Here is a 69,550-nt window from a genome sequence, read left to right as displayed (position 1 = left end):
CCCCGAGCCAAGCAACAGACCGGCCGAAGCCTTGCAGCAACCTTCCCCAAAAGAAAGGCTAGTCCGGGGAACCATCCACGTGATAGTGGGCGGTTTGGTGGTGGCAGGATGCACTTCGGCGGCAGCAAGGACATCAGTTCGCGAAGCAGCCCAAGAGGAGTAGAACCCTCCCAAGAGGCCAAAGAAGGAAGAACCAATCTTTTTTACAGAAGACGACGCGTGAGGTGTTCACTACCCCCACGACGACACGCTCGTCATAAAGCTAAGGATCAACGACTTCGAAGTCAGACGCGTACTGGTAGACTCAGGCAGTTCGGCGGACATCCTATTCAAATCGGCGTTCGACCAATTGCAGTTGTAGAAAAGCGAATTGAAACCCGTGCACACTCCTCTGGTGGGCTTCAGGGGAGAGGAAGTCAGGCCCCTAGGGAAGATAACAGTACCTATGGAAGTCGGCACATGGCCATGCGCGGTAAGACTCAACCATGATTTTCTGGTGGTCGCGACCCCCTCCCCATACAACGCCATAATAGGGTGACCAATTACGCATATTCTGCGTGTTGTAGTCTCCACCTATTATTTAGCAAAGAAGTTCCCAACGGACTTCGGTGTGGGTGTAGCGCGGGGTAACCAACTTGAGTCCCGCAAATGCTATGTTGCCACCCTAAAGGGAAAAACCAAGGCGGCTGGCGACCTCGAACTGGAGCGGCCTGCGGAGCAGAGCGAGGAACGAGCTTCGCCCACTGAGGAAACAGTCGCAATCCCGACCTCGGCTACAGATCTGACGCGAACACTCCAGATTGGTGCCTCCGTCAAGGAACCTCTGCGAACTGAATTGATAAGTTTCTTACTCGAAAATTTAGATATTTTTGCATGGTCCACGGCAGATACGCCCGGTATTGACCCTGGCCTTATAACTCACAAGCTTAACACTGACCCTGTAGTCAGACCCATTAGACAGAAGAAACGCAACTTAGCCCCAGAGTGCTGGAAGGCGGTCGACGAAGAAGTCGAAAAGCTCCTCGCAGCGAACTTCATAAGGGAAGTTCATTACCCGAGCTGGGTAGCCAACCCAGTGCTGGTGAAAAAAGCCAACGGTAAGTGGCGCATGTGCGTCGACTACACCGAACTGAGTCGTGCTTGCCCAAAAGACTGCTTCCCCCTGCCCCGAATTGACCGCCTAGTAGACGCGACCTCGAGACATGAGCTGTTAAGCTTCCTAGACACCTACTCAGGCTACAACCAGATCAAGATGGACCAGTCCGGCCAAGAAAAAACCAGCTTCATTACCGAGTTCAGCCTGTACTGTTACAAGGTCATGCCCTTCGGGCTAAAGAATGCTGGTGCGACCTTTCAAAGACTTGTAAATAAACTTTTTCGGCCTTTAATTGGCACGAAAATCGAATGTTATGTAGACGACATGGTCGTCAAAACATAATTTTCGCGAGAATTAATAAAAGACTTGGATTCTGTCTTTCAAATTCTGCGTCAATATAACATGAGACTAAACCCAAACAAGTGTGTCTTCAGTGTCACCTCGGGTAAGTTTCTAGGGTACATTGTCAACCGGCGCGGTATTGAGGCCAACCCGGACAAAATAAAGGCCATCCTTGATATGAGACCACCTCGGAAAGTAAAAGAAGTTCAAAGGCTAAACGGTCGCATAGCCGCTCTGAGCCGCTTCATGTCCAAGTCAGCAGACCGCTGCCTGCCTTTCTTTAAGGCAGTCAAAGGCAAAGGGATTGAATGGACCCAAGATTGCCAGCTCGCGTTCGACGAGCTAAAGACTTACCTCGCCACCATACCAACCTTAGCCAGACCCGAGGAGGGCGAGGTCTTAGAACTGTACCTCTCGGCGAGCGACGAGGTGGTTAGTTTGGTATTAGTAAAACAAGTAGACCGGGTCCAGCGGCCCGTCTATTATGTTAGTAAAATTCTGCAGGGAGCAGAGATGAGGTACCCGCAGATAGAGAAAATAGCCTACGCACTAGTGATATCAGCTCGGAAACTCCGCCCGTACTTCCAAGCTCACACAGTCGTGATCTTAACCGACAAACCCCTAAGGCAAGTCTTGCTGAAGCCTAAGGTCTCCGGTAGACTGACGTAGTGGGCCATCGAACTGAGCGAGTATGATCTCCAGTACAAACCACGAACCGCAATTAAAGCCTAGGCCTTGGCAAATTTTATTGCCGAGTGCACTTTCAACCACGAAGCCCAACAGGTTGAGTCCGAGGTCCCCAGTTTGGGCGAACCCGGAACTCCCGAGCCAATAGAGTCTGAACCCCGTGAATTAGCAGCTAGTGTGGCATCTCTCCTGGTCAGGCGAAACGCGAACTGGGATGAGGAGCCCTGGATCCTTCACGTAGATGGTTCTCGAACTAGCATGGCAGCGGGGCTGGAATAGTCTTATGCGGCCCGGGCGGTACAAAATTGGAATATGCACTACGCTTTGAGTTCACGGCATCTAACAATGAGGCAGAATACGAAGCACTGATAGCCGGGCTGAACCTAGCGCAAAAGGTAGGAGCAAAGCACTTGGTCATCTGCAGCGATTCCTAACTCGTGGTCAACCAAGTTACGGGTGAGTACGAAGCACGCGAGCACTCCATGATCGCATACTTGGCGAAAGTAAAAGAGGCACTGCTCAACTTCCATTCACACATCATCAGGCAAATCCCGAGGTCAGAGAACACTGAGGCCGACGCTCTGTCCCGGCTAGCCAGCACAAGTCACAACAACATGAGAACCGTGTACATAGAGAATTTACCTCGGCCTAGTATTCTCAGGGGGATAGAGGAGGTCGCTCCCGTCCTCGAAGTAGAGCCGAGTTCGATCGACCCACTTCGTGAGCTTCTTGATAGATGGAACCCTCCCTACAGAACGCAATGCGGCCAAGAGGGTGCAGCGCCAGGCAGCCAAATACGTCATAATTGACGAACGGTTGTATCGACGGTCCTACACGCTCCCCTACTTGCATTACCTGTGACCTGTCGAAGCCGAGTTCGTACTCCGCGACACTCATGAAGGCCTATGCGGCGGACACCTGGGTGGCAGAGCACTCACCCAAAAAGCACTTCGACAAGGATACTACTGGCTAACGATGAAGGCAGAAGTAGTCGAGCTCGTCAGAAAATGCGACAAATGCCAGAAACACGCCAATATCCACCATCAACCTGCTTCCGACCTCAAATACCTTGCCAGCCCATGGCCCTTTGCACAATGGGGCATCGACCTCCCGGGGCCATTCCCGCCAGCAACAGGAGGGAGAAAATTCCTAGTTGTGGCAGTGGATTACTTCACGAAGTGGATAGAAGTCGAACCTCTAGCAACAGTTACGGCCCGAAACATACAGAACTTCTTTTGGAAGAACATAGTATGTCATTTCGGGTTACCTCGGATACTAATTTCCCACATCGGTCTATGGCGCAATCCAATAGATCCAACAGCAAATGGATAACCCAAATTCATGGTGCATTTCCTCATTACTGAAGGACCCCTCTTCATGTTAATGATGGAAGGCCTTTAGAGATTTCGTCATATGAATCTCCCTATCACTTGCGCTCATATTTCAGTGGAGGGAACAAAATATTATGCCCTAGTTTTATTTAGGTCAAATCAAAGTGGCTCTCAATGGCTTTCTCAAAGCTAGATTTAAATGTGCCCTAAACAGCTAGGGTTCTACATGGTTCCCCTTGGGGATTCAGCTGATGTGGGGCCCACCAAATGGGGAGATCATCCAATGATCTTATGAGCACCATGGCAATGATGTGCATTCATCCATGGTGTGTGAAAGAGCCACTATCGAAATAATCATGGGCCAAGTACTTATGGTCTATGTACGTAGCACATCACACATCCATACAACACATGTATGAAATAAATTGATCCAATCAATTAAAATATCTGTAAAATCCTTAATTAATTAGATTAAATTAGTATCAGCCCAACATAGCCCATAATTTTATCATATAACATTACCTAGATACATGTACTACAAAAAGCAATTCGGCCCATGTAGCTAAATTAGGTTGATTCAGTTTTATTATATTAAAGTTAGGTTTTTATAGAGGTGAGCCGAATTAAAGCTTGAAGTGGGCCATCAACCCTCTGGCCTAAATTGAATTAGCGTTATAAAAACCAACCCCATCGAACCAACAATTCGATCGAACCAGTTTGGATAAAATCTAGTGTAAATCCGCCGAAGTTTTGGTATCCAATTCAAGATTTAATTAAAGAATAATGATCTGAAAATAAATTAATTCAAGATAATCAAATTATCAAGATACTAAAATCAGAAGGCTGCACTGTGATTTTCTTAGATATCCTGCAAACCTGCAAAGAACAGTTAATTGCAGACTGTAGAATTGATATCTGCAAAATCATAGATCGCAAAACTTGTTTCTACGAAATCTTCCTCTCCTCTGTTGCACACTCCAGCAATCTCCAGATGGAAATAAAATAAAAAAACCTAAATTTTCTATTATTACATCACATCAAATTCTTATACAATTTGTCTAAAATATATATATATATATATATATATATATTTATTTATTTATTTATTTATTTATTTATAGACCAAAATTGAATAGAAAATAAATCGCAGGGTGTGCCAATCTTGGCACCAAAAAGATTCGATCTCCATCACATGTGCAACCCAAAAATTCAAGAAAAATTCACAGAATAGTTCTATAAATATCAGAGAATAATAAAGATTTATTTTCCATATCATCTGCCCATAATCTGGGAACCAATTTCCAGAAAAAAAAATGCTAACTGCACAAATTGGGTAGAACGCCTTCTGCCCATTTGCGCAGATTCAGATATGTTCTAAATTGGTTTAAGACTTGAACCTGGCACTGATACCACTAAAGGGATGGGAGATCCATCATATGGATGGCCGAACCCTATAAGAAGGTTGGGTGAAATTTCAAAATTTTCTTTACTCCCATTCGGGAATCCTATTCCCAATTTAGAAAATTGCATTTTAAAGGTTCGTTCTTGTAACCAAACCGGACCAAATCTGAAACCAAAGTTAGGGAGGGATATACCTGATATGGAATTCAGGCAAGAATGCTCCTTCCAACGTAGGTGTTCACACCCAAAGAGTGTACCAAATCCTCCCTCCACTGAAGATGACACAACTTAGGATGAGGCAGGATCAGCAGGTAGTTCTTCACCAAGAACTTGGGATTCTTCAGCAAGAATCAAATGGGATAGTGAGCACCACTTCTAAATTGTTTCTTATGGCAAGAAACAATATCAAGATTGAATCTTGATCAAATCCAAGAACTGGAGATCAAACAGGGTAGGGCGGCATGAGCAGGAAGAAAAAGAGCTGAAGGCAATATTAGTCTAACTGAGTTGTCTTCTTTTTGTATTGAGTGAGTGTGTCTTCAAGGTTCGCATTGCTCTCTTATTTATAGCTTTAAAGAGACACTTCCTAATCTCATTAGGAGTTTCCTTATCCAAATATTTATTTGGATCTAGGCTTTTTAATTGATAAGGATAATGCCTTATCTTATCTGCTGATCCAAATCCCATATCCACCCTATTTAATTAAATCTAATAACCCAGTTCGAAATGGGCTTTTAGGCTCACTTTCTCTTTGATGCTGGCTAGCTTGGCTTTCTTTGTATGGTGTGAAACCCTATCATTGATCTGCACATCAGCCACATGGGTTCAGCCTAACCTCTGTTACAAGGCCTAACCGCATTCACTACTGAATACAGTGAACCCTTGAGTCCATCACTATGGGCTCTTAATGGGCCCAACATTTACACAAAATGGTCCTTGGGTCCAATCATCTTATGAAGGCCCAAGGACTGTGGGCAGATGCAAGATTAGCCCATTAGGTATAACCCTCAATGGTCTTACACTTAATCGAGTGCATGATCTCACTGATTGGTATATCAAAGACAGCCTAATCCGACACCTAGTTTAGTATCATAATCGAGTCTAGGAGTCAGGTGTGATATTCTAGTTTTGTCCATCTATCTCCAAGGTCTAGGGCAATACCAGAATTTTGGTCCGGTTCAGGGTTTGAAGAAAACTCACATTGCATGTACCTCAGGTCTCACCCTAGCAGCTGAGACAAGCCACCTCAGCCAACTTATCGGTACATCAGTATCAGCCTTGGCAGGATAAATCTCCACAGATCTATCCAACAGCTGTGAAGATTCTAAACTAACACAACTCTCATATGTGTAGTTTAAGGTTATTACACAGAAACACACCATTATAACATGAAATAAATCTGTATTTTATTCATTTAAAATAAATGTCATAATATACATCATGTTGATTGGAGCTAAGGGCATATACTGTCTAACAGAGAATTGGGAAAAGTGTGGTTTGACGTGGCATTGGAAAATGCCTATGTGGCAATAGCAGCAACAACAATGATTTGAGACACAAAAAAAAAATGTTTTATAAACAAACGGTATACCAAGGTGATGTTTGGCATCAATGTTGTTTTCCGAGAAAATGGTGCCACATAGGCATCACACCGGAGAAAGCGGTGCTTCAAACAATGCCCTCTTGTTTGGTATCGTTTTTCTAGAAAAAAAGCATTGCTCTAGACCACATGGAAATCGGGAAAGTGTGGTCTGGAGCAATGCCAAATTCAATGTTTTCTGAGAAAATGACACATTGCTGCCATCAGTGTAATGATGTAGCATCATTTTGGATGTTGGATAATATAGATCAATGTTCAAAACATTACTACTAGCATTAGTACCAAACAAAACTAGTATTGTTTTCTCAAAAAACACCTATGTGGCAGCACTGGTTCCAAAAAAAAAAAATTAAAATAAACATCATTTTCTCATAACTCCACATGCCTAGCACTATTTTTATGAGAAAACGGTGCGATGTTCCCAACACTAATGCCAAACTCCTACAAGTATAACATAGTTTTTAACCAACCAAGAGGTGGTTCATTGGTGTATTAGCTGGTTTGTTCTAGTAGTGACACGGAATCAAATCCCATAACCACCACTTTGAATATTAACTAAACAAATATTAATTTCAACAAAAATGGTAATAAAATTATCTAACAAATAAAAATTATTATTTTATTTATAAAAATATAAAAAATAATATCTAAACAAACAAAATAAGAAATTATTACAAGATAAGAATTGCACCAAACTATTTATACAAACTAACAAATTTGTTTTTAACAAATCTAATGACATACAGGCAGAGGAGAGCTTTGGCGGAGCACAATGACATAGATCTTTGGCAATGGAGACCTTCAATGGTAAAATGATTTATAAGGTTTGGAGGATATTGTGAAGCAAGGTATAAAAAATGAGCCGTGGACAGACCCCATCCACAAGAAAAGGTTGTTGGGGTGTGGACAGGCCGGTCCACGATATAGTGTGGATTAGTCTTGTCCACGATCAACCGAACATGGAGTTCATCCCGTGGCGTAGACCAGAATGGTCCACCCACGAGATGAACACGTTACTGAATGCCACCTTAGTGGTGCATTCCTGCATGGCACCGAATACCAATATATCTCGGAGTGGTCCATCCACAAGATGAACACATTATTGAATGCCACTTTAGTGGTGCATGCCTGCATCGTACCGAATACCATTATATCACGAAATGGTCCATGCACGAGATGAACACGTTACTGAACGCCACCTTACTGGTGCATGCCTACATGGCAGTGAATACCAATATCTCCTTTCTCCCTTAACCCTTTCTACCTAGCTCATTCACTCTCTCTCTTTCCTCTTCTTCCCTACCCAACCCACCCATTAAGCCATATGGCTAGGGAGTTAGTTATTAAGGAAAGAAAGAGAGATTTGGTTTTATAATATCTTGCCAAGTGGCTGAGCTATCGCCCACCCCCCCAAATTATCTATAATTCCTATTTATCTATAAAATTATCTCTAATTAGGTAGAGAGTTTCTCTCCTAAATTATCTCTAATTCCTATTTGTACCTTCTCACTTTTGATTTATATCTATCTACAGAAAGTTTGAATTAAAAAAAATTAAGAATTATTTAAATATTATAATGAAGTTATGTAATAACTTTAAAATATTTATTATAAACACAAAAATAATATTTTTATGGATGATTCAATTTAATCACTAAATAATATTTTAAAAATTTAAATGACAAAATTATTTTTACGTGATTCACATAATAAAAATTTAAAACTAAAAAAATATTATTCAAATATTTCAATAACTTAATACTTTAAATAAAAATATTAAAAATAGTTAAATAATTTTATAAAATAATATTGAATATTACGTAATGACTTTAAAATAAATAAAATTTAAATTAAAAATTTTAAACATTTACATTTTATTTAAATATCTAAATATTTAAAATGATGAAATATTTAACATAACTAAATTTCATAATATTTGAATTGATAATATCACAAAATTACATAATAATAGTACAAATTATAATTTTTAGATTATTAAATTAAATAAATAATTAATATTTTAAACAGATAAATAATGACATTATTTGAATGACTAAATAATATTGTAAATAAATAATTTTTAAATATGTTAAATATAAAAAATTTAATTACTAAATCATATTTTGAGTATTAATTAAAAATAGATTAAATAAGAAATTTATGTAATAACTTTCTAAAAAATAATATTTATTAATAATAATTTTGAAATATTTATCTACATTTATTATATATATATAATAAATGTATGTATGTATGTATGTATATACTAAAATTAATATTTAGTGTATTTTCTATATTTATTTATTTTATTTGTGATTAATATAGTTTTACTAATTATGTATAAATCTATTTTTGTTTTGCTATTTAACAATAAATTTTCAATAATTTTTGGAGATTAAAATATTATTATTTCTTTTAAATTTAATTTATTGTACTTATTGAATTTATTATATTTTTGTTAATTTATTGATTAATATTTGTTAGAGATTAAACTGTTATTGGATATTACAGTATTTATTGACTAATTTAATATATTTTTAGAATTTATTGTACTCATTGTATATTTATTAGTTATTTGTTGTGTTTTCAATAATTGTGAATTTTTTTATATAAATTCTCAATAATTATTGGAGATTGAACTATTGCTATTTATTAGATACTATACTATTAATTTAGCTAAAATCAGAAGTGTTCATGGGTCATTTCGGATTGGTTGAAGGCTGTTTGGCCAACTAAACCACCTTGGTTGGGTTGGGGAGTTGGTCACTCGAAAGGTCAAAACTAGATGTTCATGGGGCGGATAGCCCAACCAATTGTCCTGGCTCAACCCATTCTATATCAGGCTTGGACAATGATTTAAGCCCATGGAATCAGGCTTGGGCTTTCCCAAATAAGCCCATCCCAATCCTAACCCAATAATTTCATACAGTAAAAAAATATAAAATATATATTGTATAATAATGAAATTAGTAGTGAAAAAGGTATTATATATTATAATATATAGAATGTTATAAAATATATAATATATTATTTAATATTATATAATTAATAAAATAAAATATTTTTCTAGATTAGGCTTTAGGCTTGAGCTCAAGATCTAGGCATGTTGGTCGAAGACCAGGCTTGGGCTCAAGCCTGGTCATTTTCTATTTATAAAGAGGAAAAGCCCGACCTAAGCTTATCCGTTTACAGGTCTAATCGAAACCGACTAACCATTAGTAAAAGTCGGCCAACTCGGGTTGTTTCAATTTCGTCAATCGACTCAAAAGATTTAAACATAAAAGCTAATTTTAAATTTAAAAAAGCAATATTATTAAAAATAAATAAATTAGTTAATTTTATAATATAAACTAGTTTAGACTAAGAAACATGAGAATTTTCTCACTTTCCGTATTAAAAATTATAATTAAAATATAAAATATTTATACATATCTATGGTTAAGTCAGTTTGGTTTTAGTTGGTTTACAAATGGCCAAACCAAAACTGACCCGCCTTGGTTGGATTGGGAAATTGCTGAAATGAAGCTAACTAGAAAATACTAGAAAACCAACCAACTCAAGTCAAGTTAGATCATGTTAGTTGATTTTATTAATTTGGTGAACCATCATAGCTAAAATTAGTTATTGTTATTTTTGTATTACAAAAAAGTATTATATAAAATATAAATATTTATTAATTATTTAAAAATTAAAATATAAAACAATTGTATATTCTTATGTATTTATATTTTTTAGCTTTCGTTTAACAAAACCTGTACATTACACGGGTTCCAATCAGCATTGGTTCCAAACACGGCCACATTTGTCGGAGCCAAACTGAGGGGCCTCGGTGAGGGCTGAGGAACCTGGGAATCTGGATTCCCATTACCGTAGAGTTGAGTTGAGTACCGCTTCTCTCGAGTAAAATTGATTAGGTTGGCTTGGACATACCCTTAAAAAACAAAAGCAATAAAGCCCAAGCCCATACGATGGATCTTACAATTAAGCTTAGGGCTACAATACCTGTGATTGAAATTTGGGTTCCATTACTTGCCACCTGGCAATAGCGCATTAAACAGGTCAGATGTGAATCATATCCAGCCAAAAGGCCCAAAACCATACCACCCCATCAGATGATCTCAAACTATATTCATTTATGAACTCTAGTCGAGCTTAAATTTCTTGTAAAATCAAAGTAGTTAATATACATGGAGCAAGGCCGATGAGCTTGAGGGTAGAAAGGGAGACATCTGCAGTCCTTTTTGGGCGACAAATATGAATTATGGTTGTCCACTAGTCCCTCGCACGAGTTACCCATGTCACATGTCACTTCATTGTATACGGCTTACCCTATTTTTTTATTTTTTTTGCCACGTGTGTATGCGATGTTGGAGCTAGTCAGACAATCATCAAATGTGTATGGTTGTCCACTTGATCTTCACAAAACCATGTTTATACTGTTTGTACAGTCTCTTGCACCCTTACATTGGAAATATTTTTGTATTTATATGTTTTTTTTAATAGAGAGATATTACTGTATCGTATGATCACGATTTTGTGAGGACTGAATCCAGTCTCGGCTTAAATATTTGAGCGATATTTTTTGCCCATTTTAATATTAAAACTTTGTTTTCCTTACTATTTAAATAGCTCAAATGTTCCACCCTGAAAATTTTTTGTCGAGAAGAGGCAGCCTTATTATTTCACAAAAATTTAAATACAACGAATTATAAAATATCATATTTTCGGTTTTATCTAATCAGAAAAAAAGGGGGCCCTGGTATTAGCAGTTTTACCAATGCACCATGAAAGAACTCTTCATTGGTACCTATACCATATAAAATTCAAAATATGCGGCCCATGTGTTGGCCCAGCATTCTATCAACCTTTTGGGCCGAACTACTTTCTTCTAGCTTCAATTTTGGGCTCAACTACTTGGTTATCTGATCTTCCTCCCTAGTCCCTATAAATCTTCTTCGTAGGAGCTATCTCCTTCCTCAAACTTAAACTAATGTTTGATCCTCCTCCCTATATTGAATGAGTGAGGGCCTTTCAAAATCTAGTTGAAATGATAAAAGGGCAATTTAAAAAAAAAATGTAGCTAAAAGAATTCCATTAATGGGAGAAAGATTAAAGGATAAAAATGAATTTGACAATGCCTGAACTTTCTCATGACTTGTGTATGACGAGAGTGCCCTTTGCGTCTCTTCTCCTTAAACCAAGGTTCAAGTTATTAATATTGCTTTTTGTCTGTAAAAATATATATGGGAAATTCTGAAATATGTTGGAAAAAAAAAACAAGATCCATATGGACATGTAGATAAAACCTGCATAATTCTCATAATGAAATAATTCATTAATTTAAAAATACAAAAAGAGGGTGTCATGATACTAAAAATTGACATGTGTTAAGGTTTATGATAAGGTAGTGTTTTTTATTTTATTTTATTTTATTTTTTTTCAGTAGGTCATGAGAAAATTTGAATTTGGGCCTCTAGGTTGAGTTCGTATTTCGTCCTCAGAAAATTTAAAATTATGGGCCCTGGTCCAAATGTTAGGGGTTTGGTATAGATGCCAATTCCAGGAGTTGGAAGTCAATTTAATTGATGAAAATTTCATCACTGAGGTTCCATTTGGTTTGCAGGAATAGAGGTCTGGAATCAGAATGGGCTATTCTGATTCCAACTGTTTGATTGGGCAGAATTGAAATCTTATTCCCACTCCTTCTGGAATGGCATTCCCCATTTGAAGAAATGGTCATTCCCTGCCCCTCCATTGGGAATGAAATCCCATTCTTGCTTATTTCAATTTTCATTCCCATGCCTGTTTGAACCAAACAGACTATGGGAATAAACTATTCCGATTCAGATTCCAACTGCAAATCAAACAGAGCTTGACATTGCTTACAAGATCAAAAGCATCAATCTTGCTCGCTTCCACTGAGAGGACAAATTGGCTTGGCACCGTAGATAGAAAGGGCAAATTCACTGTTATATTTGTCTATTATCTTGTCTGGAGTTTTGGTCAAAGTTTGGTTGAGAGATGGAAGGGAGATGATCCCATTGGACAAGCTGTGGAAGAAGTTTACCCAAAAAGAGAAAATCTATGATGTCAGAAAGACATGATACTGGAAAGGCTTTGACCAATCACAGTCCCCATAAATTTGATGAAAATCCACTTAATTGGTTACTACTTTTATGATGCGGGTTGATTGGTTGTAAGTTCTTCCAGTATCATGTCTATCATAGAGTATGAGGACTGACTGTTTGTGTGGTATTTGTAATACAGATCAAGAAAGTGTTATTTATGCTTTGGTCAAGTGTGAGTTCGCTAGTTTAGGAGTTATTCTGTTTGTAAATTGTAATTTATGTTGTCTTTCGAATGTTGGTTCTCTAAAATGTTAGAGTTAGAGAATAATCCTTTTGACCCGAAAGAACTTTTTTGTTTATGTTGCTTCCTTTTGACCCAAAAGAACTTTTTTGTTTATGTTGCTTTTATTTGGAATATATGGATTGTTAGAATGAAATTTATTTCAAGATGCTAATTCAAATTTGAGAAACCTGTTGTTTCACATTGACATTTAAGCTGTATTTGGTTTGAAAGAAAAGGAAAGGATTTTTTATAAGATGGTTGGTTTTGTTTTTGAAAACAAAAACAAACACTACCTCAGCAAATGCAATATAATTTTGCTGATTCGATAATTGCTTTTGTTTTGAAGAACAAAAGTTATAGAACCAACTATGTTGTTGAACATCCCCTTAGTCACTAAATCAAATTAAAAGAGGATTTGGAAACAAAACTTCCAAGAATTATGACCAAATGTTATGTACTTAGAAGAAGCCTCTAATCGTGGATAAGACCAGTGATGACCTCTGAAACAGGTTAGCTATGCAATTTCTGAAGGCATCACTCTTATTAATAAATAAAAACCTGGGTTGTCCTAAAATTATTATATATTGAGAGTAATTGTAATTTGAAAACAAGTCATTGACTGTGTTTTGGGTTGTTTTGTTGAATGGCCAAAAGAGGGCATCCTTCTGCTGAAGGGCATTTATCATTTTTGTAGGGACGTGCAGTTTTAAATTTCAATTTGTGCAGAGGTGTTCATGCATGAGGCAGTAGCCCGTGGTTGGTTATTGTGAAGTGGGGAGATTTCTCTCTAATCCTCCCTCTCGGATTGTTGATCTTGTCTTAGTAGATGTTGATGCTTTTGAGTCGTACAAAAGATTGTCCGGCCATCTCTTGATTTTCACATTTAAACCCTAATCCTAATTCTTAAACCCTAAAATTCAACTGAGTACGAATTAAGTATTGCCCTGATCAAATGAACCGCTGGAGACTGGCTGATCCTTGTTTGTTTTGTGGTGTAGATCAATCATCAATGTGAGATGCGTTGTTGTCTTGGTGTCTATCTTGTAGTGTAAGTATGTTGTTTTGTCTTGTTATTCCTATTCTCTTTAAATGAAATTTTGTTAAGCCCAAAAAGGATAAATTGCAAACGGGTACCCTGTAGTCCTGTACTTTGTGTGGTTAGTCTCACTTTAGGGCCTGACTTTCAAATATTAATTGTACCTTTGAACTTTCCTTTTTGACTCTCATTGTTCATCTTTCTTTTCCCTTTGGACCTTGGACGCCAGCCTGTGATCTCAAAGTAAGCACTCGAAGGTGAAACTACCCCCAATGAACAATGAAGAAACAGGATCAAAACATGGCCATTTTTGTAAATTTACTCTTCAGTCTTTCATCATAAATCATAATGTTAGATTGTTATTTAAGGGAGTGAGACTACTTAAAATGTATATATATTTCTTGAAACTCAGGTTCTAAAGTCATACATTTAAAAGTTTAGACACTAAAGTGAGACAACACCCACATCAAAGCTTTCTATGTATCATACCTTCCCAGCATCATAGATTTATCCATAAAATAAATTTAGGCACGTAACAGTTTTGTGCCCCTTATCCTTAAAACGTGAAAAATAAATAGTGGGGCAATCATAAGGTCGGTTAAGCCAGTTAGCATATAAGAGGCATAGTCTAGCCCATACCACACCATTGGGTGATTTATCTACAACCTTGAATATATTATACATACTACATGTAATATCTTATATCATATAACATTAAGGCCCTGTTCCCTTTGTTTTTAAGGGAGTTATTTATCTGGGTAAATGCACTTATTTGATTGGGTAATTATATTTATCTATGTGATCATGCTTTTTTATTTTCTAAATAAATAAGATAATAACCATTTTATTCATAAAAATCCATTTACTAAAAGAGGTTGTCTCATATGAGTGTTTGACAACGTCCCCCCCGGATGAAAAAGTTGCTTACCATGTAAGATGGGTATCACTTACCCAGGTAAATAATACCTATGCAAAATAAATTTTCTATGGATCCCACATAAATCTTAAAAAAGAACATAAGTATTTTCCAACTTTCTCCCCTCTCAAAATCCAAAAAACAAACAAACCCTATTTAATTGAGTGGCACGTGCAAGAGGAAAGGAAAAAGGAAGAGAGATAATTAAGATAAATGAATGGAGAGAGAAAAATAAAAGAAATAGATTCTTTTGCTTGGGGGCACGGACTTGAAGCCAAAGAAACTATCAAAATTATATAGTTAAAATAAGTTACCACAAATGTATTTATGCTATTTAGGTTGTGTTTGGTATCATTGCCATTTGAGGCTGAAATGTTTTGACTTTTGACTAGTGTGAGTGGTTTAATTTCAAGTTTTAATCATTTAGCCTACCCTATAGCTCATATATTATTAAAATACCCCCTAATTTGCATATGTTTTACTTAATTGACCCTACATCCGGAGCCATTTGTATTTTCATTTGGAAGTGGCCATATGATCTCTTAAGTCAAGTCAGTATTATGAAGGGGCATAGGTTCAAGGTTTTTATTCCAAAAATAACTCTAGTATTTCTCTTATCAACCTTTTAGGGAAAAAATAAACCCTCTCCATATTATAACTTTGTTTGGAAAAGGGGTGGGCTACGTTGATATGAGAACTGTTAGGTATATTTTTAGAATGAAAAATCTTAGGTCTATGCCCTTTCACATTTTCCACTTGCTCTAAGAGGTCAAATGGCCATTCTCAAATGGAAATACAAATGGTTAGGGTTGTTCATAAGAATGCCCAACCCGACCAAATCGACCAACCCAGATCGGCCCAACTCGACCAAACCGACCAACCCGGATCGACCCAATCCGAGTCGGTTGGGTTTTCATTAGTACCGATCGGTTTCGGGTTGGGCAAATATATAAACTGATATATCGGGTCGATTTTGGTTTCTTGTATGAAAACCGAAACCAACCTGACCCAAACCGAACTAGTCTTCTACTAGTTCAGTAGTTCCTTGTTTGAGTAGTTTCCTACTTAACTATAACTAGTCTTCTACTAGAACTAGAATGCCCATTAGGCAATTACAATTAGAATAGACAATCTATCCTAGTTTCTAACTTTCTATAATCTTTTACACCAAATAGTCAACCCAATAAACAATTACAATTAGAATTCAATTAATTGTCCTGTTGTACAGGAGCAAAACCGAAACCGACCCAAACCGACCCAACCCGACTCAAATCGACCAGGTCGGTTTGGCCTATCAATGGGTCGATTTCAGTTTCCACCCCAGGTAACCCGACCAGGTCGGGTCAGTTGGAAAATCCCCAATAAATCGACCCAACCCGACTCATGAATACCCCTACAAATGATTCCTGATAGAGGGTTGAATAAGTAAAGTGATTACAACCTATCGGGTATTTTAGTAGTATACAAACTAGATGATTGATTTTAGTAATAAATACATGAAATTATAGGGAGAGTATGAGTAAATGACCCTTAAACCGATCTAGTTCATAAACCAATCTAGCTCATTAAAAGACTTCCACAACTCTTCAGAAATTGTTTTACATTGATCAAATTAAGGGGGTGTTGGAAGACACGGTTGGTTTTGTACAATTTGTATGTTGTTTAAGTTAAACTACAATTGCTTAAGGGTATGTTTGGTACCATTGCCGTTTCCACTCAAACCCTGTCACATCAGAACCACATAGGCATTTTGAATTACAATGGGAATTTTTTAATTGGTTGAAACAGTTTTAACTCAAAACAGTCAAAAATCATTTTGTCTGAAAATAGCAATAAGGGGCATTGGAGGAAACATCAAATTCAGGTTTCCCCCAACAGTCATTGCATCTCACGATGTTTTAGCTGAAATGGCACTTACCTGTCATCCGATATGGCATGATGATGAATTGATACGGTGCATCACGTATCATACAACACTTTGAGCAAAGTTATATAACCTCAGTCGTCTTCTTCACTGTATAAGCTCCATTCTCTTCTTCTTCTCGATGCAGCCTGAAGTTTTTGATAACACATTTATAGACATAACACCTTGTACATTGGAGAAAAACAAAATATGATGAAAATCCTGGATTTGGAAAATTCTTGTCCATTAGATTGGCATAACAGTAATTGGAAGTGTGACTGGTGTTACATAGAATCAAAAAAATTTACTTTAAACACTTCAACGAGAAAGAAGACATATCAAACATATATCTACTATACACTCTTAAGTCAGCATTGTTGTTGAAACTATAAACCATGGTTTTCAAAACCGGATCGGATCGGACGGTTGGATTGGAAAATTGGGAATCAGTTAGGTGATCGGTTTCGTTTCCCTCATAAAACTGGATTTTTTTTTTCAAAAACCGTTGAATTTGATCAGCAAAACATTGAAATGAGTGGTTAATCGTTCGAACAGTTTTGATCATTTTTTATTTTTATTTTATTTTTATCAGAACGGGCCAATTGTTCAGTTTCAACAATCAGACCATTCAACCCAATAACTGGACCCCTGACAAACTCCAGGCCGATTTTAAAAACCATGCTATAAACATTAAGTGTTAACCAAACAGGTTTCTCCTCTAACCGTTGAAACTAAGTTAAAATAAATGGATGAAACTACAGGGGGTATCTAAGTAAATGAACCTTGTTTTAATTTGTGATCAGCTTTTCATTACATTTGAAAGAAGTGACGGCAATCTTTTAGAGGGATGTATTAGCCTTCAAGTTTATATTTGACAGTGTTCCTTTGGGCCCATATTCTCACCCATCTTCTTCAGATTTCTGGGGGTTTTCCAGGCCTGTCCAATTTTCTACGGAATTGCAAGGCCTAAACAAAAAACAAGAGCCTGAGTTGCAGTTTACAAGGATTTTAGGCCTGTTTGTTTGAGAGTAGTGAGATAAAAATTCAGCTGCTTTTTGAAGCAATTCAAATAAGTTATCCAAAGAGGCTGAAGTGTGTTGTATTTTTTAGCTGGTCCCCTCGCACTTGATGTGTGTTGTATTTCTGGTGAAAGGCATCTGTTAGTTAAAATTTCCTTCAATTATTAGTTCGTGTCGGGGGTTGGGATGAATCATGAATGGATGGTCACAATTCAACTTCTCATATACACAATAAGGAGTTCGATTGTCATTCAGAGTGACATCCGATTGTCATTCAGAGTTCGATTGTCATTCCGATTGTTAACTCACGACAAATGGCCCTATTTCATCCATGTATTCACCCCTCATAAGTGGCCCTATACACTGTAATATTTTGTCTCCAATCCATCCCATCCTTTTCACATAGTTCACATAGGTAGGGATGGTAACGAGTTTGAGTTCGAGCTTGAGTCTAATTTACTGGTTCGATTATGAAATAAGCTGAGTTCAAGCCTACTAGAACTCGGCTCGTGAAGCTTGCGAGCCAGTTCGAATATATATAATAAAATTATAGAAAATAATATATATAATAAAAATATTATAATTCTTAAATTTTTAAATATCAAATAAAATATATATATATATATATGTATATATTTTTATTTTTATAAAATATTTTTTCTCAAAATCAAACTCAAGCCAACCGAACTCGAACTTATGAATTTTTTACTCAAGCTGAGCTTGAACTTAAGTTTCTGGCTCGAACCGAACTCAAGCCTTATAGAACAATCTTGAACCAAGCTCGAACCTCGTAAGACTCGACTCGACTCGAATCCATCCCTATCTCTAAGGCGCCCATCAGATGCGCTTTGTAAAGCGCAGATGTGAATTCCTGTGCACAAAAAAAAAAAAAAAAAAAAAATAGTTGGGATGATGGAGCCCCAAAAACAGTTCATGCTTTCCTTAAATATGTCCATGGTCTGTATAATAAGAGAAAATTAGCTGTTTATATTGGACACGTGAATGACACTTCAATCTTTAATCCACGCGAATTTCATGTCGTGCTCTAGGCCTTGGCTTATTGTAATTTGCCAATTGGAGAGAATTTGGACAGCACATAACATGTAATGTGGACTAACAAGTTGAAGCGAAAGATTTGTCGCATCATCATGGATAAAATAATTAATTAAGTAATAAAATTTCTGAAGATTTGGTTACAATCAATATAAACTTCAGCATCAGCCACTATGACATTCAACCATTTCAGCTGTTATCAAAGGGTAGATATCTATGACATATGTTCTCTTAGATGAGAGTAGCTATTATAAAATATAAATTAAAAAACGCCTTATCATTGTAAATTTTGTTTTTTTTATATATATTTTTAAGATTAAAGTTCAGAAAGTATAAATCACTATATCATGGAAAATTTAAGTCCCATTTAATCGAATAGGTGTCTGGAATTGGAATCTGAAGGGGCCAATTCCAACTGTTTGGTTGGACAGAATTGGAATCTCATTTCCATTCCAATTTTAACTGTGAACGGTCCTTTAAGTTATATTTGGTTTGAAGGAAAAGATAGGGAAATGAAAGAAAAGGTAAGGAAATATATACAAACTTGTATTTTTTAAAAAGAGAATTTTATTTCAACAAATATAGAAATTAGTTTGGATAATTAGTAAGCAGATATTTAATAAAATTTTCAAAATAAATTAGAAATATTTTCTCTTTATTTTTATTTGGGTAGGTGATCGATCTGGAATCAACTTAAAAACCCAATTTCTCTCTTCTCAAAGGAAAGAAGTTAGCTGGTGATCCTGTTTGATGCCATATATCTCAGACAGCCCTGCAAAACTCTATTGACTATGTCTCTTTCCCTTCTACTTATCTTATGGCTAAGAAAGCCAAATTCTCTTATGGTTACTGTTTCAGGAGACCCAAATTCTCTGATGGTTAGGAACCATGGATTAATATATCTATACAATATTCCTAATAAAGGGAGTATCATATTTGTATTCATGGTCATAGATAGGATACGTTATGATTGGATACGTATTCTATGAGTCGTGTGTATCAATACAATATGCCTCTGTATTGGGTCGTATCACACTATATCGGTAGATATAGTTACAAAGGCGTATTCGTGCCTAGCTTGACAAAACTATACATTGATTACTTTTGGATTATTTTTCATCTTTAATAAAAATTAAAAAATAGTGCTATAAAAACTAAAATAAATAATTTGAGATTTAATTTTTCAAAAAAAAATTAATAAAACTAAAAATTATAAAAATAATATATTCCATATACCTTAGATGATTTATATATTTTATTTTACACTTAATTATATGTTAAAAATGAAAGAATAGTTATTATTTGAAAAAAATAGTTATTATATAAAATGCTAAATAAATAAAATTTCCCAACAAAATTAATGGAAAACAGAAAATTATAATTATAAAATATGAAATGAATAATTTAAGATTTAATTTCCCCAAAAAAATGAATAAAAATTGAAAATTAAAAATAATTTATTTTATCTACCTTAAATGATTTATTTGTTTTATTTTACAATTATATGTAAAACAAAAGCATTATATGTTAAAAATGAAAAGATATTTATTATTTAAAAAAAATTGTTATTTAAATAAAAATACTAAATTAATTAATATTCTCAAAAATTAATAAAAATTGAAAATTATAATTATAAAAATTTAAAAGAGTGATAATTATTGTATGTATTGTAATATCTCTTCATATAACCTATTGAAGTATACATTTCTCATTTGTTTATATCTTATTCATAGATAATTCAGCTTTTGGTTTAGTATTATTAATCTATTTATGTGATTTGTATGTATTTCCCTAATATATGCAATCATTTCTATTTATATCTTTTATTCGTATTCATGTGTTTCCAAAATATATCAATATCCGACTTATTTAATACAATACCCAATACCGATCATACTTCCAAGAAGCTATCGTTTTGTAATCTTTTGAGATCTTAATGATATATTTTTATTGTTTTAGTTGAATAAAAAACAATTAATTAAGGGTGAACAAGTCAATATGCCACACACATGGGGACCATATCTTATGTGAACGGAATATTGGCCAAAAAGCAATGGTTGTTTCTGTAGCACACTATACACGCCTTTATTTGTAGCCCATCTGGCCATGCATCCATTCGCTTAGTTTTTTCCTTTTATTTGTTTATTAGTTTTTTCTTTTCCTTTTTTTAAGGGTAAAATACAAAATCCTCGCCTATAGTTTCATTTTAGTAAAACCTCCCCATCATTTAAAAAAAATTGACAGAAACCTCCCTTCCGTCAATAATCTTGATGAAAACGTTAAACAAATGAAAGTTTTTTTCAAAATACCTACTTTACCCTTTTTACGGCTTAATGTGTATCTAATCCTCAAATACTATTCATCATCTTCAAGTGCTTCGCTGGGTGTTGCCCTTCTTCCACGGAGGTAAATCTGTTGCACCCGCAGGCTCAACCTCAACCTCAGTCACAAGTCTTCATCGATGTATGGTTCTCACTCCCGTCATGGCGGAATTCCAATGAACTGCAAACTTTGGTCGATGGACACAAGTAAGTTTTTGTTGAAACTAGAACACAGGTTTTGTTTCTTTACGCTTCCTCTCTAACCCCTTTTCGTTTTTCTTTTAACAAATGCAGAGATTTCGAGGAAGATGGGCGTCAACTATGGTCATCTGGGCAACAACCTCCCTTCACCGTCTCGATCCATTGAGCTCATCAAATCCCTGAAAGCAAGTTAAGTCAAACATGCAAACCCAGATATTCTGAAGGCCCTATAAGGGATCAACATCCAAGTATCAATCATGGTTCCCAATCAATTAATCTCCAACATTTCTTCAAGCCAGTCCCTCGCAAACGAATGGGTTCGAACCAATGTCGTTCCTTTCTACCCCAAAACCTTGATTCATTACCTCCTTGTCGATAATGAAATCTTTAGCTTCTCCTTCGACCAAGATCGGTAAACATGGTACGATCTCGTCCAAGCAATGCGCCGACTCAAGTATCCCCTCAAAATTCACAACATCAGAAACATCAAAATTGGGATTACAGCTATCATGGATGTCCTTCAATCGTCCTTCCCACCGTCGAACGGAACGTTTCGATCTGATATCTCCATACCGGTGATGAAGCATCTGTTATAGTTCTTGAACCGAACTGATGTAACCGGTTCTGGTCACGTACCATTTTTTTGTGACATATCAATTTTTTTGACTAAGTGCCTCGTCATTTGACCTGCTCCCAAGAGAGGATGGTGGAGCTCCTTGGTGGTGAACTGCCTGGGGAGAGAGCTATGCCGAGCTGCCCAAGCTATGCCGAGCTGGGGAGAGCTATGCCGAGCTCCCTAGTGGTGAACTACCTTGGTGGACTCGTCATTTGCCCTGCTCCTATGCATCCTGTGACTCAGAGAATGGTGGAGCTCCCTGGTGCAGCGCAACCCTATTGCCCTCTGCATGAGGTGATCTTCTCTCCTTTGTAGGTAGTGGGAGCTGAGGGACCTGTGAGAACTGAATCAGAGGACTCGGGGGTATTTTCCCGACAGGGACTCTCTGATGCCTAAGTTAGCATTTTGATTGTAGGGAGCTTGGAGAGAAATGAGAGAGCTAGAGAGTAGGGATTACCTCCATTTTTCCATTCTCTCCCCCTTATCTTTGGGGGTCGGAGTCCTTATATAGTAGTGTCCTGTCAAATCAGGCGTAACAGCATCTGTCAAGTCAGGCATAACTACCTCTATCTCTCTGTCGCAGCCATTACTGCCAGAGCTGAAGTGGCGGGTGCAGGCAACCGTTGCAGAGTACGGCTCTGCTAGGCAAGGGACAGCTCTCAGGGCTGGTAGGCACGGCGCCGCCTGGCGAGAGACGTGGACGCATGTCTCTGGATCTATCAGGTACGGTTGCTAGGCAGGAGATCTTCCTGCGATATTCCGAATTGCTCTTATGTACCGAGCTACCCTACAAGTGGCGAGCTACTTGGGGGGGAGCTATGCCGAGCTCCCTGAGTTATGTCGAGCTACTTGTGGCGAGCTCTGCTAAGCTGCCTATGGTGAGCTATGCCGAGCTGCTTGTGGCAAGCTATAGCAAGCTCTGCCAAGCTACTTGTGGCGAGTTATGGCAGGTTCTGCCGAATTGCCTGTGGCGAGCTATGCCGAGCTGCCCGAACTGCGTAGTTGTCAAGAGGCTGCACTTGGCTTGCATGAGGTGCCAAGTGTCACAATTTCACTAGAGGGCCAAATCCACCCTCATCATTTGCCCTCCACTCCCGAGCTGAGAGTAACTCAACGAAGGGAGTAGATTTCTTCTTTTGGCCCATACGTCGACGAGCTAGTAAGTGCTGATCCAATTCCTCAGGCTTTGGGAGTTGTTTGTATGTGGCGAGCTGCCTGCAAGTGACGAGTTGCTCGTAAGGTGAGGAGGTCTCCGCTAGTTCAATACTATAGCCCTTAGGCTCTAGGGGCAACTTATAGTTCACTTTTGCTAATTTTGCCCATGCTGAGGAAGTGACTGGGTTTTTAGCAATAATGTGGCCCATAGCGGCTCGTAGTCCACTCTTCTTGACTTTGCCCATGCCAAAGAGGCGACTGGGTCTTAAGCAGTAATGTGGCCCGTAGGCTTTGGGAGCGATTCGTAGTCCACTCCTTTTCGACTTTATCCGTGCCAAAGAGGCGACTGGGTCTTAAGCAGTAATGTGGCCTGTAGGCTTTGGGAGCGACTCGTAGTCCACTCCTTTTTTACTCTGTCCGTGTCGAAGAGGCGACTGAGTCTTAAGTAGTAACGTGGCCCATCAGCTTTGGGAGCGACTCGTAGTCCACTCCTTTTTTACTTTGCCCGTGCCGAAGAGGCGACTGGGTCTTAAGCAATAATGTGGCCCGTAGGCTTTGGGAGAAACTCATAGTCCACTCCTTTTTTACTCTGCCCATGCCGAAGAGGTGACTGGGTCTTAAGTAGTAATGTGGCCCGTAGGCTTCGGGAGTGACTCGTAGTCTACTCCTTTTTTACTTTGCCCGTGCCAAAGAGGCAACTGGGTCTTAAGAAGTAATGTGGCCCGTAGGCTTTGGGAGCGACTCGTAGTCCACTCCTTTTTGACTCTGCTCGTGTCGAAGAGGCGATTGGGTCTTAAGTAGTAATGTGGCCCATAGGCTTTGGGAGTGACTCGTAGTCTACTCCTTTTTGACTTTGCCCGTGTCGAAGAGGCGACTGGGTCTTAAGCAGTAATGTGGCCCGTAGGCTTTGGAAGCAACTCGTAGTCCACTCCTTTTTTACTCTACCCATGCCGAAGAGGCGATTAGGTCTTAAGTAGTAATGTGGCCTATAGGCTTTGCCTGTGAGGTGCCAAGCTGACCAGGTGTCGAGCTACCCGTGATTGTGCTACATCAGCCTCGTAATGCTAGTCACCCACTCCTACAAGAAGCTACTAGTAGCTCGACCTTTGGGGGCAGCACTACTAACTTTAGGTCACCAACTCACACGGGAGCCTTGGAAGGCTCGACCAGCAAGGGTGCCTATGTAGTCTGTTGGCCTCCAACTCCCGCGGAAGCCACGAAGAGCTCATCTTTGTAGAGGGGACCTTGCGGAGAGGACTGGTGAGGTTTTATCTGAATTGAAAGTTGGTAGAGCTGCTTAGTTTGCTGGCTCCCTGCATAGTCTTTGAGTTCATAAAAGATGTAAACTATAAAGCGAGAGCTTCAATTTCTAAAAGGTGAGGACTTAGCTTTCTAGGAGAAGAGGACTTAGCTTTTGTAAGATGAGAACTTAGCTTTTTGTAGCGTGTTCCCACAGATGGTGCCAATTTATGTAACCGGTTCTGGTCACGTACCAATTTTTTGTGATGTATCAATTTTTTTTTACTAAGTGTCTCGTCATTTGACCTGCTCCCAGGAGAGGATGGTGGAGATCCCTAGTGGTGAACTGCCTGGGGGGAAAGCTATGCCGAGCTCCCTGATAGTGAACTGCCTGGGGGAGAGCTATGCTGAGCTCCCTGGTAGTGAGCTACCTTGGTGGACTCGTCATTTGCCCTACTCCTAGGCGGCCTGTAACTCAGAGAATGGTGGAGCTTCCTGGTGGTGAACTACCTTGGAGGACTTGTCATTTGCCTTACTCTTAGGCGACCTGTGACTCAGAGAATGGTAGAGCTCCCTGGTGCAACGCAACCCGACTGCCCTCTGCATGAGGTGATCTTCTCTCCTTTGTAGGCAGTGGAAGCTGAGGGACCTACGAGAACTGAATCAGAGGACCCGGGGGTATTTTCCTAGTGGGGACTCTCCGATGCCTAAGTTAGCATTTTGATTGTAGGGAGCTTGGAGAGAAATGAGAGAGCTAGAGAGCAGGGATTACGCCCATTTTTCCATTCTCTCCCCCTTGTCTTTGGGGGTTGGAGTCCTTATATAGTGGTGTCCTGTCAAATCAGGCGTAACGGCCTCTATCAAGTCAGGTATAACCACCTATGTCTCTCTGTCGCAGCCATTACTACCAAAGCTGAAATGGCGGGTGCAGGCAGCTGTTGTAGAGTACAGCTCTGCCAAGCAAGGGATAGATCTCAGGGCTGACAGGAATGACGCCGCCTGGTGAGAGACGTGGGCGTAGGTCTCCAGATCTATCAGGTACGGTTGTCAAACAGGAGATCTTCCTGCTATATGCCGAACTGCTCTTTTGTAACGAGCTACCCTACAAGTGGCGAGCTGCCTGGGGGGGGGGAGCTATGCCAAGCTCCCTGAGCTATGTCGAGCTGCTTGTGGTGAGCTCTGTTGAGCTGCCTGTGGTGAGCTCTGTTGAGCTGCCTGTGGCAAGCTGTGGCAAGGTTTGCCGAGCTGCCTATGGCGAGTTATGGCAGGCTCTGCCAAACTACCCGTGGCAAACTATGCCGAGCTGCCTGAGCTGCCCAGTTGTCAAGAGGCTGCACTTGGCTTGCATGAGGTGTCAGGTGTCACAATTTCACAGGAGGGCCAAATCCGCTCTCATCATGAACCAAATCCTATTTCTTCCTCAACGCCTACCCTCACTTCCCCTGGTTCGGCGATCCCACGAACATTAATCTCGACCAGATCGGAGTGAACATCTTCAATGCAGCTAGATATAACGGAAATCTAATCCAGAGAATGACGTCCAAACTAGCAATCGGAACTCCGGCCCGCCCAAGTGTAGTAATACCGACATTCATTTTCCCGTTGTACAATGAGAACCAGAAGGGTGGATCAGGAACTAAACGGCAATGGGGATTGCTGAATCCGGACGGAATTTGACTTATAGAACATGGCTTCGAGTTTCGACCAATGGGAGAAGGATCCATTGTTCTCCGCCGCAGAGGAAGTTCAGTCGCGTCTAAGTGAAGTGGCAAGCGTAGCTAGCTGCTATGGGCTTGAACAGGGGATCATTCCTAGATGCTAACAGTGTGAACCATGCCGTCACCATCGAAGAAATGGTGATCGGCGATGGGTTCAAACAGGGGATCGGCGTGAACCATCCAAGGTTTCTGTTTCATCGGGAGAAGCTGTCTTTCGCTGCAAGAAGGGTAAAATAGGTATTTGAAAGGGTAAAATAGGTCAATCTCGGTGGGAGCAAGAGAATCATTAACGTGTGAAAGGGTAAAATAGGTATTTGAAAAGATTTGATTATGGTTTTAACGTTTTTCGTCATGATTATTGAAGGAAGCGTGGTTTTTGTCAAATTTTTTAAAATAGCGGGAGGCTTTTGTTAAAATGAAATTATTGGAAAGATTTTTATAATTTTCAGAAAGGTTTTTGTATTTTACGTTTTTTTTTTTATTTGTTCATTTGCCCCACTCATCTCCTCTTTATGAGGACAGCAGTTGGCATGTAATTTCTCACCTTGATGCACATATCTTTCCTTCGACCCTAGAGCTACCCTTCTATTGCTTTACTTTAGTTTTCTCACCATCTTTTTGAAAACATTTGATATCGGAGGCCTATGCTTTTGTAATCTGTATATAAGTTATTGAATCCAGTCTCTAGTGGTGGTGGATTTCAGAAAAGTTCTGACGTATGTCAGTTAGTCCTTCCATGGATCATCCACATAGAAGCCAAGCTACGGATTGGAATGAAGCACTTAATCTGTACGAGAAACTTATCGCTCGTGGGAGTGAGACTCTGCAAATACTGGCCACCGTCAAGCTCGGCTGTCTCTCCAAGTATGCACCTGAGAACGTATTATTGCGCAGCGTGCCAATCCTCGTAAATCTTCTTGCTACACCTTTGAACAATTCGAGTCTTTCGATTCAAGAAGCTGCTGCGTTTTGCTTGAACCGCCTTGCCCGTCATGGCGATGGTTCAATGGCCGTAGTCATTGGCCAATCGGGTGCCATTCCTTGCCTCTTGAGACTATTGCCGCAGGCGGCAGAAGCTAGCTCCCGACGAGTTCTGATCAAATGTCTCTGGGGACTCGTCACCTTTGCTAGCGTTAATCGCGCAATAGTAGCCAGAAGCGGTGGCTTGGAGGTTGTTCTCCAGTTGTTGGCTTCATGCACGGATTGTACCAGGCGTTACTTGTTAGAGATCGTAAGTGCATTGGCATTACTGAGAGAAGTGAGGAGAGTTATCATCGGTTTCGGTGGCCTTCCTTTGCTCGTTGAATCTGCTCGGCGTGGAAGAATGGTTTCCAGAGCCAGAGCTGCACAGGCAATTGGGTTGCTGGCGGTGACGACGAGAGTACGGCCGTTGCTCGTCGGCTTGGGTGCCACACCACTACTCGTCGAGCTGCTGCGGGTTGGAGATGCGTCGACTAAGTTGGTTGCTGCTAATGCTCTTGGTATAATCGCATCCCATGTTGATTATATCAGACCTGTAGCCCAAGCTGGAGCCATTCCTTTGTATGCAGATCTTCTCAGGGGAGCTGAGCCCCTTGGTAAAGAAATTGCAGCGGATGCTTTCTGTGTATTAGCTGTTGCAGAAGTAAATGCAATATCAATAGCCCAACACTTGGTGACGATTCTCCGAGGAGGTGATGACGGAGCCAAGGCTACAGCTCTGGATGTTTTGTGGAACCTGTCAACTTACAAGTATTCTGTATCCATTGTTGGACGGTCTGGTGCAATTCCGATCATCGTTGAGCTTTTGCGAGATGGGAATTCTAATATTAGAAACAAGGCTTCTGCTGTTGTTGCCCAGTTGACTTATGACGAGGGAGATCGAATTGCTTTGGTCGGTGCAGGGGTGATTCTACTTCTCATTAGTTCGTTGCAGGATGAATCAGAAGAACTCATGAAGGACAATGCAGCAGAAGCCCTGATCAATTTCTCGGAAGATCCATTACAGCGTGACAGTGTATCCGAAGCACTCAACAATAATCCTTCATTCCAGAGCATACAAAATAGAATTATCCGGATCCGTTTGTCTGGTGAGCAGATGAATAGACCTTTGCGACGGATTACCACTGGGCAGTTCACATGGGATCCGGATCTTTTCTGAAATATGTCTGTATCAGCCTTAGCTCTGCAATTCTGCAAACAGATCGGATTCGACTCGATAAGTTTTTTTTTTTTTTGGTAGACTCGATAAGAAATTCGACCGATGTAAATCTGATAAATATATGTCGAATTTTCAAGACAAAGCGGTTCCTTCTTCCCTTGAACTCATACGTGGAGTTCTTTGGTTACCCGTCCGAACAAGACACAGTATCTCCTTCTCTTAAGCTCGTTGACAGTGGAGTTGTTTGGTTACCTGAACAAGGTATAGTAGCTCCTTCTTCTAAATACGATGGAGCTATTTGGTTGCCAGAAGACACAGTAGCTTCCCCTTCGGAAGCTAACGGCGATTACGCCTTCTCATTACTAGAAGACAATACAATGGCTTCTCCTTCGGTGGGCTGACAACGGCTGTTCCGTTTGCTTATCGGAGGCAGACAAGGTGTCTTCTTTCCCTGAGAAGCCGATAACGATGGATTTGCTTGGTTATCAAAAGAAAGCATGCCGATTTCTCCTGAATCCTTAAAAACAGTAATGGCAGGTTTTTTTTTTTTTTTTTTTTTTAATTGAGAGGCATGTTTCTCTAAAACCTCTCATTTTAGATTTCTAGGGCTGCTTCTGAGTTCTCATCTCATCAGATTATAGGGTTTGCTCTCGACTCTAAACCTCTAATCGACCAGTTACAAACTCAGGCTCCTCTCTTCTCAGCAACCAAATACAGGTTTGATAGGATAACTAGTCTCAGCAACCAAATTTAGCCTCCTTTCCCATCCCATCCCATCTCATCTCATCCTTTCTTTGCAACCAAACACATGATGCTCTCAAAGTATCTAGGTCGGGCACTCCGATGCTTGAATCAACAAACTAGAGATTTTGGAGAAAACTAAAAAGCAAAAGAGCTAATGAACTGTGAGAGCTAAATCATGCAGGAAGGGGACACTTTTATATAGACGTAAGAAACCGGGAAATCGTGTCCGCCATGTCAGAGGAGATCTCTCAGCCGGATACGTGATCCACACAGAGGAATAAGGCCCATCCAATCAACTCCAATATAGACGATACAGAAAATGAGCCCTATAGGTTGCCAACTGCATTCTAACCAGGTTGGCAAAAAGAGGTCGCCTCTCGTGCTAAGGTCCCTTGCCTGAACCTGCGATGAGGTTCCGTACTAAGCACCCGCCATGTGACGTAATATTACTAGAGGGCCAAATATAGGGTTCATGGCTCAGCCTGAACGTGTTGTGAAGGGCGAAATAGGCGGCCAGTCTTAGTGGACATGTCCAGAAGATTGATGAAGACACATCTGCAGTCCACGGGTATATCGAACCCAATTCACTGTGAAGTGGGGGAATTGGAGTTCCAACACAGAACCACCAAGTGGCCCCGAGTTCGCATAATGGCCCATCTATGCTAACGGAGATAAGAGTGTGCTCATCCTACAGGCCAGAGGTGAACTGAGGTTAGAAATCTCTCTCTCAGGTCAGAGGTAGCTCAAGTCAGATGTACTAGGTCGGGAGTACGTTCCTGAATTTGTTCTAGGTTGAAAATCTGATGTTACTCGGCCCTTAAGGGTTGAACTGCCAACAATGATCCGAAATGCTATCTAAGCAGTCTTGCCACGTGTAGTGACGAAGTGCCATAAAGTATTCATGTTGCTACGTGTAAAATGTAGTTAGGAGATATCTGAATCTTTCTCTTACCAAATTGAATTCGGTTTCAAACCAAATGTAATCCAGCTTATTTGTAGCCCTAGCCTCTCAACATTTCCTTGTTTTACTTATTGTAACTAGTAGGGCCCCGATAGATGTACGGGAAAATAAAATATTTCAGGAATTTTTTTTGGCAGATAAGGGAGGGTGGAGGGGGGATCATCCCTAAACCCATAAAGCCTCCCAACCTTAGTGCAAGATGGGTTTAATCTGGCTGTATAGTGTAAAATTTTATATTTTGTATTATTTTGTATGTAACGTTATACATACTTCTTCCAAATTGAGTTTATGTCTCTCCTACAACCAAGAGGAGACCTACCAACCAACCAATTGACACTTTGACATAGGGTGACAAAACTATGTTAATAAAAATATCTATTTATTATTGTTTGCACAACAAAAAATAAAAAAATAGAAAGAAAATTTTAAATATCTTAAAAATCCTTAGTACAAATATTAATATAAATAAATTATTTTTCAAAAATTTATGATCAAAACTTTCAAAATTTATTGATATGGAAAAATTAATTTTCAAAAGAAATAGATTTTTTAAATTAACTTACCAAAAACATGAAATTTAGTTTATGGAAATCACTAAATTAAAAATACCTAAATATAAATTATTAATATTAAAATTCCCCAATATTTTTCAATTTAATAATTACAAAAAGAACCAATATAAATGAAAATATCAATAAATTATTTTTATTACCAAAATTAAATTTCAAAATCAATAATTTTCTGAAGTTACCTAAAAGTTTCTAAAAAACAAATTTTAAAAATTTTAAAAATAAATATCTTTAAACTACTACAAATTTCATGTAATAATTATCAATTCCAGATAATACTAATACAAAATTAATTTCATATAATAATAAATTAATATTTAAATATTAAAATTTGATTATTCAATAATTATTGATATGAATAAATTAATTTTTAAATATGTATGTATTTTTATGAATAATTAATTATAAAATATTAAAATTAATTGATATTTTCATTATTTTAATCATCTTATACGTTTAATGTTTGGAAAATTTCCAACTTTATTATAGCATTGAAATGGGAGGTAGGGTGACATGGCCAAAGGTTAAGAGCCAGATGATGTGGACAAATGAGGAGCCTAGGTAGGATGAAGGTAAACCCATATTGAACTCATCTTGTTGTGTTTATTTTTCATTATTTTATAATTGAATTTAAATAGGGTTTAAAATAATAATTTTTTTTACTTTTATTAAATTGTTATTGATGCATAATTTAAGTTATGATATTATATTTAAGTTTATTATTGTTTAAAATTTGTAATCTTGTTAGAATTTGTTATTATAAATTAAGTATAATATTACTAAAATTAATTTTAACAATAAATTAAACAATTAGTAATTTATTTTGACTTTTCTATTTTGTTAATCATTTTTAAACTAAATCATTATAGTATAATATAAAATTATGATAATTAATTATTAAATTTTCAATGACGATATGAAAAACATTATTTGTATAATTATAATAATTTTTTAATTATTAAATTTTGTTACTTTTATTATTTGTCTTATGGTATCATTTATTTCATTCTTATTAGGCTTTTAGATTTTCTTTTACTCATCTTATTAGTATTTTAGTTAAAAAAAGAGAGAAAGGGAGTTGGGAAAGAAGAATTAGAATTAGGCTGTTTATAGTGAGATAAGTTAGGAGATGTTTTAGGAGGAAGTTTTAGGTGGGGGAGATAGTTTAGGAGAACTTTTAGGGGAAGAGATGATTTAGTTGATTGGGAACATGTGTGTGTATGTGTGTGTGTGTGTGTGTGTGTGTGTGTGTGTGTGAGAGAGAGAGAGAGAGAGAGAGAGAGAGAGAGAGATTTTAGGAATAAGATAAGGGGATTATGAGTTCAATTCAATGCCCCACAAGCGCTCTATAGCACATCCCGATCGTGTATTGGGAACATAACCCAACGACAAGTATGGAAGATATTCCCAATGCATACTGAGATGTGCATGTGATCACAACTGTAGGGGCACACCTTGTGGGCCGGTGATATGATCTTAGGGGTTATTGCCTATGTCATTTCATTATTAATTTAATGGGCAATTAGGTAAAAAAAAAACAATTATAATAGGAATTTAGAGCAAGGAGAGGCCATGCTTTATATATATAGAATAGATTTCTAGTAATTTGATTCATAGCATATAATATCATTATGTTTACGGTGTGTTGGTGGATTGAGTTCTAAAGTTTGAATATCAGATAAAACAGTGTGAATAATAATTACATGCATGCATAAAGGTTAGGTGGGGGTCGTTGGTCAGGGAGTTTTCATACGCAACAAGATATACTTTGGGTCGGCTGAGTTTATAGTTTATACATTGCTCCGGGTCGGTTCGGGTTCATTCGAATTTTGACAAAATCTCTTTGCTTTGCACCCTTACACATATTGAGAGTCTGACTTCTGACTTTCTGGATGATGGTGCGGCAATTCATATGGGTTGGACCAACTGGCTATCATTGACCAATTAGTTGGTATTGATGGTGCACAATCTGGTGCTCCTTAGTTACTGGCAGACAGTTCGGACATCGAACTGAATAGGTTGTTTAGTTGAGCTGCAAAAGAAGAAATCAGAGTATTCGGGTTGCTTGATCTGGGGTGGGCACTCCGATACTTAAATCAGCGAATTGATGTTTGATAACAAGAAAGCTAGAGAGCTAGAGTGTGTGTGAGAGCTGAATTGCGTGTATCTTTCTTAGAAAATGAGGGCGCTATTATGCTTTTATATAGGCGTCGGTTGGCATGAGCTTCATGCACTGCATCCGAGATCTCCAGGAGGATGTAACTTACCGACCTGAAGTTGTTGGAGATAGTTTCACATGTGGACTAGGCTTTTGTGCCTTATCTTGTTACCTCCGGAATGATTTGTGCAAGAGTTGAATTCTGAAGGACCCAGGAGTGATAAGACGCACATAGAGGAGGTCGACAAACGCATCTTCTAGGTCACCACCTGGACCTCAATCAGGTCAGTAAATCCTTTGTGGGAGGCCATTCCTCACGCCAAGGTCCTTAGTCTGGTACTAACGAGATATCACAGATTAGCCTTGAATGAGGTGCCCGAGCTATATAAGAAGTGTTCACACTGATTCCAGGATACACCTCCTTAACTTAATAAGATCTACAACTGTCCATATCATGCGGACTTTTTCTTTGTGGGTAGGTTCGGCCCAAGTGGTTCTTAAAGTGGAGGGCAATCCAGTGAGAAAGGAGCATGCCGACTTTTAACCCACTGGATTCAAGCCTGATTTTCTATCTTCGTGATAAAAGGCAGCCCAATTTGTACAAAAGCTCGAGTTGGATTGGGCGGGTTTGAGACTGGGACCAGTAATACACTAACATTGTTTTAAAATCTAATGTTGCATTTGGTACTATTAATTGTTGTTTCTATCATAAATGTTTCGGGTTGATCAGTACAAATTGGTGAAGGATAGGGGTGCAACTTAGGTTGGTCCAAATTAGCATTTTACACTGTTTCATCCTCGAGCTTTTGGTCAGGCGTGTTCTAGTTTTGACAAAAGCCCAATCTAAGCCCGTCCAAGTAGCATCCCTAGTGAGAGATACATATTTTCACACCACACATTGACACATATATGATAACCATTTCAACTAGAATGATTAAGCCCGAGCAAGAAACATGAATGTGACCTTTAGGCTGTGTTTGGTTTGAAGGAAAATGTAGGGAAAGGAAGGGAAAGGTAAGGAAATCTATGCAATCTTTCTAAAGGTTTTTCTACCTTTTCCTTCAAACCAAACATAACCTTAAAGTTTCTACAATCAGTCTCCAATACATGCATTTTTAAGGTATATACCAATCTCTACCAACAAAACTTAAGCTCAGCCTTAGCTACCAAAGGAGAGAGAGAGAGAGAGAGAGAGAGAGAGATTCAAAGGAGAAGGGCAGTTGTGCTTATCCTTCAAAGTGGAATCAGCTTGTTTAGAATAGCATAACATGTTAGTTCTTGACACAGCTAATTTTTCTTAGCAGAAACAAGGTACACATTACATCTTACATAAATCCATTTATATTAGAGTTTGTATGAAAAAGTTTTCACAAGAGAAGAGAGAAACCTCAGCCTTGATGGAAGTTGAGGTCATAAAATGGGGCACATGCTAGTACAAGGTGAGATTATATGGCTCACATGTTCATTTCACCTAACTTTTGTAGCCTTCATTTTAATAACCTGTAAAAAAGCTTGTGGAAACCAAATTTTGGTGGAACGCCAAATGACAAAAGAAAAAACATTCAAGTAACTATCAAGCAGTGTGGTCCATATAATAAAGCAATAATTGGATCAGTTCATCCCTATTAGCTAGTTTGTCTGTGGATCATATGCAGTCAGGTTCCTGCGAATGACCCTGAAGGTGGTTAGTTTGTTGACTGATATAATTATTGTAGTTAGAGATTAGGGGATGAGATATTTTCCATGTGTGACTGTAATATTATATGGGTAGAATTTTTATGAGCAACTGTACGGTTATATAATCAAGTATTTACTTTATATAATGATAAACAAATGCAAACTAGCTTTTATTTAATACTCATATAGAGATTCCCTTATTTGCCTAATTACGGTAGGCCATACACCCACTTGAACCTTAATACTGGCACGGTGACAGCATGCATGTATTTACTAAAATAGGTCCACCAATTTTCAACAGAATCTTTCGTTTAGCAGACAAAATAAGAACTGTTATGTTATGTAAGATTATGACAGAAATAAATGTTTTTTGTGTTATTTTCTCAAGTAGTTTTCACTTGTATATTTCCAGCTATTTTTGTTTTTTTTTTTTCTGCTTTTGAAATTTAACATAATCCACCATGGCAGCATGACCGATATACTAAAACATTGCTGGGTTTGTTTTTTCCTGGCTTCTGTTGGGACTGGGTTGAGAGTGTGAGGAAGAGTGTTGTATTACTTCTTTATATTACTCATTTTGATGGTAGACATTGTTTCTTTTCATTTTTTATATATATTTTTAATGCAACAAACTATAAAAGTTTCTCAAGTTTTTTTTTTTCCTTTTTCATATTGTGTTATTGATGTGGGGCCCACATGATCTACGATATATTTTCCATTGAGTGTTGTATGTAGGGGTGCCAATTGGATTGGATTTGGTCTAATCTGATCCAGTTCAATTCAATGTCTAGACTATTCAATCTATTCAAATTTGTTTTGATTTAGATTGGCTTCAACCCAAATTTAGTCCATCGGCACCTATATTCTTATCTTATATCGATAGACCAGATGTTGGCTTAATCCAATCCAATCCAATATAAATTTTTATTACGGACAAACCGAATGGTCCAATCCAATCTTATAAATATTTTGGACCGGATTGGTCCAATCCAATATGTCTTGTTGGTCCGTCCAATTCGTCTAAATTGAGTTTGGATTACATGGGAGCCAATTCAAAACCGGTCAATTGACACCCTTATTAGAGGTGTAAATCGGGTTGTACCGCCCACGACCCGATGTATATAAGCAATTGTATACATCAAAATTCATATAAAATTAGAATATTAACTTTTTTTTATTTTTAAAAAAAATAGCTTTGGCCCGGCCTGGCCTACGAGCCAACCCGGCCTACAACACAGCACAGGTCTGCACGGGCTTGGACCGTGAGACGTGCCGAGCCGACCCCCAAGTTATCCTAGGGTAGGGTAGCACAGTACAACCCGCACTTTACGTGGACTCGACACGACACATTTTACACCTTTAACCCTTATATTATTATTTTGATTAATAAAAATGAATGAGAATGAAATTTGTAACCAAACAGGTTAAAATTTTATTTTCATTCTTGCCATAAAATATATCATTTTTTAGAAAAAAAAAAAGCGTTTGGTTCGTAGCAATATTTTCTCATTCTTCCCATTTTTTTTCATCTTAGAATTTCATTTTAGGTAAGAATGAAAAAGAATGAAAATTGAATGAAACATGGCCTTAATTTCTTAGTTTGAAGGAATACAATCAGTTTGGAAAGAATACAGTGCAAATAAATACAAAATGGTACAAAATATAATAAGGTTTTGCATTCTACAAATGTGTTGATTGTCTGGCCAACAAAGAGATTAACGAGGCATCCTTTGCTCTCTTTTCCTCCCCTCGTTCATCTCCAGAGAATTGGTATCTTGCTTACGCTTACAGAAGATTTTCATGGCATCCCCACTTGTAGGAGGCCTTAATTCGTTTTATCTTCCTTTTTTGTGTCGATCTGTGTTTTGGTGTCAAGTGGTGCTTAATGTCCCCTCTATCTTTGATGTACCCTTTGGACACTGGTTAATGCATTCTTAGGTTCCCCATCGGCCTATCTACCAGTTTTCTTTTGGGGTAAAAAATTGTATTGATAATTTTACATGAGGTTAAGAGGCAGAGTTATAATTGATAATTTCTTGACTTTTAGGCAATTTGGAAAGAGTATAAATAGAACTATGTACAATGCAAAATCTTGTATTTTATATTATTAAACCTTACATTATTATTATTATATATTGTAAATACAAAATGCAATGTTTTGCACTATACACATTTAGGCTCAGTTGGAAACAGTACAAATATAAATAGAGACAATGCAAATATATACAAAATAATACGAAATACAAGGTTTTATACTTACAAATTTATATTTATACTCTTTCCAAACTCAACCTTAGTTTGGAAAGAATATGGTGCAAATATATACAAAATAATACAAAATAAAGGCTTTATCCTCTACGAGTACAAATATGTAAAGGGCAAAACTTCATATTTTGTATGTATTTATATTATACATATTTGCATTTTTACTCTTTCCAAATTTCCAAATTGACCCTTATTTAACTGATTAAGTGCAAAACAAATGAGTCGACTGATTAAAGTGTACATGAACAAAAGAGATACATATTAGTTGTTGCATATGTGCCCGGTGCAACTGCAGACTGTTCAATCTATTGGCTTGGTGATGATTTAGTAGTTAGTAGATTGATGAGCATTAAACTATTAGATAGTTAGATAATTAAGTTGTTCATTGACACTATTTCAACGGCGGCCGGCACTGATCAAGGAGTCCGCGTTCACTGTGAACTCGTGGGTTCATGGGATCTGTAAACCTGTCAATCAAAAATGGCCACGTCGTCGGAGCAAGTAAAGGGTAATGTTAATGAGATTTTGGCCGTCAACACAAAAACAGAAAAACCAGAGTTCGCATGTTCTCATTCCGAACTCCCTCCCTCCATTTTTTTCATTTTCCTACGTTTATCCTAGCACAACAGCATTCACTGGCGTCCCCACTCCATACCGTCATTCGTGAACGTGGAAGCCACCGGCGAAGAGAGGGATATCATCCGGTGTCCGGCATCCAGCATCCAGCGTCCGTTCTCAGGCCCTTCTTCTTCTTCTTCCAATGAAACAGGGGCCGGTGTGAACTGCGGTTCTTCAACCTGTAATATCCCTCTCGTCGCCGATGGCTTCCGCGTTTACGGACACTGGTGTGGAGTGAGGACGCCTATGGATGCTGCTGTGCTAAGCTCATGGGTCGGGTAGCCTGACGGGCCGGTCCGGCCCCGGTCCGATTCAATCTAAGTCGGGTTTGAACGAGATTTTAGGCCCGCGAGTTTAGGTCCGATTTTTTTTGACTGGGCTTGAGCTTTTTCAAAAAAGTCCGGCCCGAGCCTAAACTCGATTTAATAATATATTAAATATATATAATATATTTTCTTCTCTTTTTTCAAATAATAATGAGAATTTTCATTATTTTTTTTAGGTTTTGAGGTCTTTTAATATAAATAAAATAAATTTTAATTGAATTAAAAAAGAAAAATCTTTTTTTAATCGGACTTAAGCTCAGACTCGAGCCCAGGCTTTGAGCTTTATAGTCGGATCAGGCTCAAGCTCGAACCTAGACATTTTTGTTAATGTAAAGGCAAAGCATAGCCCAGCCCAGCCCGTATACAGGTCTAAAGGAATTTTTTTTTTTTTTTTTTTTTGTCTTTTTATTTTGACAGCCAAAGTTCCATTAACGTTACTTTTTACTGGCCCCAATGACACAATCAGTTCTGATTGGCAGTTTCACATACTCCATAAACCCATAGATTCACAGAACGCGGTCTCCTGATCAAGGCCCAAACCTCTGCATCATAACTCTCGCTGGCCCAGCAAGGCTTTCCTTATGTAAGCATTGTGCTGCGAGTGGAGCATTATAGTGTACGAGCTGTTCATCAGTCATGGCCCTTATTTCAGAGTTTTATTTCTTTCATCCTGCCCCAATTTCTGCATTCTGGCCATTTTTATACACCTTTAGTGTCCATTTTAACACTCGTGATAACATGTTAATTTTAGTTAATCTATTTAATCTATTATTGTTAAAGTGATGTTGAATGAAAATGTTTTCCCACAAAGACCCCTTGTATTATGACTGTGAGACAAAAACCCCTTTTTGTTAGTTTTTTTGTTGAAATCTGCCTTGCAATATTTTTTAATCCCCATATTATCTTTGTAGGCAATTGGGACTTGGGAGAAAAACACTGTTTATATTATCCACATCTCTCTCTCTCCTCTGATCTTTCTTCTTCCTCTATATAGGAGTGCTCCAAAACCCAAATGCAGCAGATTCTACAGTCTTGTTTTCTCCCTTTCCCCAAATTTTAACAGTTATTCCCTCAAATCCCTCCCCCAAAGGCTTCTTACTGTGCAAATATAGATCCTTCACGATGATTTTACAACTTCAATCTCCGAACAATGGTCTGGTGGATACAGTCCCCTGAGATACACATAAAGAGTATACGCGTTGGGCTCATTCAAGCTACTCCAAACTTCACCAAATCCCCGAAACTCTTAAAATAGATTTCCCCAAAATACACAAAATCTTCCCTGCAAAACAATAAGCACCAACAAAAATCAAAATCCCATTTTTTATTTCCATTCAAACTCTCTCTCTTCGTCACAAGATTTGTGACAGTGAGAAACAAACACACTTCCCCAGAAATTTGTGTTTTATAATTCATAAAATATAAATGAGATTCAGATAGAAGAAACCAAATGTTCTGAGCTTACCGTATTAGAGGGCTCAGCCATCCCCCATATCTGTCCTCCAGTTCTTGTGGCAGGTCGTGATGATACAAGGTCACAAACGGTTCGATCCCTGCCAACACATACAAGCCTTTGTTACAGATGATAAGAGGAACAAAGTACCAGTGCCAGTGATGCCGCAGGCACAGAGAGCGAGCATACCTGGCCTGGTGGAGGCCCCTGGAAGAATCAAAGTTGCTGCCTTCGCTGTTCTGCGGGTGGTAGAAGATGCAGCGACCCTGACGATTTTCAAACGGAAGGGGGTTTTTGTCTCACATTCATAGTATAGGGGTCTTTGTCGCAAAACAAAGTACAAGGGGTCTTTATGGCAGAACTCATACTACAGGGGGTCCTTATAATTTACCCTATTTTTTATGTCTCACTTGTGCATAGGTTTTCCATTGAGGGAGAGACACCTGTTTCGAAACACCAATATGTCCAACGTAATGGAATCTCATTTTCATTGATAGATTAAAACTGGGTTTAGAAAAGAAAAATTGACAGAATAAAAATGGGTTCTGTTTTCTTCGGATGAATGGGAGAAACCTTCAGCCCTGCTCTTTTCTAATCGTTAGAATAGCGAGAGAAAAAAAAAAAGAGTTTCAAAGCAAGCTGGTTTCCTAGTTGAACACGATTAGGAGAGGCATGGGGCGTAATATAGTTGGTTGTAATTGGACGTGGCCAGCAATAGAGAAATTTGATTCGTTAATTTTACATTAATGTGGCTTTTGAAAAATAAAAAATTCAAAGAGGAAAAAAATTCTAATATATATATATCCGAAGGAGTTGAGCATAATAAGCAAAAGATTTAGGAAGTCTGACTTTTTTTGCCATTTTTCATAAGCAGGCCTTACAAAGTTCGAGACCAGTGATCATTAAAAAAGTTGTCCACGTATGCATTTAAGTATTTTATATGACTATTGGTACTCGGATTAGCCGAGGGTAACAAGGTAAATTCACTCCCAAGTTCCGAAGGCGGACTGAAGGTTTTGAGGACTTCGAAGAGGGTAAACCGAGGTCAAGGACTATAGGCTGAGGTGATGTGCTCCCTTCTTAGTAGGATAGAAGCCGAGGATTGTAGGTCATCGTCTCGATAACGAGGTTCCTGGAGATCCGAGGTACTACAAAACAAGAGGTGTCGGAGGCCTCAGGTGGAGACCCGAGGTGGAAGCTCCGACACTCAAGTTAGTATGAGGTGTAAGGTAGGAGGAGGTGCAGGCGAGGCCTCAATGGTAGTCCTCGGATGCACTGGGTTGTATCAAAATTCTAGGATTTGGCCCCTATCAAGGGGGGTTACCTCATATTTATACTTGAGCAAACTGGAGGCAGGTGGAGATGAACGCACCAGATGAGGGTCGTACAAAGTCAGGCGACAGGTCCTTACGAGTACGCCTAGCTGCCCCATGGTTGGCTCTGTACGAAGGTAGTAGGGCTTCCCTCCCCTACCGTGGCTAGCTCTATCAGGCGTTAGTGGGTTGGGCCTCCTAGCCCGTAATGGGCTGGGCCTGGCTAGCCCACATCACTTGCTCCCCACTCCCAAGGCCGAGACGAGGTCTTGGCTTCGGCTAGTAATGGAGATAATAGTCAGGGTAAGGCCTCAGCTTCAGTCGTCGAGAGTAGCAGTCGCTATGCCTTTGGATTCGTCAGTCGAGGGGTATCCTATAGTGGCATCGCTTTTACTTAATATGCGTCTTCCCTCCTCATCAATTCAGAGATGTGTGTGAAGTGGATGCCTCGGGTTAGCGGGAATGGCCTGTATCACATGCAGTCAGGCCACGTCAGGGGTCTACCGTGTGGAGGACGGTCACCCAAATAGGCGCACGTTTGCCGAGCTAAGCGGTACGCCCGGTGGGTCGCGATGGGCAGGCCCCGCGGTTCACCTACGAGTTGCGGCGGGTGAGCCTTGTGGTTCACCCAACGTCGTTTCATCTTCCGAAGACACACGCTGAGAGGTGCGGTATAGCTGGCTCGTAGAAGCAGAGGGTCCCTGTGACCATTGGATCCATAGTGATCTGAGCCGTTTGCTTGGGCATCATTTCATCTTCAAATGGTTTTTTCCCTATTCAAATGACCAACAGGTCTACAAGATGGCTTTTTCCTTTCTTTTATGTTTTAAAGCATCGTTTTACATTCTTAAATAAAAAAATCTATTCAAATGGACATAATCCATTTTAATTTCTTTTTTTTTTCTTACAATCAAGTGAATCAACAACCTTCTTTAAGGTTGTTTAATATATTCTCTGTTGTTTGGTTGTTTCTATACAACCAAGGCAAACCTGAAATAAAACACATGATAATCCATTTTAACTCCTACAAAGAATCCATTTTTTTTCTTACAACCAAGTGAATCAACAACCTTCTTTAAGGTTGTTTAATATGTTCCCTATTGTTTGGTTGTTTCTATACAACCAAGGCAAACCTGAAAATAAAACATATGATACAAGAAAAACCTGAAAATAAAACATATGATACAAGAAAAACCTGAAAACAAAACACATGAGATCAAATCATATAGCTTCATATTCCTTTAAATAGCATGACACACTAAAACTAAATTCATATAACTTTATGTTTCTCCAAAATCATAAAAAAAAAATTGAATAAGACAAACAAAATCCATAAAACATGTTCTCCATCCATTCTTGAATTCATCAATAAGATGAAATATTCCAACTCTCAAGTTCCAAGTCAAAAAAATAAAATAAAAGACCACTTCATTACCCATTTCAAACAAAACATGTTTTAGCCATCTCCATTCATTCTTGAATTCACCAAAAGATTGAACATTCCAACTTTCAAGTTCCAAGCCATCCTACAAAAGAAAATAAGAGATAAATTCACTACCCATATCACATATGTAATTTGTTATCATGTCAAATGACAAATAAATAACAGAAATATATGTTATTATAATACTTAAAATATATCATCAAGTTCAGCATTTTCATTATCATCACCACTACTGTTTGATCCTTCACCCTCTTCTAACAAGCTTAATCTTGAAAAATCCCGTAACAAGCTTGATTACCCTGCATACAATTGGAAAATTTATTAGAAAAAATTCAATGAATCATATATTTTAACAAACAATAAATAAAAAAAATTACCTAATACAAAGCCTTGTGCACGGAGCCAATCTTTAAGACAAACCAAAGCTTGAACTTTATTAGATTTAAGTGAACTTCTCCAAGGATTGATCACCTTCTTTCTAATTCAAGATATCTTGAGCCATTGATGACAATTCAAGATACCTAAGTGAACTCTTACTCCAATACTCCAAAACATCAACATCTGCCTTTATATCAAGGTTTTGTTCCTCCAAGTAAAGGCCCAACTAAGTTTTTTCACTTTGAATCTTTCTTTTTGAATTCAAAAATTGCTCATAATCCTCAAACCCATCACCATCATCATTTCTATCACTCATGTCAAACTAACTAAAATATCCAATAAAGGAGGTGGAGGAAAATTTTTCTTTCTATTCATCAAACAAATCATGGAGAGTTTTAATTATAGCATTAACATGCTCCTTAGCTTCATTCCCACAAAGTTTATCAAAACAATACTCCACTAACCTAATCTTGCAACGAGGACCCAACACAGTAGCACAAGACAAAATCATACTTTATTCAGCCCAATATTTATCAAATTTCTCCTTCATATTTCTAACCATGTCAGTCATAAAATTATGAGATTCCTTATTCACTAACATTAAATGTATGTGAATCAACTACACTCCCTTGAAGTAAATGTTTGAAGTATGGTACTTAGTGGCAGAAAACATGCAAGTAACATAATAAAAATCTTTTAAGAATTTGTGAAACTTATCCAATTTTCCCCACTCTTCTTCCAGAAACATAAACATTTTGAAAGTATTATCCCTTTGCCCCTAATGTTGTAAGACTTGCTTATAATAGATGGCATGTTCAAGCATCAAATAAGTTGAATTCCATCTCATAGACATCTAACCTCAATCTTCTAATTATATTAAGTGAAAACTTTTTTCAGCAAGTTCATAAAATTTATGCCTCCGGGCAGCTGATTTTTTTATATTTTTCACACCATCACGAATCTTAGACACAACATCATCAACAATGTTCAAACCATCTTGCACAATAAGATTTAAAATATGACTACAACAACGAAATTTGAAAAAATCACCCCCACACACAAAAGAATTATGTATTAAAGATCTCAATTTCAAAGATTTAGCCATTACGTCATTGTAACTAGCATTATCTAATGTGATGCTAAAAATTTTCTAATCGATATTCCATTCGTTTAAGCACATGGCCACCTCATCTGCTAAAGATAGTCCATCAAAAGGAGGTGTCAAAGCTTTAAAGCGAATAATTCTTTTATGTAACTTCCAGTCGTTGTCAATCCAATGAGCAGTTATACACATGAATTCATCATCAATGTGTTCAAATCTCCAATTATCAGAAGTTAAACAAATTCGACCAAGTGTATTAGATAAATCACTTTTCACACCCTCTCTCTCTCTTTCGCATAGCTAGACATGATATCTCTTTTAGCAGTATGCCTACTCACATTTTTAAATTTAGGATTTATAGATTGAACAAAGAATCTAAAACCAAGTTCTTCAATAGTAGTAAAAGGGTTTTTTTCACATACAAGAAAAATTGATAATGCCCTACAAGACTTTTTTTTTATCAAACTTGTAGTTTTTAAAAGAAGTACTCCCATTAGTGTTTGATTGAGTAGTTACTTTGTACTATCTAATATCCTGAATTGTACATCTAAGGCAATGCTCTAAATGACGCTTCGAGTGAGTAGTTCCCTTACTTAACTTACCTTGTAAGATTTTCTTGCAGTGCATATATCATGTCTTCTCCAAATTAATCTTTTCCATTTCTTCCCACACCTTAGATGTCAATCTTTTCTTAGTGGAAGTCTGGTCAAACTCTTAATAGTCATCATCAACTATATCTACTCCTGCAACCGCACTTTCACTTGCCATTGACATACTAGTAATTATTAAATATGAAATAACCTACATAATGGATTCTAATTTTATCAATAAGACAAATAAACATTAAATAAAAAACTAAAAGAAAAATAATTTATCAAAAAACTAAAAGAAAATTAGAGTCAATTTTACCTACTAAGAAATAGATGGGACCAAGTCAATAACATATCTAAGAGAAAAAGTGAAAATAGGAAAAAAAGAAAAATAAAAAAATATATATATCCATTTTTACGTATTAGATCAATCATGGAACAATTAACTAACTCAAATGGTATATAGATCGATTTTCTATAAAGAGATATTAGATAAATTAATTATTTTATTTACATTAAAAAAAGTAAATATAAAGTTGGATTCAATCTAAATTCTGAGTTCAATATAAATTCAGAATTTATTTACATTAAAAAATTAAATATAAAGCTGGATTCATTATAAATTCTGAATCCAATATAAATTCAGAATTTATTAACATTAAAAAAAAGAATATAAATTCAATATAAATTCAGAATTTGCAAAAATAAAAAATAAAAAGGAAAACCAATTACAGATTTGCAGCATTACCAAAGCCAAATACAATGTTTTTTCTTTAGGAATTAGGATAATCAAATCTAACAGTTTCAACACTTTTGAAAGACAAACTAAGCCAATAAATATGTGCAATGAATCCCTAATGCATCAAGTTGTTTTTATGATTCCCTAACAAATCCCGAATAGCATTCAAACAAACAATAGCAATTTGGATTTAGGACAAACAAGAGCATTCGGCTATATAAACACTAAATAATAATTTCGTAATACAACAAAATGGCAAAGAGGACTCACCACCGGTGACTGTGTTCACCGGTGTTGAGTTTGCAGCGATTTTGATAGTGAAAAGTGGAGTCATTTCACGTTTGAGAGAGAGAGAAAGGGAGAGACAGAGAGAGGGGGGACTCACCACCGCTCCCGGTGCCTGTGTTCGCCACCTCGTCGATGTCTAAGATTTGAAAGAGAAGAAGTGAGAAGAGGAATGAGAGAGAGAAAGAGAGAAGACTCACCGCTGGTCTGCCGGAGTTTACTTGTTGTGCCGGTGAATGTTCACCAGTTCTGCGGCTGCCTAAGGGTGTGAGGAGGATGTGAGTCACCGTGAAGAGAAGAGAAGTTTGATAGTCTGGAATGAGATGAATGAAAAGGGTTACTTAGGAATTAGGATATTAGGGTTTTTGGTTTTAGCCTATAGGTCGGGTTGGACCAGGCTTGAGCCAGGCTATTTTGGAAAATTCCAAGCTTGGCTCGAATTTATTACAAGCCGGGCTTTTTGGCCCGAGGTCAAGCCCATAGGCTCAATTGCGTGTTCAAGCCCATCCGGGGGCCAGGCCGGCCCGTCGGGCCAACCGGCCCATGAACAGGTCTACCGAGGATGAGTGTCGGGTGGAGCATTATGGTTGGATGGTTGAAGCAGAGGTGCCTTGGCCATCAGATTCAGCGAGATCTGAGCCGTCCATTTTTTTTTTTAAATAGGGGCTCTGGTGGTGACTTCCCCGTCAGGACATTCCCAAGCTTTCAATCCTTCAGGACACCTCGTCTTCACCTTCTTCACTGTTTAGGTAATTCACTATGTCATTCTTAGACTCTAGCCTTGAATGCCATGAACTCCCGAACACCTCGGGAGGGAGCTCTCCCGAAACCCCTTCCCCTCTCTCCTCCTTAGGTTCTTTGGCCATAGCCCCTCTTCGGTAGAGATCACCGTTGGACCGGTGAGAGGGAGTGCTGCCTCAGGGGGCGCCGAGGGCTATCGCTGGGACAATAATCTCCCCATGAAAGCGCTGTGCCAACATTGTCGAGGGAGCCCGAAGGGTCTCTTCTCTCCGAGGAGGAAGATGTTGTAGAGATCACCGCTAGACCGGTGGGAGGGAGTGCTACCTGAAGGGTGGCTGATGCTGGTGTCCCACACTCGGAGTTTGGCAGCTCCTTGGATGTGGGCAAGGTCAAATCCCTAGCGAGGAGATTCCACATACCCCGGTCCTATGATCTTAGGGTCCTCGATGTAGGTGATCGGCCGTGGACCCCTAACGAGGGGGAAATCTGTGTCTACTAGCATTTTTTAGAGTATGGCCTTACGTTTCCCCTCCCTTCCTTAGTTTCTGAGTTACTAGAGTGGTATGGTATCACTATAAGTCAACTCATCCCCAATACCCTTAGGACCATCATAGCGATGTTAGTGTGGGCTCGGCTTTGGGGTGTGGAGCTGATGTTGAAAGTGTTCCATGCCATGTCCTTGCTGAGGAAGTATGCTTCCAAGGCCAACATGTATTACTTCCACCCCCGAAGAGGGAAACCGGTGCACAACCCCTCATCCATCCATGGGTGGAAGGACAAGTTCTTTTACGTCTCCTACCCCGAAGGCTGGAGGTTTAGGTCTGACTAGAGGGAGGCTTGTGTAGTCGTCGAGAGATGGCCCCCTCCGCTTCGAGACGAAGAGGCTATTTTTGTGGTTCATCTGCTCATGATGGGGACATTCCAGGCGAATCCATTAGTGGAGGAAGAGGTCCCCCTAGTATTCGTTGGGATTAGCCCTATCCCCCTCGGTAGGAGAGGTTTTGTAGTTAGTTAGCACGCATTCCACATCTCTGTCTAGTTATACTGACCATTTTCTTTTGTTGTTCACAGAAGTGCCAATAGACACTAAGAAACGATTGCTCAAGAAGGCCCGAGTGAAGCAGGCTGTGAAGAAGGCCGGGGGACAGATGCCAAAGCAGCTCGGCAAAGAGGTTGCCCCCTATCTCGGTGAAGGGAGGAAATCAACAGGTCCCTACCAAGGGGAAGCAACCGATGGTGTCGCCCCACGAGCTGATCGATGGGGTGAAGAGGCCCTCGAAGGGGGCCAAGAAGTCAGCAGAGGCGTCAAAGAAGCCAGCCGAGGTAACGAAGAGGCCAACAGAGGGAGCCAAGGTGGGTCGGAAGAGGCCCGTCGTAGATACGCCAAGGGAGGAGCCATTACGGAAGGTGGCCAATGTTGAGCACCAGGCGGAGGAGGTGGCAAGGAGGTCCACGCCCGAGGAGCGCCCATCCCGGCCTTCTTTAGCTCTGCCATTGGTGCAGGTGCTCCCCGAGAGAGCCAAGGGGGCCGATAAAATCTTTCATCCATAGTGGCAGCTTTGAGAAGGGGACTCCATCTAGGACGAGGGGGTCAGTCAAGCCCTAGTGAGTTGGGCAATCTTTCCGAGGGACTGCTACTTCTTGCTGCAAAGTGATCCAAAGGCCATCTACGTTGAGGGCCTGTACCACCTGGCTGAGGTAAGACATATATACATTTTTGTTTTTTGTATTTCCTTTTCTTCCTCCTCTTTCATTCACTAATTGGTTTTGTTGCAGGCTTGCCTACACTTTGTCGATCTGGGGGACCGAACGAGGCTAGCGATGTCCCGCCTCAACAAACTGGAGAAGGAGAAGAAGGTTGCTAAGGAGAAGCTCTAGAAGGAAAGAGAAAAGTTCCAGAAGACAGCTACTATCATTGAAGAAAAATACCAGAAGTTTAGGAAGGCGTTCTTGGATGAGCATTCAGTTCAAGAGCACCTCGAAATACAGTTGAAGGAGGCGCAACAAGGTCTTTCCAAGGAATAGGTGGAAAGAGTCCATCTGGAGAGAATTGTCTCCAAGGCAGAGAGGCTGGAAACTGAGGCTAAAGGAAGGGCTACCGAGGCAGAAAAGAAGGATGTCGAGGCCATGGTATCAATGGAGCAATCTAAGAAGGCAGTGGTCGAAGCGGTGGAGGCATACAAGAAGTCCTCCGACTATCTGGATGCGCTTGTGGAGTACACTTTGGCATCCTACTCGACGGGATTGAAGACATAAAGAAGGCACTCCTACTAGTGATGCCAGATTTTGACGTCGAGGGGCTACAAGTAATCCCAAATGCTCCCAATGAAGCCTGGCCTGCGATGACTCCACTCCCCCTCCTGCCGGTGGTGAGGCCTAGGCGTGGATCTCCCACCCCCCCCCCCCTTTCTTTTTGTTTAGTTGTTGTTATTTTTGTTGTCTTTTTGTGAATGTACATATATTTGGCCTAGGAGGCCTTCAAAAGACTTTTTGTAAAGGCAATATAAGTAATTAATGATGAATGAAGCCATTTTTTGCATATGTTGTGCCTTGTGCCTTGTGTATGTTATGTCTTTCTCCTTCTTTCTTTTCTTTCTTCTTTTTTCATCTTCTTTGATAGGTCCTTGCCCCTTCAAACAACAGGGTCACAACACATGAAAACACGCACAGTTCGCTTGTAGCACACATAGTTTGCTTGCACGCTCGCTTTAAGTAGTTAGAGCATTGGGAGCCGAGGCGGGGCCACACGTCCGAAGTGAAGCTCACTCAATTCCAGAATTCCTTAAGTATCAGCTTAGGCAAGGCCGAGGTGACCTGGCACTATAGTCGAGGTATATCACCGAGGTACTTGGGAGGACGATGAGCCAAGGTGGAGTAGCAATATCGTGGTGCAATTCACCTGGCTTGTTTCTCACCAAATGTTTCCTTAGGGGAGGCCGAGGTGTCCCACCGGCAAAGCTGAGGGCTCGAGCCGAAGTGAACCGCCAAAGTAGTCAAGGTCGCTATTTTTATTGCACTAAGCATAGGTAGCCAAGGGGGTTACCATACTCTACAAAGGTGACAAGGCATGTAAGGCCTAGTTCACCCTGGCATGCCGAGGGGGCCACCATCCGTCAAGGAGGTTATGAGGTGTAAAAGGCCTCGTTCGCCCTAGCGTGTATGCTTTTGGCGAGGTGCTTGTCCTAGGGTCGTCATAGTCTTCTACATCAGTCCATACCGAGAGCTTATCCCTCAGAGGAGGGTTTCGCATGTCGGCAGGTCGCTAAGCCACGAGTTTTTTAGGACTTAAGACACACATTCATTCAACATTTGAGGCAAAGAGGAACTTTTGCTTCATTCATTCATCACTTAGCCATAGACAATTACATTCATTGAAAGTAGAATCGGAGGTTCTACGAGTTCCATGTCCGGGGGACGGGTCTTCCATCCAAGTGTTCCAGTTAGGACCCTCCCAATTAGGTCCCAACTTTCCTACTCCGCGTTCAAGGACCATGACCTTTCTAAGGACGAGGTCCCCTTCTCGGAAGTGTCTTTCCTTTACTTTTGAGTTGTAGTAGCAGGCCACACATTGCTGGTAGGCACCTTGATTTGCACCTGCTCCCGGGCTTCTTCCAGTAGATGCAGGTTGGCTCTAAGGGCTTCGTTGTTCTCTGCTTTATTGTAGGCTTCGAATCGAAGCATCGGCTAGCCAATCTTTGTTGGGATTACTGCTTCTGTACCGTAGGTCTGGCTAAAGGGAGTTTCTCCTATGGCCGTCCGAGGTGTGGTTCAGTATGCCAAGAGTACATTGTTTAATTCGTTGGCCCATAAGCCTTTAGCTTAGTCTAACCTTGTCTTCAGTCCATATAGGATCATTCTGTTGGTGACCTCAGCTAGGCCATTTGTCTAAGGTAGCCCACTGAGGTGTATTGCTATCTGATGTCAAGGGAGGCACACCGCTCCCAAAATTTGGTGTCATCAAACTGCTTCCCATTGTTAGTGACTAGAATGTGAGGGAGGCCGAAGCGGCAAATGATGTTTTTCTAGAAGAAGCTCTGGATTGCCCAATTTGTGATAGTGGATAAGGATTCGGCTTCGACGTACTTTGTAAATTAGTCCACAACGATGACAAGGTACTTCCTGCCCCCATTGCTTGTGGGAAAGGGCCGAGGAGGTCCATTCCCCATTTAGCAAAGGGCCAAGGGCTACTGAGGGCTGAGAGGGTTGTCGCATGTTGATAACATATGTTGGTGTGCCTCTGACATTGATCACATCTTCGCACAAGTTCAAATGTGTCTTTGTGAAGTGTTGGCCAGAAATATCCCTGACTCGATGTCTTCTAGGCAAGGGCCCTACCATTGAGGTGGTTTCTACAGATGTCTTCATGAATTTCTCTAAGCACGTACTCCCCCTCCTTGGGGTGAAGGCATTGGAGGTAAGGTAGGGTAAAGGATCTTGTATATAATTTTCCTTCAAGCAAGGTATAGTGGGCCGCCTGACATTAGAGTCATCTTGCCTCATTCCTGTAATCGGGCAGCTGTTCCGTTAGGAGGAAATTGATGATGGGTCCATCCATGATGGCTCGGCCTCTATTGGTAGTACTTGAGTTTCTTCAATGGACAATCGAAGTAGCTTCTCCACGCGAATGATGCGGCCAAGGACCGTGCCCGAGGTGCTTGCCAGCTTTGATAGGGTTTCGGCCCTCGTGTTGTAAGCTCACGGGACTTGCAGTAGGGTAAAGCACTGGAAATGGTGGGCTAGCTCTTGGACCTTGGTGAGATACTTGGACATGCTTTGCTCTCTGGCTTCATACTCGCCGTTCACCTGGTTGACCACCAACTGGGAGCCGTAAGGCTTCGATATGTGAGGAGCCGAGGTCCTTTGCCAGTTGCAATCCGGTGAGGAGGGCCTCGTACTCGGCTTCGTTGTTGGATGTTGGGAAGTTGAACCTCAGCGCGTATTCGATGGTTGAGTTGTCCAGAGTGAGGAGGATAAGGCCAATGCCGCTTCCTTTGGCATTGGATGACCCATCTACAAAAAGCTTCCAAGCAGGGGGAGCATCTCCAACTGGGCGCCCTTCTCCCAGTTCATCTTCCGATGCCCAAGGGAGAGCTTGGTTGAAGGTGAACTCCATCACAAAATCTGTGAGGGCCTGTGCTTTGGTGGTGGGCCTCACTTGGTATCGTATGTCAAATTCAGAAAGCTCGATGGCCCATTTGATCAAATGCCCTAAGGTCTTGGGCTTGGTGAGGACACCTCTGAGGGGATGATTTATCAAAACTGTGATGGCGTGAGCCTCGAAGTATGGCCTAAGCTTTCTGGCAGAAACCACCAAAGTGAAGGCTAGTTTCTCAACTTTGGGGTATCTGGTTTTGGCATCGCACAACACCTTGCCAACATAGTATACCGGTTTTCGTGCTCCATCTTCTTTGATCAGGACTGAGCTGACTGCTTCATCCTTGAGTTTGTCGAAAGCTCGTTGGCATTCCTCTGTTCACTAGAAGTCTTTCAGTTTCTTGATGGCTTGAAAGAAGGGAAGACATCGGTCAACTGACTTTGACATGAAGCGATTGAGTGCAGCCACTTGGCCAGTGAGCTTTTGGGTTTCCTTTACCGACTGAGGAGGTGCCATGTCCAATATGGCATGTATCTTCTCAGGGTTGGCGTCGATGCCTCGTTGAGTGACGATGAATCCTAGAAACTTGCTCAAAGTGACGCCGAAGGCACACTTTTTGGGATTTAACTTCATATTAAACTTCCACAAAGTGTCGAAGTTCTAGGCCAGGTCCAAGGTGTGGGCCTCAACTTTCAAACCTCCTTCACAAACTTAAGCATCGGAGTGTCCACAGTGGATAAAACACCTCAGAACACTCTAATTGCCTAGTATTGTAGCTCAACCTAACCACATCACCAGTCCAACGCTCGAGTTGTATAAGGAGTGACCAGATTACACATCATTAGATTCCCTTGAAATCGTTGCAACATGAGTTTCCCAATATTAACTGTAATTTTTAACAATTTTGTACTTCACATGGCATTTATTCAATAAAAGAATTTCTTGTTGATGACCTGCATTTATTAGTTGCTTTTGAAGAACACCAGTCTTCGCTTGAAGAATACGTGAAGGACATGTAACAAAACTAGTTGGGCCATCACCTTCCAAACTCAAGAGCCCACTCATGGAAGTAATTAATATGCATTTTGGTCAAGACAACACATATGTGGACTGCATAGTCTTTTGTTCTTTATTTTATATTCTAAAAATTTTTATGTGAGATCATGGTTATGAGGTTATCAATTGTAAAAGGTGTAGTCAAAAGGATGGAATTCAGAATTTAATTTGCACAAGGAAAAATAGCATAACCAAAAATAAATTATAATGTAAAGTATGAACTAGAAAAATCATCACCACATTCTAATTTTAGTAATTAGAAACAATATTGATGGAGGACGATTGTCCCGACCTACGAAACGGTGACACGTGGACACTGACTCAGCATAAGCGATAGCTCAACATTGTAGCCCAGTACAACCAAGTAATAGGCCCATAAGGCAGCTCGCTACATCGTAGCCAGCTAAAAGAGGAGCTCGCCACAATGCAAGCTCCAAGTTCCCCGAGCAACCTCTAAAGGGATATTTCGAGGCAACTTTAGCTCGCGAGCTAAGAAAACTAGCTCGCCCAAGCTCCCAAGTAGACAAGTCATCCCGAGGACCAATTCTACTAAGGGTACTCTTGAAGTATTCTGAGCTCGCTGCAAAGTATCTCGGAATGGGCCGCACGAGCATTCCTCAAGAAGCTTCTATCTGACAGGTCATACCGATCAGACTATGCCACGTCCCTTACTGACGACACAGCCCCTGTCCTTTCGACAGTTTGTACCCACGTCTCTCAGCAGGTGGAGGCGTGCCTGTCACTTTGGAGACGTGTCACTCACCCGGGCAAGGAGTACGTCACAACGGCCACCTGCGCAGCCCTGGCAGGGGCCCAGTGGCGGTTATGCCCGATCTAACAAGAATGCTCCTATAAAACCCTCAGGGCAGAAGAGAAACTCCTTCTTGAGACCTCTAATCTCTCAAGTATAGTGATAAAGCGCGACCTACACTCTTAGCTACCGACTCTTCTTTTCCTTCTTTCTTGCGTTCTAACTTAAGCATCGGAGTATTCCCATCGGGTAAAATCCCCGGGGATCCTTCATTTCCATCTTCGCAGGTGTCGTCCGTTGCCAACAAGGAGCCAGTCAGCAACCAGCTAGGAGTGCCCAGATCGTGCTGCATCATTTGGCGTCATCTGTGGGAAACGCTTTTAAAAGCCTTCCTCTAAACCTCCACAATTCATTCTTCTCTAAAAACTCAACACTCATGGCTTCCTCAAGTAATGTCGGACGTAGCATGGAAATGGATAACACCAGGGAACAACCCCAGGTTCCCACGGTCTGCATTGGGTAGTTCACCATTCCCCCCTCGGTGAACAGAGTCCCCAGCCTGAACATGCCGCGAGCAACGGCGCCTGTGAGTGTTCCCCTTCCTCCCTCTGTTGAAACGACCTTTGCTGAATCGACTATCATCCCTCTAGCGACCAGCCAGAACCAGCTCGACAATTTGATGCAGTGCATGCGGGCCATGCAAGCCCAAGTGCAGCAGCTCTAGCAACACTAACTTTACTAGCAGCAAGTGCTGCACCACGTCTCCTAGTACCACTACTAGCAACAATTCCCTCAACTACCTCAACCTCAACTTCAGCAGCCGCAGCTTCCTCCTTGGCACCCAGCCTCACAGTGAGCTAGGTCTCGCCGCTAGGATGAACACCCTTCTCGCCAAGGAGAAGCCTCCCAAAACCCTCCTAAGAGCTAGGCCTCCTCCCACGACAAACAAGAAAGACCGGCCACCCCGGTCTCGCCGCGGGCGGTCAGGTCGAGAGGAACCCAGCTCACCAGGTCTACATCACCTCGGCAGTCGAAGTTTGAAACCTCGCTCCTGGAGAACCGGTTTGAGATCCTGGCTACAGACTCCAAGCGGGACCCTTCTGTCTGTAGCCATCACCAGCGGCCCGAGCTACTTCCTACACAAACCATTCCTGACAGCACGGAGGTGAGCAGCACGAATGTGGAGCCCGCCAAGAAGCAAAGATGCCACCACCGAGCTCGCCGACCTGCCACCCACAACCTGCCCAAGCTCGGAGTTCACACAATCCTTCAGTTCCCACTTCGTTACCAGCAAACGGTGCCCGCAAACTGAGGAAAGCCTTCTCAACATAGTCCAAAGAGAGGGAGAGTCCATCTGGGGCTATATCAAGTAGTTCAATGATGTGTGCATGCAGATACCGCGTCTGGACCCTCTCGTGCGCCTCGCAGCAGCCAAGAAAGGCGTGACGCATAAAGAGTTCAAATGGCACATGGTCGTTAACCAACCGGCCACCATTACTGAATTCCATAAGCTCACGGACAAGTTTATAGCCACGGAGGAAGAGATCAACCAGAACGGCGAGGGTGTCCTCGAGAAGAGGAAAAGAGAAGGAGAGCCTTCCTGCCAAGGGGACAGCCAAAAGAAAAATGATGCAGTTCGGGGGGGCAAAGTCGGGTCAGTCGTTCCAAGTCCCTGTGGTGGACCGAACTGATTACACCCCACTGAACGCAAAGCAGGCCAAAATCCTAATGGCAATCAAGGACGCCCCCATATGTGAAGTGGCCACCCCGCCTGAGGGGGAATCCCAATGAAAGAAATAAGAACTTGTACTGTAGTTTTCACAAAGATCACGGTCACAGTACCAAAAATTGTAAGAACCTCCGCGACGAGAGAGGAGCTCATCCGTCACTGATATTTGAGGAAATTTGTACAAAATAATAATAATAATAATAATAATAATAATAATAATAAGGCAGGTCGGCAAGGGGAGCACAGTAAGGAGGCTCCCGAGTCCAGTAGCAGGCCGGCCGAATAGTCACAGAGGCAGCCTCCGGAAGAGAGGCTGGTTCGGGGCACCATCCACGTGATAGTGGGAGGTTCGATCGTCGTAGGTTGTACTTCAGCAACAGCTCGGACGTTAGTTCGTGAAGCTGCCCAGGAAGAGCAAAATCCTCCAAAGCGGTCGAAGACAAAAGAACTAATTTTCTTCACGACGGACGATGTGCGATGGGTCCACTACCCCCACGACGACGCGTTTGTGATAAAGCAAAGAATCAATGACTTCAAGGTTAGGCGCATCCTCGTTGATTCAGGTACCTCGGTAGATATTCTCTTCAAAGCTGTGTTCGACCAGCTTCAGTTGTAGGGAAGTGACTTGAGTCCTGCGAACACTCCTTTGGTGGGCTTCAGCGGAGAAGAAGTCAGACCCCTTGGGAAAGTGACAGTACCTGTGGAAGTCGGCACATGGCCCTACGTAGTCAGACTCAACCACGACTTCTTGGTGGTCGCGACCCCCTCCCCATACAATGCTATAATGGGTCGGCCGATCACCCATGTCCTATGGGCAGTGGTCTCCACTTATCATTTGGCAATGAAGTTCCCCAGAGACTTTGGTGTGGGGGTAGCGCGGGGCAACCAGCTTGAGTTCCGCAAGTGCTATGTCGCCACCCTAAAGGGAAAGACCAAGGTGGTCGACGACCTCGTACTGAAGTGGCCTACGGAGCAAGGTGAAGAACGAGTTGCACCCATGGAAGAAACAATCATTGTTCCGACTTCGGCAGCAGACCCAGCTCAGACGCTTCAAATCAGTGCCTCCATTTAGGAACCTCTATGATCCGGACTGGTAAGTTTCTTACTTCAAAATTCAAATAATTTTGCATGGTCCATGGCAGAGATTCCCAGTATAGGCCCTGACATTATAACTCACAAGCTCAATACTGATCCTATAGTTAGGCCCATTAGACAGAAGAAACGCAACCTAGCTCCAGAGCGATGGAAAGCGGTTGACGAGATCGCGAAGCTCCTCGCAGCTTACTTCATAAGAAAAGACCATTACCCGAGCTAGGTAAAGAAGGCTAACGGCAAGTGGCGCATGTGCGTTGACTACACCGACCTAAACTGAGCCTGCTTAAAAGACTGCTTCCCGCTCTCCAAAATTGACTGCTTGGTGGACGCGACCTCAGGGCACGAGTTGCTGAGTTTCTTAGACGCCTATTCGGGCTATAACCAAATTAAGATGGACCCGGCAGACGAAAAAAAGACTACCTTCATCATAGAGTTCGGTCTATATTGTTACAAGATTATGCCCTTCGGGTTGAAAAACGCAAGGGCAACCTTTCAAAGGCTTGTAAATAAATTGTTTGAGCCATTAACTGGCATAAAAGTAGAATGTTATGTAGACGACATGGTCGTCAAAACCCAATTTTCGCATGAATTAATTCAAGATTTGCATTCTGTTTTTGAAATTTTGCATAAGTTTAATATGAAGTTGAACCCAAACAAGTGTGTCTTCGGTGTTACCTCGGGTAAATTCCTAGGGTACATCGTTAACCAACGCGGCTTTGAGGCCAACCCAGATAAGATTAAGGCCATCTTAGATATGAGACCACCCCGGAAGTTGAAGGAGGTTCAGAGGCTGAATGGCCGCATAGCTGCCTTGAGCTGCTTCATGTCCAAGTCGGCGGACCGCTGTCTGCCGTTCTTTAAGGCAATTAAGAGCAAGGGGTTCGAATGGACCCAAGACTGCCAAATCGCGTTTGATGAGCTCAAGAAATACCTCGCTAGTGTGCCGATCTTAACCCGGCCCAAGGAGGGCGATGTTTTAGAACTGTACCTCTCGGTGAGTTATGAAGTGATCAGTTCGGTACTAATAAAAGAAGTAGATTGGGTCCAACGACTCATCTATTATGTTAGTAAAGTGTTGCAGGGAGCAGAGACGAGATACCCAGAGATAGAAAAGCTAGCATACGCACTAGTAATTGCAGCTCGAAAGCTTCGCTTGTACTTCCAAGCTCATACTGTTATCGTCCTCACCGACTAACCTCTGAGGCAAGTCTTACTTAAGCTCGAGGTCTCTGGTCGGTTGATGAAGTGGGCCATCGAGCTTAGCGAGTACGACCTCCAGTACAAGCCGTGAACTGCTATCAAGGCCCAAGCCTTAGCAGATTTCATCGCCGAGTGCACATTTAGCTCCGAAGTCCCCAGGTCGGTTGAGTACGAGATCCCCAGTCCGGGTGAGCTCGAAGCTCTCAGGCTGGTTGAGTCCGAGCCCCGTGAGGTAGCAGCCAGTGTGGCATCTCTCCTAGTTAGGCCAAGCGCAAACTGAGATGAGGAGTCATGGATCCTTCACGTAGATGGCTCCTCGAACCAATAGGGCAGCGGAGTCGGAATAGTTCTGCACAGCCCAAGTGGCACGAAATTGGAGTACACGCTATGCTTCGAGTTCGTGGCATCTAACAATGAAGCAGAATACGAGGCATTGATAGCTGGACTAGCTTTAGCCAGAGAAGTAAAAGCCAAGCACGTCGTTATCTGTAGCGACTCCCAGCTCGTGGTCAACCAAGTCACTAGTGAGTACGAAGCTCGCGAGCCAACCATGGTCGCCTACTTAGTTAAAGTCATAGAGGCCCTACTCAATTTCTAGTCACACTTCATCAGTCAAATCCCGAGGTCAGATAACGCTGAGGCCGATGCCCTGTCCAGGTTAGCCAGCAACAACGACACCACCATGAGAACCGTGTATATAGAGGACCTGCTTCGGCCTAGCATTCTCGGAGGGGCAGAGAAGATCACTCTCGTCGTTCAAGCAGAGCCGAGCTGGATTGAACCATTCGTGAGCTTCTAGCTACATGCGACCCTCCCTGCAAATCGTAATGCAGCCAGAAGGGTGCAGTGCCAGACAACCAAATATGTCATGATAAATGAACGGCTATACCGGATATCCTACATGCTCCCCTACCTGCGTTGCTTGCGACCTATCGAAGTCGAGCTCGTACTCCGCGACACTCATGAGGGTCTGTGTAGCGGACACTTGGGGGGCAGGGCCCTCGCCCAAAAGGCACTTCGACAAGGGTATTATTGGCAACAATGAAGGCAGGTGCCATTGAGCTCGTTAGAAAATGTGACAAATGCCAGAAGCACACCAATATTCACCACCAACCTGTTGCCGACCTCAAGTATCTCACCAGCCCATGGCCTTTCGCGTAATGGGGCATCGACATACTTGGACCGTTCCTTCCAGTAGCAGGCCAGAAGAAATTCTTCGTGGTAGCAATGGATTACTTCACCAAGTGGGTAGAAGCCGAACCCCTTGTAACGATCACAGCTCAGAACATCCAAAACTTCTTTTGGAAGAATATTTGTGTCACTTCGGGTTACCTCGGGTACTGATCTCTGACAATGGCAAGCAGTTCGACGACATCAAATTACAGAACCGGTGCCAAGACATGGGAATCCGACAGAGTTTTACTTCAGTTGCACACCCTCAAGCAGTTGTCAGGCAGAGGTCACAAACAAAGCCATCCTCTGCGGACTAAAGGCACGGTTGGATCGAGCTAAAGGATTGTGGGCAGACGAGCTACCCAGTGTTCTATGGGCTTACTGAACCATGAAAAAAACTACCACGGGAGAAACTCCCTTCAACCTCACCTATGGCACCGAAGCAGTTATCCCCGTAGAGATCGAAGTACTTGCACTGCGACTAAAGGCATACAGTGACCAAACGAACGAAGATGAGCTACGTACCAACCTCGATCTACTCAACGAAGTAAGGGACCTCGCATACATCAAGACTGCAACTTACCAACAAAGAGTAGCTCGGTACTATAACGCCAGGGTCAAGAAGCAGAACCTCCGCGTCAACGACCTGGTCCTTTGTAAAGTTATGGTACGTGAGCTCGGTGCTGGCAAGCTCAGGCCCAACTAGGAAGGACCTTACCGAGTGAAACGAGTGCTCAATGAGGGAACGTACGAGCTTGAGACTCTCGAAGGGAAACAAGTACCTCGGGTATGGAACATTGTCAACTTAAGGCGATATTATCTGTGACAACTGGGTAGGCTACGAGTCACTCCCAGATCCTAAGGGCCAAATTGCCGAGCTAACATGACCGCGGCACAATAGGACCCAGTCGCCTCTATGGCATGGGCGAACTCCAAGAGTGGGCTATAAGTCACTCCTAGAGCCTAAGGGCCAAAATGCCGAGCTAACATGACCTCGGCGCGATAAGAGCCAGTTGTCTCCATGACATGGGAGAACTTCAAGGGTGGACCACAAATCACCCCCGGCTTGTAGGCCAAGGCACCGAGCTAACCAACACCTCGGCATCATGAAAGACTTAACCATTTCAACGATGGGGGAAAAGTATGAAAAGCGTAAGCAACTCAGGCCTAAACCCTGCCAAGCATAGCTCGTTCTAGTACGATGGTCAAACTAAAGAATAATCGATGATTGTATAGTTCAGACACACGTGGTAACCACTTCATCGTGCACCATAGAGATGCCTTAAATGATTTAAGGGATAGTCCGAGATAACGATTATCAAGAGGTCCTACTTTGGGTATGTATCTCTAATAGCTTGGGTGTTGAGATCGCCTTAGCAAAGATAAAGAGAGCACATCATACTTGGAAGAAAAAGGGAGAACTTTCATTACCATTTCAAAAAAAAAGAGAAGAAGAAAGAAAGAGAAAAATGACAAGGCAATAATCGAGCTAAGCAGCTCGGGAAAGTTTAACAATCATAGGGCACAACCGCCCAACCAAAGATCTTTGAAAGACCGGGTTTATGGCACCCAGAAGCCACCAAAATTCCAGGAAAAACACTGCCTCAGGGATCCGCCTCCTCATCCTTGTCCTCCGAAGAGTCAGGCTCCTCTTCCTCTGCTTGGTCCGCCGTCTCAGGAGACAGGCCCTTCATAGTGATGCAGTTGAGGTTGAGCTTGGAGAACTTCTTCCGAACCAACCACCGGGAGAGCTTAAACCCATAGCGGTACAAACTCGAGCCATATTCCACCTGGAGGTCGTGATATTCCTGGGAGTCCTTGAAATCCCAGACCGCCTTCTCTCATTCGGCCTCCACCATCTGGTCAAAATTTTGAGTTCGATCTAGAAGAGTGGACTTCAAGTCCCGCACTTGCTGCCAAAGGAGCTCCCTCTCCGCCGCCACCCTCGATGACTCCTTGTAACACGTGCTCTCTTCAGAAAGCTAGGCAATTTGAGCCTCCTGGTCATGGATGAGAAGCTCCTAAGATTCACTCCCATTGCGAGTGTGATGGAGCTCGCCCCGAATCCGGTCGAGCTCGCCCTTGAGCTTCTTATTGGTAGCCCACTGGCCGGTGGCGTCGATGCGGTGGATGCGTGTTTGGAGAGCCATAGCATGGATGGCGGTATTCACCTACCAACAAAAAGAGGATCAGAGAATAGCAAAAGGAAGCAAAATGAGAGAAGAAAGGAAAGAATCACTTACCACCATGCAATGAGAGGAGGCAAACGCGACGAGGTCCCTGAGCTCCATATTCCCCCAATGGGCGACCTCGTCGTTGCAAATTTCCTTCTGGCTCCTCCATCGAGCCATGGCGTAGTCGTTCACCCCTTCCCAGTTCCCCACTGGGAACGGAGGGTAAGGGGATGGCTGGAAAGGGTTACGGGGAGTCACCCCCTGCTGTGGGAGCTCGCCCCCTTCGAGACCAGCCCCACTAGCTCCCACGGATGGAGGTGGTGAGATTTCAGGTGGCGGGATCTCAGGCGGAGGGGAGGATAAAGTCGGCTTGGCAGATCCGAACTCAGTACCCCCCCGAGGTGGGAGTCCAGTCGGGGCTCGACCTCTTCACCTTGTGCCTCTGGTTGCTTGAAAGAAGGCAGCGTGAGTCGATACCAGACATGATGGCTGCCAAGAAGAAATCACAGTATTAGTTCGGTAAGAACAAGATGTATATGCACATGAACACAATGTTGTGACAAAAACCACGTGACCTAAAAGGACAACCTACCCGAGCTCAGGCGGCCTACACGAGCTTCTCCTCGGCCAAGTAGTTCGAATAGAGGAAGCCTATTGATGGCCAGGACAACATCGTTTTCTGAGTTTCAGGGTCCAACTCGACCCCAGAGTCTTGGATGGCGCCCCCCCAAGAAGTAGGGAAGGGCCACCCTTCGGGGTTGCAGACCAAAAAATAATCCCACTTCCATGCGGGGATTTTCTTCGGGAGCTCATGCAAGAGCTTGTAGCCACGACAAGGAGAGAAGTAGTAGAGCTGCCTCTTCGATGGAGCCCCAGGAGTGGCATTCTTTATACAGAGGATAGCGCAAAAGATGTCTAGACTCAAGGGAAGACAGTATTCCCAACACAAGGATATCATCCCAACCAAGTTCCGGATGGCATTGAGATGGAGTTGGTCAATAGTGACGTTGAAGTGGTTTAACACCTCCACTATCAAGGGGTGTAGGGGAAGACGTAGGCCAGCCTCGAGGTGTTCCTGGTAAATGACTATATCGTTGGGACTGCGCTCCCACGGAAAGTTACCAGTGGGGATGCAGTAGAGGAGGTCCCTAGGAAGGTGGAAATAGCTAATCAGTGAACTAAGTCTCCCCTCTGTCATGGAGGAAGGGCCGAAAGTATCAGGCTCCCTTCCCCACAAAGTGGAAGCTCCTTCGTCGGAGACCTTCCTGGCCCTCGGAACCTGCTCCCAAGCTCCCCCCAAGCTCAAGGGAGCATCATCATCCTAGTCATTGCCCTGGTGATGAACATGGTACGAGTATCCCAACATGATTGACAGTAAGTAAGACTCACCGAAAGGGGACGGGATGAAATAAATTGAGGAACTCAAGTAGACTTGACAGGTGCACGACCTCAGGATCCGAAAATAGCAAGATGGCTTGAAGGCAAATGAGGTCCAGAAGGCCCTCCTATTTATAGCTCCCACGTCTCTAAGTCAGCGGCTCAGATCAAAGCAGATCCAACGGCTCACAAGCGCACTGACTGCACGCTTTCTGAAAATCGAAGGTGATTGGCGGCACGTCTTCCATGATTAAGGTAATGGTGGCTGCATGACGTCCGGAGTTAAGAGCCACTTCAGCACGTTTTTGGAATCCAAAAAGTCACAAAAGTCACAAAATCTTTTGATTCCCGTGAATGCATTTAATGTGAGTAGTCAATCAAGTTTGAATTTCGGTCAAATCAGTCTATCACGCTTCATGAACTCCTCGCGCTAAGGCAACGCTCTCAGCTCAAGGAGTGGGCAATTGATGGAGGACGATTTGGCCCAACCTACGAAATGGTGACATGTGGACACTGACTCAGCATAAGCAACAACTCAACATTGTGGCCCAGTACAACGAAGTAACGAGCTCATAAGGTAGCTCGCTACATCGTAGCAAGCTAAAAGATCCTTGAGCTACCTCTAAAGGGATATTCCGAGGCAACTTTAGCTCGCGAGCTAAGAAAACCAGCTCGCCTGAGCTCCCAAGCAGACAAGTCATCCTGAGGACCAATTCTACTAAGGGTACTCTTGAAGTATTTCGAGCTCGCTACAAAGTAGCTCGGAATGGGCCGCACGAGCATTCCTTAGGAAGCTTCCATTTGACAGGCCATACCAATCAGACTGTGCCACGTCCCTTACTGACAGTACAGTCTCTATCCTTTTGACTGTCTGTACCCACGTCTCTCAGCAGGCGGAGGCGTGCCTGTCACTTTGGAGACATGTCACTCACCCGAGCGAAGAGTACGTCACAACAGCCACCTGCGCAGCCCTGGCAGGTAACGGCTGTGGCAGGGGCCCAGTGGTGGTTATGCCCGACCTGACAAGAATGCCCCTATAAAAACCCTCAGGGCAGAAGAGAAACTCATTCTTGAGACCTCTAATGTCTCAAGTATAGTGATAAAGCGTGACCTACACTCTTAGCTACCGACTCTTCTTTTCCTTCTTTCTTGCGTTCTAACTTAAGCATCGGAGTATTCGCACCGAGTAAAATCCCTAGGGATCCATCCTTTCCATCTTCTCAGGTGTCGTCCGTTGCCAACAAGGAGCCAGTCAGCAGCCAGCTAGGAGTGTCTGGATCGCGCCGCATCAAATATCGACATGGGTGTAGAAGATCCCCAATGTAGGCACCCAGAGCTCCAGGAATGAATAGAACATTGACCCACTGCTTTTATCAAGTACTTGGAGGCCATTGATGTTGTCTTGTAGAAGCATAGTAGGGATTCATTGTTACCATGCTTAATAGTGCCCGGCCATCATCAATTTAGACTTTAAGCGTCAAAGCCTCATATACACAGTAACTTGAAGCAATCCCCAATCTTGTTACTTGTTTTCAGCAACGTTTTAAAAAATATTTAGAAATGGAATCGTTCTGGTCATCGGTTTTTAGGTTGATGGTCCGACCATTCGGTTCAAATAGATGGTCCGATCTGATAAACAAAATAAATAATTAAAAATAAAAATGGTCAAAACCGTTGAATGGATCAACGGATTAATGATTTGACTGCCTGGATCAATAGATTGTTGACTTTTTCAATGATTTTTTACTAAAATTGGGTTTAGGGTAAAACAGAATCACTTGCCTGGATGGTTCCTAGGCCGAACAGTCTGATCATTTGGATCAACGATGGTTCGAAAACCTTGGTTTTGAGTATTCCATCAATTAACGATGCTACTTTAAGCACACATGTTCATGGCCTTTAAGCATTCATGAGGCAATCTTCTCCTTTTATACGTTAGAGAAGAGAAAGAGGAAGAGAGAGGGAAAAGAGGGAGGGGAAAAAAGAAGAAGACGAAGAAGAACAAAGACGATGAACAGTGCTCTCCGGACATAGATGGAGGGATAGTATAGAAAATTTGATAAAACCATAAAATCTTTTAACAAGGAATTCTCTACAGGTTTTTATTTAAAAAATCATGATAAATTTAAGTTAAATGTAAAAAGGTTAACAAGTGAGATTTAGATAATATGCCTTAAGAAAACCTTTTAAACATCTACGCTCAAAAAAAATGCCCTATCACCATTTTTTATCATTTTCCCTTTCAAAGAAAGAGAGACATATATGTACCAAAGAATTTTGTGGTTAGATCTTCTCCACTTGTTTTGCCCTGCACTTATTGTACGATTAATTATATGCATTCAACCTGTAACATATGTCCCATAGCACATGTGGTATTGAATGAATAATACCATTAGTACAGACCAATTACTGTAGCAGATCAAAAAATGGGATTGACAATAACATATGTCCCATTGAACTACTTTCACGTTGCTTTTTGATAATTACATTTCTTCGATTTCCAAGAGGGTATTCGATAGTGTAAAAATATCATAAATGAGACCATTTTAATCTTATTTCAAATAAGGTGGTGTTTTATTATGTGTGGATGGTTTTCGTCCACAAAATAGTATGGATAAGTACGGTCAATACCCCAATTATTATCTATAGTATTTTCTCGTAGATGAGATATATTATGGTGTAGATAATTTGTGAGAAGGATTCAGTATAATACACTTATGTTGCATTGGTTCAATTACTCTTATTTTATTTAATATTTTAATATATATTTAAATTATTTTTTTAAATAATTTATTGTTGAAAATAATATTATGATGACATATAATATATATATATATATATATATATATATATATATATATATGTGTGTGTGTATGTGTGTGTGTGTTTTATATTTATTAGTAATTACGTGTTGGTGTTTTATCTTATCCATTATTATTTTAAATTATTTTTTTGCTTAAATGAGGTGCAAAGGGATCCAATATTCTAATCCGATCTAATTCAAATCCCATCATGTTTTTGTCGGATTCGAATAAGCCTATGTTGGATTTTTGGGTTGATCGAATAATCAGATCTGATTGAAAATTGGATCAAATTCGGATCATCCCAATCCGATCTAACATGATCCAATCCAACTCGATGCTAATCCCATCATTTTATATTAATATACTTATTTATAAATATGTTTATATTACATTTTGTGTAAATCTTTTATAAAAAAAAGACTTGTATATATTAATATATATGCTGAAAATAGTTGAAAAAATACCTATATTTTTTGTTTTTGTTTATATAATTTGTTAGTATTTTCATTATTCGAATCAGATTGAATCAAATTCAAATATCTATCATTCTTAATGGATTTGGATTCGAATCACCATTTGTGAGATCTAATTGGATCTTCAGATTGAACCGTATCTAGGATTCTACTATCAGATTGAATTTGAATCATGGTATATCCAATCCGTTTGCATCCCTATATGTTCGGTTGTGTAAATTATTCCATAAGTTGTATTTAAGATATATAAAATCAATAGGTGTGGTATGGACCAGTCCACACTACACTTACGAAACACTCCTATGGGTACAGATAATTTTTCCACAGTTTTGTTTACAATTCAGAACAACCGTAAATAGTAAAGTAATGTGAATTGATTCCTGCCACGAGATATGATGTAAATCAACCCATATCTACCAATTTCTCATCAGCGTAGAGCACCCCCTAAATTGCACATGAAATTAAGTTAAGTAAAAAGAGCAATAACTCTCAGTTTGGTTCATTGTCTTGGCGACAATACGTGCTTCTGGTTGGGTTGAAGTTGCATGGACGGGGGGCAAACATGAGTGGGAGATCGGATCTGGCGGCACAAGCAGTGAGACCTTTGAATAAATGCCTTGATAAGTGACACCTGTCCATATAGGACTTGGGAGGTATTTATGATACAGGTGTCAATATATTAACTCCGTCAGTGCTTAGTACTAGTTAGTTTCCATGCGGCTTCAATAAGAAGCCAAAATGGGTTGTCGATAAAAGACTGCTTGATAATGGCTAAAATTGTTAAACTGAAAGAATTATTGTTTTGTCATTTAGGTTCAGTTTGGAAGGGATATAAATACAAATATGTAGACTGTAAACTTTGGATTTTGTTTTTGTACTATACATATTGTATTTGTATTTTTTTCAGATTTAGCCTTAGGCTCAGTTTGGGAGTATAAATACAAATACGTAGAGTTCAAAATTTTGTATTTTGTATATATTTATATTCTTTTCAAATTGAGCTTTGTTAAAATTATTAAGCCTGCATTTGAAAATGATGCAAGTACGGTGTAAATCGCAGTTCAGGGTAAATTTGCACTTTGGTTCACTTTTGTTTGCATTTAGCAATATTACATTTACACATTGACAAATAACATATCAATGCATATTTACATTGATAATAAGATGTAAAAGTACATCAATAAAAAATAAGTAAATTTGCATTCAAGTGGGTTTTTGATAAAAAAAAAAAAAACATATACTTTATTGGAATTTGTGTTTGCATCAATTACAGCTAAAAGTCTGTTTAATAAGTAGGTAAATTTGTTCATCCAAAATTAACCCAACTTTACAATTTATATTGACCATTTTACACTCTATATTTGCATTCACACTTATTTGCATCGTTTCCAAACACAATATAAGTGATCAAACGCCCCTTGTATTATGGGATCATTAGCAATTATGCAACGAACTTTCATCTATGCCAAACTCCCATGAGCTTTCATTTTGCAACATATACCCCTGTCCCAAATGAAAATTAAGGGTATAGTGATCCATCCAATTATTCAATTTGAGCTATTAAAGAATCCACCTTATAAGTTTATTCACTAAAAAACAAAGCAATAAACTTTTCAATTCAGCAACTTCAACTGTTATCAAACAGTCCCTAAATCATTTGAAGGGCTTTCGCTTCAGCCCCTGAGTAAGTTATGGCAATCACTTAAAAGCAGCTAAACCATCTTTACAGAATCTTTAGCTCAGCCTCTCATAGGAATTCTTGTTGTGCTAATTAAATGTGCATACCAAATCCAGATTCATTAAGCCTTGTAATGTGAATTTTACCCTCCTAATGAAAATCTTGATACTTCAGATCCCACATGATCGGCTCCAGGACCAGGACTACTGTTAGTGCATCATTTAGTGCCATTAATACCTTATTCCAAATACTTCCATAATACTAATATTGTCCCATGAACCCAGATCTTAAAACCCAGAAATTGAATTTTTGTTCCTTAATTCCAATTTCCTTTATTAAACAAAATCCCAAGAAGTACAGAAATACAGTCTGAAAATATAGACTTGAAAATCATGACTTTTCCTATTGTTTAGGAAAACGAACCTCACCAGCCTTCATTCATCCATCCATCCCATGGTAATTTGTTGATTAGAACAGATGTGGGTTCCTTTGTTCGTCGATATTTGGGACCGAAGGTAAAATTCGAGGAAAGGTTCATAGTCGTTCCAGTTTTAGAGAGATGTGGCTCATTATCTACAACCATGTCCTGAAATGGAAGCCCTCTTCCTTCTACTTTCACAGGGGACCATTGTTACCACTCCAAAAAATACGGACATCTCAGCGCTCTGAAACATCACTAAGACTGTCTTCTCTTTATGGTGGTGTTTCAGGGCGGAGAAGAGAGGAAATGAAAACGAAGAAAAAACAGAGGAAGAAGAAGAAGAAAAGCAGGGTGGAGATGAAGAAAAAGATAGAAAGAAAGAAGGAAAAGAAGAAAAAAGAGAAGAAAAAGAAAGGGAGAGAATGACATGTTTTAAAAATTTAATCAATACCTATAAATTGTTTTTGAAAGTTGAAGGTATGTACAAATAATTATTCAAATGTAATAATTATCCCTTTCTCTCAATTAGGGGTGATTTGCCAACTAATAATTTCTTACTTGCTAAAGTGTGTCGTTACCAATAATTTCCAAACCAATAATGTGAAAACACATACCAAATATCATATCAGCATTATTTATGCTAATCAAATGTATTTTAGAGCATAAAGACTGTTTGGTTAAGGCACATTTGTCACGCAAAGACATAATTAAAAAAATTGAAAAGTTCCATTTGGAGCTTCTTAAAAATAGTCTAAAACGAGTTTGTGCATTTTTCAAGGAAACATCTTTTGGCAGATAAATCTTTTCCCAACCAAATGAAAAAAAAAGGCTAAAGCATAGGCAATCGAGGTTCTGAACAGCTGACAGCCTGTGCAAAAAGACATGCCAAACGGGACCTAGTTTTTCAGTGAATCTCTTGGTTTTATTTGCCTCCCATAGGTAAGAGCTGTAAAGTGTAAAGGACAGGACTAAGTGAGGGCTATAATTGTTATTTTCGCTAAATAAGCATTTGATAAGAAACTCATTTTGGCTTAGTTTAGAAGGAGTACAAATATAAATATGTAGAGTGCAAAATCTTAAACTTTGTATGTATTTGCATTGTACATATTTATATTTATATTCTTACCAAGTTGAGCCTTTAATATAACAAACAAATGCTTATTTTAAGAATAATTGGTTGTAAAAACCCAAGGTTTTTAAAATCAAACCAGACAGGAACTGTTTTAGGGACTGGTTCCCAGGTTGAACGGTCCAATCGTCCGGTTCGAGTGGACAACCTGTTTTAACTTAAAAAAATAAAAAATAAAAAATTGTCAAAACCCATTATCTGAGGACTGGGTCGACGACTCAACTGCCCAAACCAGCACGTCACTGACCAAATCAACAGTTTTTTACTAAAAAACGATTTGAGGGTGAAATGAAATCGATTACCTAACTGGTTCCCGATTTTCTGATCCAACCATCCGATCCGATCCGGTGCGGTTTTGAAAACCATGTAAAAAACACTTCCAAGATACTTATTAAACACTTGTCCGAATTAGTAATTATTCGAATAAATTCCTCATTTCTTAAACATCGCCCAAGTACCTATTTCATTTGCTAAGGCCCCTAAAGCAACGAGTCTGTGCAGCTCTTTGGTTTTGTTTGCTGTCAAGTGCAAAGGACAGGCCGGCCGACAGGGTCAAGTTTTTGTTTGCTTCGCGGTATTTGTTGAAAAGCACAGGGCGAAGAACTTAAAGACTTGCAAAAGCAAAACTCGTTGGTGGCTAGCATCTGCATCACTTGGTAGATTTTAACTGGAATCTCGAGTAGGAAAAGGATTGTCTTATGGGCTATGGGCCCAGAGGGAGCGGTGGTCCATTGAAACGAGAGAGAGAGAGAGAGAGAGAGAGAGAGAGTGAGTAGTGGGCATTGGGCAAAATAGAATATCCAAACTATCTCCCCGTCCTTTTTATTCCTTCCCTCTTTCTCCCCTTCTCTTCCTTTCTACGTTCCATCCCACGAAAGTCTCCTGTGGAACATTCTCAAATGTAAAAGTTCTCCCCAATTCACGCCTTTCTTACACGGTAAACCCATCTGATTCTTAGTTGAAATTGAAACCCGGAAAGTGATCCCCATAATTTCTCCCATTTTCTGAATTGTTCCAACAGTATGGAACTCGTTTTCTCAGTGTTTGTTTCTGATGTAAATTTCAGGTCTTTCATTGCCGACTTTGGAGATGAATAAAGAACGGCAACCAGAGCCTCTGGATTTCTTCATTTGGACTGTTGAGGTATAAATTCTTCTTTTCTTATTTTCCTTTTCTTTTTGCTTTCTATCAGACGTGGTTCTTTCAGTCTTTTAGGCAGATCTCCGTATGCAGTTTCTGTATTATAGTGCGGATTAATTGTGAAGTATGTAATTTGGACATTGAAGAACTCGAGACTCTACCGGAGATACAAAACTAGTTGTTTATGAGTTATGACTTTTCTTCATCATTTAGTTGTTTATGGTTATTGAGATCTGAAGCCATCGTCTTTCCTCCTAATAAATTGTCTGCAATAGATTTTTCTCTACCACATATATTCAGCATGAACTACATCATGGGAAAAAAGTCCAGAACCATGAAATCTTGCACTCGTTGTAAATTGATTTTGATCATTCCATTTAACGTTCATTGCCGTGAACTCGTCAATATTTAACCTTCATAATTTATAAATGACTTTCAACTATTCTGTAATTATTTCATGGAACAGCTATGAACTGTAGAATTAGCTACATAATTAATTAAAAGGACTATGGAAGCTAACTGAATTACATTAACGGACTAAAAGGCAAACACGATTCAATTTGCATATCCAAACTTACACATGTGCAAGAACTGGTGACGTATTGATTTTGTATTCGATGGGTGTAGAAGGGAGGACGCACATATGTTTGGCCTCGTATGAGTTTGTTGACACTTAGAGTTAGTCTTATGTGCGTCCCATATGAATGTGTTTCCTACTTTTTCTTATTCGTGTGGTATGATAGTTTCCTCTTCAAACTTGCAAGTTGG

General features: G+C 40.6%; 2 protein-coding genes and 1 pseudogene across 5 annotated transcripts in view; all 3 read left to right on the top strand.

Annotated features, from left to right (window-relative positions):
- Nucleotides 1-21,336: 21,336 nt before the first annotated feature.
- Nucleotides 21,337-25,272, top strand: LOC148875110 (putative glucan endo-1,3-beta-glucosidase A6 pseudogene; annotated as a pseudogene).
- A 1,253-nt stretch (nt 25,273-26,525) lies between these two features.
- Nucleotides 26,526-28,266, top strand: LOC148875109 (uncharacterized). Its single transcript, XM_088942087.1, has one exon. The coding sequence runs from the start codon at nt 26,703-26,705 to the stop codon at nt 28,122-28,124; it is 1,422 nt and encodes a 473-aa protein (XP_088798213.1). The 5' UTR covers nt 26,526-26,702; the 3' UTR covers nt 28,125-28,266.
- Nucleotides 28,267-68,051: 39,785 nt separating this feature from the next.
- LOC148875108 (uncharacterized) overlaps nt 68,052-69,550 on the top strand; it is an 11,298-nt gene continuing 9,799 nt past the window's right edge. For all 4 annotated transcript variants that reach the window (XM_088964176.1, XM_088964175.1, XM_088964174.1 and 1 more), the window contains exons 1-2: nt 68,052-68,579; nt 68,709-68,785. In XM_088964176.1, coding sequence (XP_088820302.1) covers nt 68,732-68,785 — 54 coding nt within the window. In that variant the 5' untranslated portion in view covers nt 68,052-68,579; nt 68,709-68,731. The remainder of the gene's footprint in view (nt 68,580-68,708; nt 68,786-69,550) is intronic.

Source organism: Nelumbo lutea, chromosome 1, assembly GCF_056320005.1.
Source record: "Nelumbo lutea isolate HS-2025 chromosome 1, American lotus-T2T, whole genome shotgun sequence".
Taxonomy (NCBI): Eukaryota; Viridiplantae; Streptophyta; class Magnoliopsida; order Proteales; family Nelumbonaceae; genus Nelumbo; species Nelumbo lutea.
The sequence above is the reverse complement of the archived record's forward strand: the minus strand, read 5'-3'. Positions and strand labels throughout refer to the sequence as shown.

Excerpts from the sequence above, each read along its gene's own strand:
- LOC148875109 (XM_088942087.1), top strand. The coding sequence starts at position 26,703 with ATGTCAGTTAGTCCTTCCATGGATCATCCACATAGAAGCCAAGCTACG.